This window comes from Ornithorhynchus anatinus, unplaced genomic scaffold, assembly GCF_004115215.2.
Source record: "Ornithorhynchus anatinus isolate Pmale09 unplaced genomic scaffold, mOrnAna1.pri.v4 scaffold_264_arrow_ctg1, whole genome shotgun sequence".
Taxonomy (NCBI): domain Eukaryota; kingdom Metazoa; phylum Chordata; class Mammalia; order Monotremata; family Ornithorhynchidae; genus Ornithorhynchus; species Ornithorhynchus anatinus.
The window spans coordinates 3,213,857-3,282,166 of NW_024396743.1; the positions used below are offsets into that span (position 1 = coordinate 3,213,857).

Consider the following 68,310-nt stretch of genomic DNA (forward strand, 5'->3'; position numbering starts at 1 on the left):
TTCTAATCCCGGCTCCGTCACTCGTCCGCTGTGTGACCTCGGGCAAGTGGCTCCATCTCTCTGGGCCTCGGTTCCCTCCTCTGCAAAAATAGGGATTGAGACCGCGAGCCCCACACGGGACGGGGACTGGGTTCCACTCGATTTGCTCGTATCCACTCCGACGCTTAGTACAGTGCCTGGCACACAGTAAGCGCTGAACAAATCCCCTCATTCTGGAAGGGCGGGGGGGGGGGGTGGCGCTAAATGCCCGGAGGCATCAGTCCGGGGAAGAGAGCGGCGTAGCCTAATGGATAGAGCCTGGGCTTGGGAGTCGGGAGAACCTGGATCCTCAATCCGGCTCCACCGCTTGTCCGCTGCGTGACCTAGGGCACGTCACTTCACTTTTGCAGTTCCCTCATCCGTAAAACGGGGGAGTAAGACCGCGAGCCGCACGTGGGACACGGACGGTGTCCGATTCGGTCCCCCGGCCCTTAGCGCAGTGCCTGGCACGCAGTGAGCGCTCAACAAATACCCCCGCCGGCAAAGAGCGGGGCCAAGACCGTGACCCGCCACGTGGGACGTGGACGGCGTCCGACCCGATCAGCTTCCATCTCCCCCGGCGCTCGGTACGGTGCCTGGCGAGCGCTTAACAAGGGCCGTGAGAAGAAAAGAAAAGCTCCCACCACCCGGGTGGGGCCGACGGGAAGGACGAAGGGGGATGGCGTGCAAACCCCAGAGAGCCAGCGGCGGGGCCGGAGACCCGGGGGGGCGGGTGGAGCCGGGCCACCCCCGTCGACTCCCTCCGGAGATGAGGACGCGGGCTGGGGGTGGGCGCACCCCCAACAGCGGGAACACAAGCCAGACCGCAGCACCACCGGCTCACACGTTTAAGAAGGGGAAGGCGGATCTGTGGGGGGCGGAGGGCCCGGGGTCTGTCCGAGGAGCCCCGGGAGCCGGCCCGGCCACCAGCTCCATCCCGGCGAAGAGGGAGGGTCCGCTCCCGGCGGGGTCCGCCGCCGGGCTCCCGCTGGACGGGTCCGGACGGGGGTCGGCCGGCCGCCCCTCCCTCGCCCGGTCTCCGGCCCCCGGGGGGGACGAGCCGAGGGGGGCCACCGCCCCCGGCGGGGAGGGGGCCGGGGGCCGCGGGGGCCGGAGAACCGCCTCGCCTTCGGCGAGGGGCGGCGGGGCGGCGAGCGGGTCCGCCGGGACCGTCGCGGAGGCGGGGCAGCTTCGGCACAAGGCCTCGAAATGCCGCAGGATCTGGGCCGGGAGGAGGGACGGAGAGAAAAAGGGGGTGAGGCAGGCGGGACTCCATTCTCCCACACTGCGGCTCAGAGCAGCACGGCCCAGAGGGTAGAACCCGGGCCCGGACGTCGGTGCTGGGCACATAATCCGCGCTCACCAAGGACCGTCATGCCGAACCGTACTTTCCAAGCGCTTAGCACAGTGCTCCGCACACAGTAAGCGCTCAATAAATGTGACTGAACGACAAAAAGCCGGAAGGGTCCGGATTCTCATCCCCGCTCTGCCCCTCGCCTGTCGTGTGACCTCGGGTCACTCCTCTAAGCCTCAGGTCCCCCTTCTGCAAAACGGGGATTAGGACCGGGAGCCCCACGTGGGACAGGGATTGCGTCCAACCCGAGCAATCTGTCTCTACCTCAGGGCTTAGCGCGGCGCCTGGCATACATATCTGTAATTCTACTGATTTATATTGATGTCTGATTACTTTCTCGATGTCTGTCCCCCCCGTCTCCGGACTGGAAGCCCGTCGTGGGCGAGGGTCGTCTCTCTCTATTGCTGTGTCGTACTTTCCAGGCACTTAGCACAGTGCTCTGCACACAGTAAGCGCTCAATGGGTAGTGGCTAGAGCACGGGCCTGGGAGTCAGAGGGCCCTGAGTTCCGATCCTGCCTCCACCACTCGTCTGCCGTGTGGCCTCGGACACGGCACCTGGTTTCGCCGGCCCTCGGTTCCCTCATCTGGAAAATGGGGCTTGAGACCGTGAGCCCCACGTGGGACGGGGACGGGGTCCGACCCCATTTGCTTGGATCCACCGCGGCGCTTAAGACAGTGCTTGGCACCTCGTAAGCGCTTAACAAATAAACCACGATCGTTCTCGTTAAATACGATCGACTCTGACCCCAGGGGACCTGTGGCCCCCGGCCCAGGCTGAATCGCCAGGTTGGAGCGGAGCCCGATGGAGGGGAGGGGTTGGTTGGGGACGGGGGGAGGGGTCTCCGCTCACCTTGGTGGCCTTGTTGGCCACCGGCCCGGGGCCGGCCTCGCTGAGCTGCTGCAGGCGCGGCCGCGTGACGAGGAAGAGCTGGTCCTGGGACAGCAGGTCGGAGCAGCCGACGGAGAAGATGGCAGCCAGGGCTCTCTGGGGTGGGCGCAAACAATCCACCGTGACGCTATTTTCTAAGCCCCGAGGCCCCGCCGAGCGCCGACGCTAAACGCCGGCCTAGACGCGATCCCGTCGGAGCAGACTCACTTCCGATCCCACGGTCTACGGGGGAGAGGGAATGGGTACTGGGGCTCCATTTTACGGAGGAGAAAACTGAGGCCCGGGGAAGTCAAGTCCTCTAACTCCCGGGCTCTAACCACGAGGCCACGCTCCTCCCATCCCCTTAGGGACACCCGTGAAGCATCCAATGACGCGAAGGGGGAAACCAGGGTCCTTTCCTCAGGCGTTGCCCACCTTGCCTGTCCCCCTCTGGGCCCAAGCCCTGAACCAGCCGTGTGGCCTAGCGGCTCGAGCCCGGGCCAGGGACTCAGGAGGACCTGGGTTCTAATCCCGGTCCCGCCACGGGTCTGCTGTGTGACCTCGGGCTAGACTTTGTTATACTATCCTCTCCCAAGAGCTTAGAACGGTGCTTCGCACACCGTAAGCGCTCAAGAGATACCGTAACCGGATGAAAGTCGCTCGACTTCTCTGGGCCTCAGTTCCCTCCTCTGTAAAATGGAAGCCACCCTCGCCGCCGGTCCCGACGTCCTCACCCCCGTCCCGAGACCCCGGGGCTGGGCCGCGGCGAGGCCGGGAAACCCCCTCCCCTCCCCGCCATCCTCCGGCCCCCGCGTCTCGCCCCTCTGCGGGGGGCAGGGCGCTGGCGGCCGGGGGGGCCGGGGGGGGGGTCGCGGGGTGGGCCGGGCCCGGCGCTGACCAGCCCGGCGCCGCCTTCTCACCATCTGGACGCTCTCGCTGGGGTCGCCGAGCTTCCGGGTCAGCAGCTCCAGCACGGCCTCACAGTTGAGGACGCCGCACCTGAGGACGGGCAGGAGCGGGGTGGGCGTGGGGTCCCCGGACCGTGAGCCGCCCCCTCTCCATCGTGAGCTCGGTGTGGACGGGAACGGGTCCGTTCCTAAACTGCACTCTCCCGAGCGCTCGGTACAGTGCTTTGCACCGAAGGGACGGTGGTAGTCTGGACTCCGGGAAGCCTCCCCCTCTCCCGTCGGGCCGCACCCCCCCGGGGTTCCGCGGTGCCGTAAAGAGAGGCTTCTGGGAACGAGCAGGACCGGGGGGAGATCGGAGCTAGTCGGGCTGGACCCGATCCCCGTCCCGCGGGGGGCTCACGGTCTTCGTCCCCATTTTCCAGGCGAGGGCACTGAGGTCCGGAGAAGTGACGTGACCCGCCCCAGGTCACCTAGCGGGTAAGCGGCGGAGCCGAGAGGAGAACCCAGGTCCTTCCGACTCCCCGCCCTGGGCTCCGGCCACGAGGCCACGCTGCCGGGCCCGAACCCGGGCCCAGAGGGGGACAGGCGAGGGGGTCGACGCCGGAGAGAGGACCCCGCTCTCCCGCTGTGAGCCGGGGGGAAGAGGCCAGCGACTTCCGCCTCCCGGCCTCCCGGCCTCCCTCCTCCCCGGGCCCAGAGGCGAGAAGCGGGGCCGCTGGAGGAGTCTCTCTCACTCACTCTTTGATGAAGTGTTGCGTCTCCTCCCTCGTCAGGAAAACGCGGGGGCCCCGGGTCACGCCGTTCACCAGGCTCTCCTCCTGCAGGCAGTCACTCAGGGGCGACGTGCCCTCTTCCCTGCCCGACGGCCAACCCCCGTGAGCCTCTGCTCCCGGAAGGAAGGCCATCCTCCTTCCCTCCCCGCAAGCCTCCGCCCGGCTTCCACGCTGGCCGCCCGCACCCCCGAGGGTCCCCACCCCGGGGAGAGGGAATTGCGGGGCCGCCTCTGGCCTGGAACGCCCTCCCTCCTCACATCCGACAGACGGTGACTCTCCCCCCGCCTCGAAGCCTTACGGAAGGCCCGCCTCCTCCTAGAGGCCTTCCCTAAGCGCCCCTTTCCTCTCCTTCCACTCCCTTCTGCGTCGCCCCGACTCGCTCCCTTTCTTCATCCCTCCCTCCCAGCCCCACACCACTTATGTACATCTCTGTCACTCATTTATTTATGGCTGTGTCTGTCTCCCCCTCTACATCGGAAGCTCATTCGGGGCAGAGACTCTGTCCGTAGCTTAGTGGCTACAGCCCGGGCGTCAGGAGGACCTGGGTTCTAATCCCCGCTCCTCCGCGTCTGCTGCGTGACCCGGGGCAAGTCACTTAACTTCTCTAGGCCTCGGTCACCTCACCTGGAAAATGGGGATTAAGAGCGTGAGCCCCATGTGGGCCAGGGACCGCGTCCAATCTGCTTAATCTGTATCTACCCCAGCGCTTAGAAGAGTTTTTAGCACACAGTAAGAGCTTAACAATTACCATAATTATTATTAGCTCTGTCCTCTCCCAAGCGCTCGGTGGCACTCAATAAAGACCGCCCGATCGACCGACAGACTGTCAGCTCACCGCGGGCAGGGGATGCGCCTCGCGACTCTGTTCCGTTGTCCTCTCCCGAGCGCTGAGTCCAGTGCTCTGCACACGTAAGCGCGCAGTAAATACGCCCGACGGGGGGTCCGGTGGGGAGGGGGCGGAGGGGGACGCCCCGGTCGAGCTCACCTCTCCCCGGCGTCACCCGGCTCCCTGCTGGCCCGCGAGTGGCCGTCGCTGCCCGAGTCCGAGGCCCGGCTCAGCGGCCCGTTGTCCTGCGAGGAGTCCTGGGAGCTGCGGCCGCTGTCCGTCTCTTCCCAGCCGCCCCCCGCCTGCCCGGGCTGGTGCCTCCCTGTCCAACAGTGTTTGACCTATAGTGGGTGCTTAACCAACACCGCGATTCTTACCGTCCCCGTGCCCTGCACCGGGGGGCACGGGGAAGCCTGCATCTGTCGGCTTACGGGGCAGAAAAGAACCGGGGAGAGATTGGGCGGGGGGGGGGGGCGCGTGCAGGCTCTGACAGTTCAGGGGCTGTGGACGATTTCTGGGGAGGGGGGCCTGCCTACCTAAGAGACTCTGACGGTTCAGGGCCGTGGACGGTTTGTGGGGAGGGGGCCCGCCAACCTGAGAGGCTCTGAGGGTTCAGGGCCGGGGAGAGCTTCTGGGGAGGGGGCACACGTGAACCTCAGAGGCTGCGGAGGGTTTCCGGGGAGGGGGCCCGCCCACCTCGGAGGCTCCGAGGGTTCGGGGCCGTAGACGGTTTCCGGGGAGGGGGCCGGCCTTGTCCAGCGGAAGGCGGCACCACCGGCTGGTAGGTGTCCTCCCCCAACTTGCAGTTTCGGGGTCCGGGGCGGTCCAGGCCTGGTCGCAGGGCTTTGGTGACCACCTCGGCCGCCTTCTGGATGGTGGACAGGAGGGTCTCGCTGGTGGAGCCTGGGCCTGGGGCGGCGGGGGAAGAAGTGGGGGGGCTGCGCGGCGGCCAGTTGTACTCACCGAGCGCTTACTGTGCGCAGAGCGCCGGACCAAGCGTTTGGGAGAGGACAACAGAACATTCTAACGGACGCGTTCCCCGCCCACAAGGAGCTCACGGTCTAGAGGGGAGGACTATCAGTTGGACACAGTCCCTGCCCCGCGTGGGGCTCGCGGTCTCAACCCCCATTTTACAGAGGAGGTCGCTGAGGCCCAGGGAAGTGAAGCGACTTGCCCAAGGTGACCAGTGGCGGAGCTGGATTAGAACCCGGGTCCTCCGGACTCCCAGGCCCGGGCTCTACCCACTAGGCCACGCCGTTTCTGTTAGTTCGGCGTGTGGCACTTGGTAGACTGTCAGCTTCTCGAGGGCAGGGATCACGTCTCCTAACTCCACCGTCCTCTCCCGAGGGCTCAGCACAGTGCTCTGCACACCGACCGGAAGCTTTCCGAAGGTAGGGATCGCGCCCGCTAATTCTCTCGTCCTCTCCCAAGCGCTCAGTCCAGCGTGCAGCACCCAGGAGACTGGAAACTCCCGGAGGGGGGGGGAATCGTGTCTTCCAGCTCTGTTGGACTCTCCCAAGCGCTCAGTCCGGTGCTTAGGAAGCACTCAGTAAATAGCCTCGGTGGGTCACCATCGCTCGGCGCCTAGTTCCACGGACGCCGAGGTGCCCCGACGTTCCTCGACCCAAGCGAGGGGCGGCCCTGGGTCCCGGCCACGACCCGGGGAGACCCCCACCCCTCCGCCCGCCCCCCCGGAGCGGGGAGAAGCCCGTGGGCGCTTACCAGCGTCAGCCCGGTCCCCGGAGTAGCCGAAGCCCTGGAGGGCACTGCCCGTGCCAGCCGAGGAACCCATGCCTAAAAATGATGATAATTATCGTATCTGTTAAGCGCTTACTTAATAGCGTGGTCTAGTGGAAAGAGCCCAGGCCCGGGAGTCGGGAGGTCCCGGGTTCTAGTCCCGCCTCTGCCACTTTTCTGCCGGTGACCTTGGGGTCCCCGCGCCTCAGTTCCCTCATCCGTCAACCGTCCACCGCCCCGAACCGTCACAGCCTCTGAGGTGGGCAGGCCCCCTCCTCAGTAATCGTCCACAGCCCCGTCAGAGCTATTTCTATTAACGCCCATCTCCCCTTCGAGCCCCCGCTGTGGGCGGGGGGATGTGTCCGGTGATCGTTCTAGGGTCCTCTCCCGGTGGCTTAGTCCAGTGCTCTGCGCACGGTGAGCGCTCAGTAAATATCACTGAGCGAATGACCGACCGAATGAAGTTACCTGGAGGAGGCGGGGGTCTGAAGGGTCCCGGAACCAAGGTGTCCGAGAACAAGGCGCTCGCCAGGTCCTGGAAGAGGACGGAGGGGGCGGGAGGCCTAGACTTCCCGGGGCCTCCCTCCCTGCTCCCAGAGGTTTCCGGGCCCCGCATCCCGCCGGTCATGCCCCCCCGGCGATGCCCCCCCGGCCCCCGGCGACGCCCCCCGGGCGTTCTGGAGGCTCACCTGGGCAGCCGCCCGGACTCTGAGGTACAAGCCGTTGCCGTGGAGGGGATCGGGTGGGCCCCCGAAGGCTGGAGGAGAGCCGAGAGCACGGGATGGGACGCCCGGGCCGGGACCCCACCCCGCCTCGCCCGCCCGCCCCTCCGGAGGACTCGGACCCGAGGGGGCGGCCGTCCCGAGGCCCGGCACACCTGTGGCTTCCTGGATGAAGGAGACGTTGCGTTTGAGCGCGAGCAGGAAGGGAGCGGAGCTGTGGCTGCAGAGGTAGAGCAAGATCTTCAGGGCCTGGGGGAGACGGGAGAGACGGAAGCGGAACCTCCGGCACCTATCGATGGCCCCCCGACGTAGATCCGCCCCCCTCAATTATCTCAGATGATTATCCATCATCCGGCCTAGCGGACACAGCCCGGGCCTGAGACTCAGGAGGACTCGGGCTCTCCTCCCGGCTCCACCGTGCTTTTGCTGTGTGACCCGTGTGACTTCGCTTCTCTGTGCCTCGGTCGCCTCGTCTGGAAGATGGGGACGAAGACCGCGAGTCCCACGTGATGACCTTGGGTTTTCTCCCGCGCTCACAACGGTGCTTGGCGCGCGGTAAGCGCTTAACAAGTACCGCTACTGTTACGATGATGATCCCCCTGACGGGTTGAGTCGGACTCCCAGGCTGCTCCTCGTGGGCAGAGAGTGTGGCGCTTCCTTATTCTGAACGTCCCGAGCGCTTAGAACAGGGTCCCACGGCTGGCGCTCGATAAATACGACACAACCGCACTGGCGTTTTGTCGCCGACTACGTGCCAAGCACGCACCTTGCTTCTTTCCCTCGCCAACCCGGCCCGCACGCTTCGCTCGTCTAATGCCCACTTTCTCGCCGGGCCTCCATCTCGCCCGTCTCGTCGCCGACCCCTCGCCCACGTCCCGCCTCGGGCCCGGAACGTCCTCCCTCCTCAGATCCCACAGACGGTGACTCTCCCCCCGCTTCAAAGCCTTGGCGGAGGTCCACCTCCTCCAAGAGGCCTGTGTGCTCGCTTTGGGCAGGGAATGTCACCGTTTATTGTCGTATTGGACTTTCCCTGGCGCGTAGCACAGTGCTCTGCACACAGTAAGCGCTCAATAAATGCACCTGAACGAATGACCAAACGAGAAAATAATGACGACGGCGTTTGTTAAGCGCAGATCAGGTTGTACATCCCTCCCTGTCCTGCACTGAGCTCCCAGTCTAAGGGTAATAGGTACCGAATCCCCATTTTGCAGGTGAGGAAACCGAGACTCAGAGACGCAGCACGGTCTAGGGGAAAGAGCCCAGGCCCAGGAGTCGGAGGACTTGGGTTCTGATGCCGCTTCTGACGCTTGCCTACCCGCTGTGTGACTTTAGGCGAGTTACTTCACCTCCCCGTGCCTCAGTTCCCTCAGCTATAAAACGGCGCTTGAATCCTGAGACTTGAGACCCCCACGGGGGGCACGGGATCGGGTCCGACCTGACGCCCCCTGAATCCACCCCAGCGCTCAGCACAGCGGACCTGGGTTCTAATCCCTGCTCTCCCAACGTGTCCGCTGGGTGACCCCGGCCGAGTCACTTCACCCCTCTGGGCCTCAGTTCCCTCATCTGTAAAATGGGGATTGAGACTGTGAGCCCCACGTGGGACAGGGACTGTGCCCCAGACCTATCGTGTGTTCACCCCGGCGCTTAGCACGGCGCCCGGCTCCTGGGAAGCACTTCGAGACCATTTTTTAAAATTCCGTTTTTAAAAGAGTGCCGTGACTCGCCTGAGGTGACCCGGCAGGCGCCCCGTTCTCCGCGGGGACTCCCGCAGCCGGGCCCGGCCTCCCGTCGGGGGCACCCCGGGCCGAGGGCGTTGGAGTCGGGGGGGGGGGGGGGGGGTCTCTCCCGCGCGCTTACCTTGAGCTTGACGTGGCACGAGTTACTCTGCAGACGGTTCAGTAGATAACCCAGCAGGCACTGGCTAATCCCTGCCGACTCGCGGGAGATTTCTGGAAGGGGGCCGACGGGGTTAGGGGAGGGGTCCCCCGGCCCCCACATCTCCGCCTCCCCCCGCCCCCGAGACGTCCACCCCACCTCCGGGTTGTCGGGGCAGCCGGAGCGGCCCTGGACCCCCGGCTCCTTTCGCCTCATCCTCCCCGGGGTTTATTTCAGCATCCGTCTCCCCCGGCTAAGCTGGCGGTCGGTCGATCGCATCTTTTGAGCACCGGACTGACAGAGCGCCGAACTAAGCGCTTGGGAGAGGACAAGAGAACGGACACCTTCCCTGCCCTCGACGAGCTTCCAGTCCAGAGGGGGAGACGGATGGGAATGGAAAGGAATGACGGATGCGGGCAGAAAGCGGTGGGGGGGGGGGCGGGGGATGGATAGAGGGAGCTAATCGGGGCGACGCGGGAGTGGGAGAAGGGGAGAGGAGGGTCCGGGAAGGCTTCCCGGAGGAGACGGGCCCTCGATGAGGCTTTGAAAGGGGCGAGAGTCGACCGTCGTCCCCGCCAACTCGACGGTCCAGACGTGCGGTCCAGTGCTCCGCGCACAGTAAGCGCTCGACGGACACCGTCGACCGAGCCAGACTCCGATCTCTCCCGAGCGTTTGGTCCAGTGCTCTGCGCCCGGCGAGCGCTCAATAAAGACCGCTGAATCCTCGGCTGGCCGACCGGGCCCCCCCCGAGTCCGATTCGGCCCCGGCCCCCGCTGCCCCCCCGAGGGGACCGGACCCCCCCCCCCCGCCCACCCGGTGCCGACGGCAACCGGTGCCCACCACCCCCCGGGCCAGCGGGAAAGGATACCGGCTATCTCCTCCAGCAGGTAGCCGGGGCACGGGCTGTCGTCGTCAGATGTCCCCTTCATCAGCGCTGGAAGCTGAAAGGGAAACCGAGGCCCGGTCACTTGAACGAGGGCGGGAGGGGGCTGGCAGACCCGCCCCCCCGAGAGACTCAAAGATTCAGTCCTTGTCCTCCCTCCTACTTGCCCCGTGGGGTACTTGCTGAACTTTTATCTGCCTCAGCGCTTAGTACAGTGCTTGGCACACGAGAGGCGCTTAACAGACACCACAGTAATCGCTACTGTTATTACGACGTCACTTCCCTTCCCAGAGAAGCAGCGCGGCTCGGAGGAAAGAAAACGGGCTTGGGAGTCAGAGGTCATGGGTTCAAATCCCGGCTCGGCAGCTGTGTGACTGTGGGCGAGTCACTTCACTTCTCTGGGCCTCAGTTCCCTCCTCTGTAAAATGGGGATTAAAACCGTGAGCCTCACGTGGGACAACCCGATCATCCCGTATCTCCCCCAGCGCTTAGAACAGTGCTCCGCACATAACAAGCGCTTCACAAACACCAACATTCTCATTATCATCATTCCCTTCTCTGGGCCTCAGTTCCCTCCTCTGTAAAATGGGCGTTCGATCCCTGCTCTCCCTCCTACTCGGACTGTGTGAGGCCCGGGGTGGGACCTGGTGAACTTGGATCCGCCTCAGCGCTTAGCACAGTGCTTGGCACACAGTTGGCCCTTCACAAACACCCCAGTAATCACTGTGACGATGAGGATGTCGCTTCCCTTCTCTGTAAACTGGGGATCCGGTCCCTGTCCTCCCTCCTACTTGCCCTGTGGGGTACTTGGTGAGCTTTTTTATCTGCCTCAGCGCTTAGTACGGTGTTCGGCACACGACAGGCGCTTAACAAACACTCCAGTAATCATGATTATTATTATGTCACTTCCCTTCTCTGGGCCTCAGTTCCCTCCTCTGTAAAATGGGGATTCAATCCCTGCTCTCCCTCCTCCTTGCCCTGTGATGGACCGGGTGAACTCGCTTCTGCTTCAGCGCTTAGTACAGTGCTGGGCACATAATAAGCGCTTAACAAACACCCCAGTAATCCCGATTATTATGATGATGCTGATGTCACTTCCCTTCTCTGGGCCTCAGTTCCCTCCTCTGTAAAATGGGGATTCAATCCCTGCTCTCCCTCCTCCTTGCCCTGTGATGGACCGGGTGAACTCGCTTCTGCTTCAGCGCTTAGTACAGTGCTTGGCACATAATAAGCGCTTAACAAACACCCCAGTAATCCCGATTATGATGATGATGCTGATGTCACTTCCCTTCTCTGGGCCTCAGTTCCCTCCTCTGTAAAATGGGGATTCGGTCCCTGCTCTCCCTCCTCCTTGCCCTGTGATGGACCGGATGAACTCGCGTCTGCTTCAGCGCTTAGTACAGTGCTGGGCACATAATAAGCGCTTAACAAACACCCCAGTAATCTCGATTATGATGATGATGATGCTGATGTCACTTCTCTTCTCTGGGCCTCTCAGTTCCCTCCTCTGTAAAATGGGCACTCGGTCCCTGCTCTCCCTCCTACTTGGACTGTGAGCCCGGGGTGGGACCTGGTGAACCTCAGCGCTTCGCACAGTGCTTGGCAAACGCCCCCGGGATGGTTATGACGATGCTGATGTCACTTCCCTTCTCTGGGCCTCAGTTCCCTCCTCTGTAAAATGGGGATGCGGTCCCCGCTCGCCCTCCTGCTTGGGTGGGACCCGGGGCGCCTGAGCGCTCAGTACAGTGCTGAGCACAGAGTAGGAGCTGCAGAGACCCCCCCCCCCCACAGCGATTATTATCACGATCGGGGGAAAGGCCACCGGAGGCGGCTACTCACCCGCTGCAGGAAGCTGAGCCGGTCCTTCAGCGGCGGCGCGGCCATCGTTGCCCACTTCCGCCCGGACCGGCCGCTCCTTCCCTCCCCGCCCCGCCTCCCCGCCTCTCCTCCAATCCCAGAGCGCCTCCTCTCCCCCCCGCCAATCGGCGCGCCGCTTTCCCTCACCACCCCGAAGCCGGCTCCCCGAGGAACTGCGGGCCGGGGTCTCCGAGCCAATCCGCGCTCCTCCCGGCCGGGGAGGGCGGGACCCGGAGAGCGCCGACCAATAGGAAGCCCGCACCGGCCGGCCCGACGTGCGGACGGACCAATCGGCGGCGGGCAAAGGCGGGGCGCCCAAGATGGCGGCCCCCGGAGAGGCGGACCGGAAGGGGGCGGATCCAAGATGGCGGCGCCCGGCGGAAGGGGGCGAGCCAAGATGGCGGCCCCCGGGGCCCGAGCGCTTCGCCCATGTCGGGGAGCGGGTCGGTGTGGAGCCGGGTGCGGGGGCGGCTCCGGGCCTTCCCCGAGGCGCTGTCCGCCTGCGGGGCCGAGGTGAGCGGGGCGGCAGGAGGCAGTGAGGCCTGGCGCGGGCAATAAAGTCATGCAATCCGTCGCGTTTAATATTATCATTATTGTGATGGTGTTTTGTTGAGCGCTTACGAGGTGCAGAGCACCGTTCTAAGCGCCGGGGAGAGAGAGACAGGGGCATCAGGTGGTCCCGCGTGGGGCTCCCATTTTTTTTTAATCCCCATTTTTACGGGTGAGGTCACCGAGGCCCAGAGGAGTTCATTCAATTCATTCATTCAGTAGTATTTCTTGAGCGCTTACTCGGTGCAGAGCACTGTACTGAGCGCTTGGGATGAACAAGTCGGCCACAGAGAGAGACGGTCCCTGCCGTTGGACGGGCTTACAGTCTTGCGACTCGCCCAAGGTCACGCAGCAGACAAGTGGCGGAGCCCAAGATTAGAACCCACGACCTCTGACGCCCAAGCCCGGGCTCTTGCCACCAAGCCACGCGGCTTCTCCGAACATTTAATAACGTTGGTATCTGTTAAGCGCTGACTCTGTGCCGAGCACCGTTGTCAGCGCTGGGGGAGACCCGGGGTCATCGGGTGGTCCCGCGGGAGGCCCCCGGTCAATCCCCATTTGCCAGATGAGGTCACTGAGGCCCAGAGAAGTGAAGTGACCTGCCCCACGGTCACCCGGCTGACGAGCGGCAGAGGCGGGATTCGAACTCACGACCTCCGACTCCCAAGCCCGGGCTCTTGCCACTGAGCCACGCTGCTTCTCATTTCTTCCACCCTGTGCGAAGCGCTGGGAAACGACGGTTCGGCCGGGAGGAGAGGCCTTCCCCTTAATAATGATGATAATAATGTTGGTATCTGTTAAGCGCTTACTACGTGCCGAGCACCGTTCTGAGCGCTGGGGGAGGCACGGGGGAAATCGGGTCGTCCCACGTGGGGCTCGCGGTCTTCGGCCCCATTTTCCAGATGAGGGGACCGAGGCCCAGAGAAGGCAAGTGACTCGCCCACCGTCACCCAGCCGACAGGTGGCGGGGCCGGGATCCGAACCCATGACCTCTGACTCCAAAGCCCGCGCCCTTTCCACTGCGCCACGCTGCTTCCCTGCCCAGCCCCGGGTGCGAAGCGCCTACCGTGTGCCGAGCGCTGCAGGCTGGCCCACCTGGGGGCTGACGGGCTTCGTCCCCATTGCACAGATGCGGTCACCGAGGCCCGGGGCGGGTGACTGGTCCGAGGTCACACGGCATCTGGCAAGGGAAAGGGAGAACAATAATAATAATGTCGGTATCTGTTAAGCGCTTACTATGTGCCGAGCACCGTTCTGAGCGCTGGGGTAGACACGGGGGAATCGGGTCGTCCCACGTGGGGCTCACGGTCTTAATCCCCATTTTACAGATGAGGGGACCGAGGCCCAGAGAAGTGAAGTGACTCGCCCACAGTCACGCAGCCGACAGGTGGCGGGGCCGGGATCCGAACCCATGACCCCTGACTCCAAAGCCCGCGCCCTTTCCACTGCGCCACGCTGCTTCCCTGCCCAGCCCCGGGTGCGAAGCGCCTACCGTGTGCCGAGCGCTGCAGGCTGGCCCACCTGGGGGCTGACGGGCTTCGTCCCCATTGCACAGATGCGGTCACCGAGGCCCGGGGCGGGTGACTGGTCCGAGGTCACACGGCATCTGGCAAGGGAAAGGGAGAAAGACCGGGAGCCCCGGGGGGGAGGGGACTGAGGATGGTTTGGGCTCAGCGCTTGCTCGCATCCTAATCGGGGTGGCATTTGGTAAGCGCTTACTACGTGCCGAGCACCGTGCTAAGCGCCGGGGGCGGATACGAGGTCATAATAATGATCATAATGGTATTTAAGCGCTTACTACGTGCCCAGCACCGTGCTAAGCGTCGGGGGCGGATACGAGGTCATAATAATGATCATAATGGTGTTTAAGCGCTTACTACGTGCCCAGCACCGTTCTAAGCGCTGGGGGCGGATGCGAGGTCGTAATAATAACCATGATGGTATTTGTTAAGCGCTTACTACGTGCCGAGCACTGTTCTAAGCGCTGGGGGGGATACGACGTCATGATGATGATAATAATAATAATGTTGGTATCTGTTAAGCGCTTACTGGGTGCAGAGCACTGTTCTAAGCGCTGGGGGAGATACGGGGTCATCGGGTGGTCCCCCGTGGGGCTCACATTTTTTAATCCCCGTTTTTACAGGTCACAGAGGCCCAGAGAAGTGAAGTGACTTGCCCACGGTCACACAGCAGACAAGTGGCGGAGCCGGGATTAGAACCCGTGACCGCTGCATCCACTGTACCATGTGGATCCAACCTATGAGGTCGTAGCTACCCCAGCGCTTAGTACAGTGCCTGGAATACAGTAAGCGCTTATCAAATACCGTAAAAAGGGGGACGCCAGGTGCCGGGAGCCCCCTGCACCCTCATCAGTCAGTTCATCCGCCACTGTCTCTGGTGTGAACCCGGGCAACCCGACGACCTTGTGTCTCCCCCAGTGCTTAGCGCATAGTAGGCGCTTAACAAATACTGTAACCATCATCATGTCACTTAACTTGGCTGCGCCTCAGTTCCCTCATCTGTGAAATGGGGAGTGAGACCGTGAGCCCCACGGGGGACAACCTGATCACCTTGAATCCCCCCCCCCCCCCCCCCCCCCCCCCCGGGCCGGCGCTTGGAACAGCGCTCAGCACATAGTAAGCGCTTCACAAATAGCGTCGAGCAGCAGCGGGGCGCAGTGGAAAGAGCCCGGGCTTGGGAGTCCGCGGTCGTGGGTTCGAATCCCGGCTCCGCCGCTTGTCTGCTGTGCGTCTTCGGGCGAGTCGCTCGGCTTCTCCGGGCCTCGGTGGCCCCATCTGCGAAATGAGACCGTGAGCCCCCCGTGGGAGACGACCCGGTGACCCCGCATCTCCCCCGGCGCTTCGACGGTGCTCCGCGCGTGTGAAGCGCTTAACAAATACCGTCGTCGCTTCCTGAGGGCTTCCAGTGTGCGGGGCAGCGTACTGAGCGCCCGTCACCCCCTCCCCACAGGCCGCCGCCTACGGGAAGTGCGTGCAGGCCGCCACGGGCCCTGGCGGGGATCTGAGGAAGGATGCGTGCACCAAGGAATTCGCCGCCTTGCGGGCCTGCTTCGTCGCGGCGGTGGGTAACCCCCCAGTCGATAAGAATGTAATTATTGCGGTATTTTCTCCCCCTCTGATGACAATAATGCGGCTATTTGTTAAGCGCCTACCGTGTGCAGGGCACTGTTCTAAGCGCCGGGAGAGATAACGGGGTCACCAGGTTGTCCCACGTTGGGGCTCACGCTTTTGATCCCCGTTTTCCGGATGAGGTCACTGAGAAGTGACTTGCCCACAGTCACACAGCTGACGGGGAGTCGGGATTAGAACCCGCGACCTCTGACTCCCGACCCCGGGCCCTTGCCACTGAGCCACGCTGCTTCTCTGACGACAACGACCCGCCCTCCCCGGCCCCGCAACCGATCCTAAATGGCAACGTCCTCCGCCTGACCCTCTTTCTACGGTACCTGTTGGAAGCGCTCGCTCTGTGCCAGGCGCCGTTGTCAGCGCTGGCGTAGACACAAGCTAATCGGATCGGGCACGGTCCCACCCGGAGCCCACGGGCTTCGTTCCCATTTTGCAGGCGAGATAGCCGAGGCCCAGCCCAGTAAGGGGACCCGCCCTCGGTCACGCGTCGGACGAGTGGCGGGGCCGGGATTAGAACCCGGATCCCTCCGACCCCCGGGCTCTATCCCTTGGGCCGTTGGGGTAGACGCGATTCCCACCCGCCAGAGGCTCACGGACCGGAAGGGAACGGAAATCCCAGTCCCGTGCCCAGTTCTTGAGGCTCTCTTCCCTTCCGGCGATCGGTCGTATCGCCGGAGCGCCTACGGTGTGCGGAGCGCTGTACTGAACGCTTGGGAGAGTGCAGTGTAACAGTAAACAGTCACACGCCCCGCCCTCAGGCTTCCAGGGAGGGAGGGGGAGACGGACACGAATAGAAAGAAAGAAACGAGGGACGGGGACCTAAGGGATAATAACGATGTCGGTACCCGTTGAGCGCTCACTAGGTGCCGAGCGCCGTCCTGAGCGCCGGGGGAGGTACGGGGGTCATCGGGTTGGTCCCCCGTGAGGCTCACCGTCTTCATCCCCGTTTTCCAGATGAGGTCACCGAGGCCCCGAGAAGCGACTCGGCCGCAGTCGCCCGGCTGCCGAGCCGGCGTTCGAACCCATGACCCGTGACTTCCAAGCCCGGGCTGTTGCCACCGAGCCACGCTGGGAGCGGGGGATGAATAAAGGGAGCGGGTCGGGGCGCCGCAGAAGTTCGGATTTCCCGGAGTCTGGAGAAGGGGCGTTCCCGACCGAGCTCCCTTTTCCCATTCCCTCCTGGGTCACCCTTTGGATTCGTTCCCTTTCCCCGTCCCTCGGCCCCACGGTCCTTCCGTCCGTACCTGATCTGTTAATCCGGTCGTATTTATCGAGCGCTTAACTCTGCGCGGAGCACTGTACGCTAAGCCCGGGCTAGCGCCCTAGCCCGGAAGCTCCTCGCGGGCAGGGAACGCGCCTGCCGACTCCGTCCTATCCTGCCCTCTCCCGGGCGCCTCGTCCGGCCTCCCGCCCACAGGCTCGGCGCATAGCGAGCGCTTAAACACCGGGACCGATCATTAGCAGGCGCTCAATAAATAGGACCGATTGACAGCCGATCACCCCCCCCTCCGCGCACGCTCTCGTTCCAGGCGAAGACGCCGCCGAAGTGAAGCGTCGGGATGGGCTCTCCCTTTCCGGAATCCCGGCACCCGGGCGGCCCCGGACGTCTGAAGATGCCCGGGACGTCTCCTTAGAGGACGGGGCGGAATTGGGGGCCGGGAATCCCCCCTTCCTCCGCCCTCCCCCTCGGTCGAATGCCTCGAGCCGGGCGTTTTAGTTGCACGGACTTCCGCGCCGGAAAAAAATAAAGTGACCGGCGCGACTGGGCGCTTCTCGGGCTTCTTTTTTTCCTATTTTCGTGGCATTCGGGGATTTACTATCCGTCGCAATTATTATAATGGCAAGCGCTTACTATTCGCCCCCCGTTGGGGGTAGGTATTCGGTTGTATTTCTCGAGCACTTCCTCTGCGCAGAGCACCGCGCCACGCGCAGGAAGCGCTTCCTTCCCGGTGGGAAGGGCCGCCGGGAGCGTGCGGAGGACGACGCTCGCAACGGCGGCATTTGCTAAGCGGGGTAGGGACCGGATCCAACCCTCTCACGTCCACCGCAGCGCTTAGCGGGGCCCCGGGCAAATAGCCGGCGCTTCGCCGACGCCGTAATTCCTATTCTAATCGCTACCCCTCCGGAGGCAAAAGTCCCGATCGAAACCGACGCGGTCCACGCCGGGAATCCCAGATTAAGGAAAGGCGAGAGAGACGCGGAGTGCGGAGGTCGTCTGTAATAAATATAGAAGGGGGGGGGGACGGGCGGGAAGCGTCTACCCCGCCGTCAGCCGACGATCGTCTCTGGAGGGGAATCCCGTCTCTTCTAGGCGTCCCCGTTGACTGACGCGGAAAGGGCCGAAACTCCTCCGGCATCCGCTGTCGCTGAAGTTGGAGGTGGGGCGGCCCGGTGGAAAGAGTCCGGGCCCGGGGGGGGGGGGGGGGGGGGGGCGGCAAGAGAGTTATTCACAAGCCCCGGGGGGCGGGAGACGGGGCGAGGGTCCTAAGGCGGACCGCTCCTCCCCTGCCCGTCTCTGAGGAACGTGACGGATCCGTCGCGCGGGCTCCTTTAGGTGACGGGTCGGCGGGAGGGGATCGCAAGAGGGGGATCCCGACGCCCACCGCACGGCTCGGCGGGGACGGGAAGAGACCCCCGGGGTGGTGCAGCGGGAGGGGTCTCGGGACGGACTTCGGGGTCCCCGAGGGGCCCCGGGCATCTGCCACCGGCCGCTCTGAACCAATATAACGGAGGGCTCCCCCCGACGACGCCACCCCCGTCCTTGGGAGGATTCTCGGAGCGGGGAGACTGACGTCTGAATGCCCCCAAGACGCCACCCGTGCCTTCGGGGTGTTTCTCCGGGGGATGGGCCGTCACCCGGGGGCCCCTGCCCTCCGGACCCCGCGGCCACCGCAGGCTGCGACAAGAAGCGACGCGGAGGCGGAGCCGGGGGTGCGGAAGGCGGCCCGTCGCCCGTCTCACTCTAGTAGTCTCTCGTCTCCCGGGCGAGCCGAGCCCCCGCCGACGGCGGCCGGCTCCCGAACCGGCGGTCGGCCACGGCGGTGACGACGGTCGTAGAACCGACCCGGCCCGCCGCCTCGCTCTCGGGCGTCTTCCCTTTCGATCCGGCGCGGGTGTCGCCTCGATCCCTCCTTCTTCGGGGTCCCGGGCCGTACGGCGAGAGGATCGAGGGGCGTCGCGTTTGGCGGTCGGGGGGAAGGGACAAGGCACGACGGGTGGAGAGGGGAAGCGGAGGTAGGTACGGATCCGGGAGCGGGTGGGGTCCGGCCGACGGTCCCGTCTCCCTTCACCCGGCCCCGAACGCGAAGCGGATGGCTGGCAACCGCCGGGAACTAGCAGCCGGCACCTCTCCCGCCACGGGGGCGAGGGAGACGGGGTTTTTTTGGCCTGAGGCGGAAACCCGGGAGGAGACGCCCCGGGCCCCGAGGGAGAAAAGAGCCGGGGTCCGATCCGGGCGAGTCAACTGGCCGGAGAGAGTGCGGCCGGGGAGACGGGGCCTCGCCCCGAAGACTCTCGAAGGACAAAACGGCCGCGGGCCGGCGACCCCGCGGAGAGCCGGAGAGGACGGGGTGCCGGGCGCGGCCCCGTGGGGGGAGGAAGGGAGGGGGGAGACCGTTGGCGACGGATCGATCCCGGGGCGGGGAGGGCGGCCGCCCCGGGCTCCGGCGGGCCCCTCGTCCCCGGGGCGGCCCGACGGACGGGGTCCGCTCCGGGGCGACGGGTCCGAGGTCCCCCGGCCCCACTCTAGGCCTCCTCCCGAGCGGGCGGCAGCTGCTTCACCTGGCGGCTGCGGACCACGGGAAGGGCGCCCGCGAGCTCCCGGTGGAGCCGCTCCTCCAGCACCTCCCGCAGGTGGTCCGCGTCCACCGGGGCCAGGGGGTCGGCCCCGGGCGCGGCCAGGGCCCGCCGCCTCCGGCGCAGGTCCGACTCGGGCTGCGGCTTGGGTTCCCGGGCCGGCCGCCTCTGGGCGGCCCGGCCCGCGGCCTCGGCCTCCGCCCGGCGGGGGGCCGGCCGGTCCGGCGCCGGAGATTCTGCCGCCGGCTCGGGGTCGCGGCTCCCCCGGCCGGCGTCGGCCGGGGGGTCGGGCTTCGGCCCCGCGGCCCCCGCCGCGGGTCCCGGGGCCCCCGTCTCCCTCCGGGCGGTGGCGGCGGCCTCCCCCTCGGCCCCGACCTCCCCTCTCCCCTTCCCCCCGGGGCGCCCGGCTTCGTCCGACGGGCTCCGGCCGGCCCCCTCCCCGGCCGCCGGCGGCCCCCGGCGGTTCCGGCCCCCGCCGCCGGTTCCCGGTCCCCGCCCGGAGGGGCGTCCCGGGCCGGCTCTCCGTCGAGCCGGGCCCCGTGGCGGCCGGGCTCGGGCCCGGGCTCGGTGACGGCGCGGTCCCCCGGGCCGGCCGGCTCCGGCGGCCCGCCGCCTCCCTCTTCGGGGTCCGGGGGCCCGGCCCCCACGTCCGGCTGCGCCGGCCTCTTGGCTCCGGCCCCGGCCTGCGGGTCTCGGACCTCCGTCTCCTTACTCTGGGGCGGGAGCGGTCCGGCCGGCCCGTCGGCTGTTGACGGAGAGAACCCGGGGTCACGCGGGGCGGCGGTGGGGGCCCGGAGGGAATCGGGCTACCGGGAGCCGAAGCGGGGCCGGGCGAGCCTCCCGTGGGCGTCCCGACGGGTCGGCCGGCCCTCCCGAGCGCTCAGTTCCGTGCTCCGCGTAAGGGAAGCGCACGATAAATACCGCTGACGGAATAAGAATGATAACCGTGGTACTTGCTGAGCGCTTCCTATGTTCCGGGCCCTCTACTGAGCGCTGGACCAGACACGCTAATCATTATCCTCGTTATTAACCACCATCATCGCCGTATAATAATCCCCCCTTCTCGACCGTGAGCCCGCTGTCGGGTTGGGATCGTCCAGCGCTTAGAACAGTGCTCGGCGCATAGTAAGCGCTTAACGAATACCAACCTTATTCTTATTTCCAAGGGCTCGGGACAGTGCCCCGCGCACTGTAAGCGCTCGGTAAGAACGACCGAATGAATAACAATAATAATCAGTCACCGTCGTCATCGTCGCCGAAAAACAACTGCTATACTATAAGGACCTTAAGGGAAGCCACGTCTCCCCCAGGTTTGGCTCCGGAAGTGCTCCCGGAGGAGGCGAAGCCGACTTTAACAGCCGGCGTCTGTTTCACCGTTCTCTCGTGCGTTCCGGCGTATTTACGGAGCGCTGACCGCGCGCGGGGCACCGTGCTGAGGGCTTGGAAAGTCCAATTCGGGCCCGGACAGAGACCGTCCCTACCCAAGGAGGGGCCCGAGGTCTAGAAGGGGGGAGACGGACAACAGAACAAGTAGAGGGGCGTCCATCCCGAGCGCTCGGTCCGGGGTTCTGTCCACGGTGAGCGCTCGGTAAATACGCTCGACCGCCTGACCCATCTGGGACGGCGGGGGCCGGGGGGGGGGGGGGTCCTCACCACGTTGGGGGGGCCTGGCCTTGTCGTCGCCATCGTCCTGCCTCTGCTGGCGGATCTCCTTGTGCTGCTCCTGGATGACGGCCAGGAGCTTCTCCTGCTGGTCCAAGAGACGCTTCTGCTGCACCTGCTGCTCCTTGATGACCTGCAGGAGGACGGCGTGGTCCAGCAGCTCCGCCTTGCCCCCATCTACGGACGGGACGGACGGCGACGCCTCTTCAGAGCCCGCTCGGGGCCGGGCACCGAACTGGGCGCCGGATCCCGGCGGCTCGGATCGGACCCCCGCGCGGGGCTCGCCGGGCTCCATCCCCGTTTTCCCCGCGGGGGGAACCGAGGCACGGAAGCGACCCGCCCGAGGTCCCCCGGCAGGCGAGCGGCGGGGGCCGGGATCGGAACCCGTGACCCGCCGACCCCCAGGCCCGGGGCGGGGCCGCTCTAGAACCGGCTCACGGGCCCCTCCTCGGAGCGGCCTGGTGGGAAAGGGCCCGCCTCTGGGAGTCGGGAGGACCCGGGGTCTGCCGCGAGACCTCGGGTGAGTCGCTTCACCTCTCCGGGCTCAGTCCCCGCAGGGGGCTCAGGACAGAGAACCCCCCGCGGGACCGGGACCGGGTCCAACCCCTCGCCCGGCGCTTAGGACAGGGCTCGGCCCGCTCCGCGGCGCCCCGACTCGCTCCCTCTGTCGTCCCCCGTCCCACTCACGTGCACATCCGTCCCTTATTTATTTTACATTAACGTCCGCCTCCCCCCGTCCGGGCCGTAAGCTCGCCGGAGACGGGGAATGTGTCCGTCCGTTGCTGCGCTGTCCTCTCCCGAGCGCTCAGCACAGTGCTCCGCACACAGTAAACGTTCGATAAATACGATCGAACGAATAAATAGTAGGCGCTTAACAGATACTATTAAAAAGAAAAAAAAAAAAGCAAGGACTCTAAGCTGGTTGGGCGGGAACATGTCCGCCGACTCGGTTGTACTGGACGCTCCCAGGCGCTCAGTCCAGAGCTCTGCACCCAGTAAGGGCTCCATAAATCCCATCAATTGATTCCTCCCTTCTCTAGACCCCAGGTACCTATTTCGGGGGGGGGGGTGAGGGGAGCCGAGGACTCCCGGGGCCCGGCCCGAGCGCCAGGGAGGACCCGGCGTCCCTCCCTCGAACAGCCGCCCCCGCGGCTCCCCTAGACGGGAAGCTCGATGTGGGCGGGGAACGTGTCGGCCAACTCTGTCGTACCGGACTCACCCGGGCGCTCATTCCAGTGCTCTGAACACAGTAAGCGCTCGATAGATACCACCGACACATTGCGATGAACTCTATCCCTCTCCCAAGCGCTCGGTCGAGAGCTCTGCCCAGACCGAGCGTTCGGTAAATACCATTAACGGAGAGATCGCTCAGTGACCTCTCCGGCCTGGGGCGCTCTCGATCCGTCCTGAGCCGGAGGGGCCCGACCGGTCCCGGCAGGACCCCAAGAGATAACCCAGAATAACCGTCGGCCGCGTGACCTCCGACGGGTGGCTTCGCTTCTCTGGGCCTCGGTTACCCCATCCGGAAAACGGGGGTTGAGACCGTGAGCCCCGCGCGGGACAGGGTCCGTGCGGCCCGTTTCAACCCGGTTCTGTTCCCGGGGGGGGGGGGGGGGGGCCCGGACCGGAGGCCGTTTCGGGGGTCCGACGTGGGGGCGGGAACGAGTCGGAGACGGATCCCCGGGGAGCGGGCCGGGGGCGGGCGAGGGGGACGGCGGTCCCGGCACCCGGGACCCCCGGCCCGCCACGGGTCTCCGACACGCACGCTCATGCACCGCGCTTCGCGGCCCGGGGAACGGGGTGGCGTCTGACCGGCCGGGAACTCAGTACGGGGGTCACGATTCCCGAGGCGGGCGGGCGGCTTCTGCCGTCCGGACGCCGGCCTCGCGCTCCTACCTGCGACTAGCTTTTTAATCTCGGCCGTTTCGGTCCCGTGGAGAAGCGTTGGGAAGAGAAACAGATTGGGAAGCTGTGAAGGTTCCCCGGCCGCCGGCAAAACGCACGAGGTAAAAGGCGCGGAACCGAGCGGACGGGGCCGGGGGGGCGGATCGACCGGATGAAAGCAGGCAGAAAGACAGCGGCCCCCTCCGACCCAAAATCACACACCGGGTTTGCACGGGCGCACACGCAAATACACACGCACGCTCACTCCCCCCCGTCTCTCCCGAGCCTCTCGGACGGGTCCACGCTCGAAGGGGCCGGTGGCCGGAGAGGAGGGTTTCATCCGTCGTTCGATGGTTTCCGTCGAGCGCTTATTGCGCGCTTGGGAGGGGGCGGCGGAATGATACTAATCGTGCTATTTCTTAAGCGCTCGCTATCCGCCAGGCACCGTCTGCAGCCCCCGGGGTGGATACGAGCCGACCGGGTTGGACCCCCGTGTCCCGCGTGGGGCTGGCGGTCTGCGTCCCCGTTGTCCAGATGAGGGGACCGAGGCCCAGAGAAGTGACCGCCCGAGGTCACCCGGGAGCGGCGGAGCCGGGTTGAGGACGCCGGTCCTTCCGGCTCCCGGCCCCGGGCTCCACCCATTAGGCCGCGCCGCTTCTCTACGCAACGGAGTCAGAAGACGACGCCCCCTGCCCGCGAGGAGCCGACGGTCTAGAGTGGGGCGAAAGAGGCTGAGTTTGTGCGTGCCAACCGAGAGGGACGGTGGGCGTCGGTTCATTCGTCCGGATGCATTTCCCGACCGTGTGCGGAGCGCTGAACTAAGCGCTTGGGAGAGTCCAGTTGAACAATGAACCGACACATTCCCTGCCCACAACGAGCTGACGGTCAAGGGGGGAGTGTTGGGGGCGGGAGGGGGCGGCCTTGGCCTGGACCAGCTGCCCGTTTTGCCTCACCCCGCCCGGTCCCCCGCTCCGCGCGGCCTCGTATCCGCGGCCCCCCGAGGGTCGAGCCCCTGCTCCCATCCCGGGCTTCCCCCTCCCCCCGCCCCTTCCGGGCCTCCCCGCAACCGACTCGCCCGCGGTGCCCGCCCTCCGCCCTGCTCGTTCCGGGCTACCGAGGAGGGTCGCCCGCCGGCGGAGGCACGGACCACCCCGGGGCGGGGGCGGGAGGCTGCGGCTCCTATCCCGCGGGCCCGCCTCGTCCGGGAGGCCCTCCCTGACTGCGCCCTCCTCCCCTCTTCTCCCCCTCCCTTCCACGTCGCCCCGACTCGCCCCCTTTACTCACCGCCCCCCTCCCGGCCCCACACCGCTGGCGTCCGGATCTGCCATTTCTTTCTTTCGGTTCTCACCTATCTCCCTCTCTGGACTGTAGGCTTGTTACGGGCGGGGAACGGGTCCGTCTATTATTCTGTCGGGCTCGCCGGAGCGCCGAGTACAGTGCTCTGCACACGGGAAGCGCTCGGTACGTACGACCGAATGAGTGATCCCCGGGGACTCGGCCCCGACTGGGGGCGGGGCCGAAGCCGAGCAGCCCCGGGCCTTTAAAATGGGGATCCCGACCGTGAGCCCCATGTGGGACGGGGACCTCGTCCCACCGATTAGCTCGGATCGACCCCAGCGCTCAGCACGGTGCCCGGCACACGATAAGAACTTAATACCATAGAAAAAGACCTCAAAAAACTCTAGTCCAACTGCCAAGTCCAGCGCTTGGCACACGGTAAACCGTCAGCTCCTTGAAGCGGCGTGACCTTGTGGGTAGAGCCCGGGCCCGGGGGTCAGGAGGACCCGGCTTCTCATCCCGGCTCCGCCACCCGGCTGCGGCGTGACCTCGGGCCAGTCACTTCGCGTCTCCGAGCCTCGATTCCCTCACCTGTCAGATGGGGACGAAGACCGTGGGCCCCCAGTGGGCCCTGGACTGTGACCGATCTGATTAACCTGCATCTACCCCAGTGCTTAGAACGGGATCTGGCGCACAGTAAGCACTTCAACACCATAATGAGCGGCGCGGCTCCGTGGAAAGAGCCCGGGCTTGGGAGTCCGAGGCGACGGGTTCGAATGCCGGCTCCGCCGCTCGTCAGCTGTGTGACTGTGGGCGAGTCGCTTCGCTTCTCTGGGCCTCGGGGACCTCGACTGTAAAATGGGGATTAACCGTGAGCCTCACGTGGGGCGACCCGATGACCCTGTATCTCCCCCGGCGCTTAGAACAGTGCTCTGCACGTAGTAAGCGCTTAGCAAATACCGGCATTATTAATAACAATAATATACTGTTAATATACTGCACATCCCGTAACAAACACGATAATAACCTACGATACTACTGACTACTGTTACTACTGTCGTTACTATTGAGGGCAGGGGATCACCATCTACCGACTCGACCGGACTCTCCCAAGCGTCCCGGTCCAGCGTTTCGCACAGAGTAGACCGCCAGCTCTCCGCGGGCGGGGACTCGCCTCTGCCAACTCTACCGGACTCTCCCAAGCGCCCGGTCCGGGGCTCCGCCCGCGGCCGGCGCTCGACAGACACGGTCGATGGAGCGGTCGACCGAGTGACCGGGAGGATCGGGGTGGGGGGGAGGAAAAGGGAGCAGAGGAAGGGGTCCCAGCGCCGGGCTGGGGGGACCCTGAAACCACCAACCCCGAGGGGGTGGGAATCGGCGACGAGAAGCGGCCTTACCCTCCAACTTGCCACCGGCGTCTTCTTGGCTCTGCCCGTCCTGGGGCCGCCGAGGCTGCCGACCTGCGGGCGTGCGGGGAAGACCGTTTCATCGGCGCGGTGCGGACGGCAGAGTGGCGAGGAGGCGGGGGAGGAGACGAGAGAAAACACACACGGGAGCAAAAAAAAAGGATTTAAAAGGAAGAAGCGCCCGAGAAACGAAAGGAGACGGCAGACGTGTTCTAAAATTACTCTCCGCGTCCCCCTCCCGCTCTCCCCCGCCCCGTTTGCGTCCGACCCGACCATTACCGGGGAAGTCGTTAAAAAACAAAACAAAACCAAGGTATCTGACAACCTCCCAGGCCCGTGGCGGCGCGCCCACGTTAACTGCCTCGCCCGATTAAAATGCAAGACGGGTCCCGTCTGGGGGTCGGGCGGGCACTTAACGACGTGTTACCTGTCGGGAGTGCCCATCCCCCCCCCCCCCCGGGCGGCCCACCTGACGGCCGGCAGCCGGGCGCGCTACCGTTCGACGGCTGCCCGAGGGCCGCCGGATTCCTCGGGTCGGCCTCGACAGCCGGGGAAGGGGGCCGGCTCCATTCGTAGGCTAATCGCGGGTAACGCGGGGGGCCGGTTCTCACCGTCCCCCCCGGCCGGGACGGGGGGATTCTCACCGGCCCCGGGGGTCCCGGGGGGCCGCCCCAACTCCTCCGGGGCGCCGGGGGGCCGGGCGGCCGTCCGCTCCTCTCCTCCGGCCGCGTCGGCCCGCTGCCGCTCGTCGGGGTGGCCGGCCGGGGCTCCCGGGGCGGGCCGCCGCTGCTGCCCGCCGGCCTTGGGGGTCCCCGGCGGGTCTCGGTCGGCCCTCCCGTCCTCCCGGGCGCCGGGCTGTCTCTCGGGCCGGCGCTGCTTTCTGTCGGAGGGCGCGGGGGCTCCCCCGGCTCCGTCGCCCCGGCCCGGGGCGGGGGGTCCGGCTCCCTCGGGCGGGGGGCCGGCCTTCCTCCGCCCTTCGCCGTCCCGGCCCTCGTCCACGGCGACCTCGTCCCGGGGCACGGGCGGCTCGTGGCGGTGGGCCTCCCCCACGGGCACGGCGATGCCTGGAGCCGGGGAGAGGAGGGGGCTGAGGGCGTCCGCGACCGGGGGGCGGGGAAGGGGCATCCGGCAAGTCGGAGCGGCCGAGGCCGACCCGGACCCGAGGCGGAGGGGGACGGTCGGAGCCGAGGACCGACGCCGGGGAGGCCCGAACCCTTACTCCGTCCGGCCGCCGGCCCCCGGCCCACGTCCCGGAACGCCCTCCCTCCTCAAATCCCCCAGACGGTGACTCTTCCCCCCTGCTTCAGAGCCTTATGGTAGGCCCACCTCCTCCCAGAGGCCTTCCCAGACTAAGCCCCGACTTCTCCTCATCTCCCTTCTGCCGGAGCCGGGGGCGAGCGGGGCTGCTCTTCCATTTCCTCCCTCCATTCCCCCCTCCCTCGGCCCCACAGCGCTGATGTCCAAATCCGTCATTTATTTCTGTTCGTCTCTGGAACGTCCTCCCTCTCCAATCTGGTAACCGCTGACCCTCTCCCCCTTCAGAGGCTTATCGGAGGCCCGTCTCCTCCGAGAAGCCTTCCCCGACTGCACCCTCCTCTCCTCTTCCCCCGCTCCCTTCTGCGTCGCCCCGACTCGCCCCCGTTATCTCCCCCCCCCCCAGCCCCTCATTTATTTATTTCGATTCACGTCCGTCTCCCCCCTCGGACCGTAAGCTCATCGTGGGCAGGGAACGGCGCCGTTTCCCGTCGCCCCGGGCTCGCCCGAGAGCTCGGTCCGGCGCTCTGCACACGACGGGCGCTCAGTAGATACAAACGCACGGGTGAACGAGTGAATCCCGGGCCCCGTCGGCCGCCTCCCCGCGCTACCTTGGTCGGGACGGTCCAGTTGCACCTCCTCCCGCTCCGGCTCCGGCTCCGGGCGCTTCTCCGGGGCCCGCTGGGGCACGTCCGCGGGCACCTCGATCTGCGGCCGGGCCACCTCGTCCTGCCCGCCGGCCGGCCGCGGCTTCTCGCGGCCGTCGCCGGCCGCCGGGACGGCCGGGTCCTGGACTGAGAGGGCGGCGCCGTTAGCGGGGTTCCGTCTCCCCGGCCGGGACGGAAGGGAAGCCCGCCCTCTCCCCGGTTTTTCGGGGAACGAAACCGGGCCAGGCCGCCGCCGCCGCCGCCGGACCCCGGGGACGGGATGGGTGGCGCTTCGGGCCACGTGAGTGACCGCCATCGGCCACCAGGTGGCACCTCTGACCCACCGCTCCGCCGCTAATGACGGTAATAATAATAATAATGTTGCTATCTGTTAAGCGCTTCCTGCGCGCAGAGCACCGTTCTAAGCGCTGGGGGAGATCCGGGGTCAGCGGGTCGTCCCACGGGAGGCTCGCGGTCTTAATCCCACTTTCCAGATGAGGTAACTGAGGCGCAGAGAAGTGAAGTGACTCGCCCACGGTCACACAGCCGACGAGTGGCCGAGCCGGGAGTCGAACCCATGGCCTCCGGCTCCCGAGCCCGGCCTCTTTCCACTGAGCCACGCTGGGATTTATTGAGCGCCCCGTTGGGTGCCGAGCGCTATACTGAGCGCTCGGGAGAGGTCTCGGGGCACGGGATCTCGACCCCGGAGCCGCTACTGGCCCCTCCGGGTGACCCTGGGCATGTCCCTTCCCTTGGCTGGGCCTCGGTTTCCTCGCCCGGTAAATGGGGATCTATGGCTGTTGTTTATTACGTCCACTAATATAATATTTGTTATATCAGTGATCTACGTCTGTTCCCCTCTCTCGCTGTGGGCAGGGAATGTCTCTGCTAACTGTTGCATAGTACTCTCCCGAGCGCTGAGGACAGCGCTTTGCGCACAGTGAGCGCTCAAGAAATACAACTGAGTGAATGAGTGATTGAAGCGATTTCTAGAGAAGCAGCTTACTACAGCGCCTGGCATATAGTAAGCGCTTGACGAATACCGTGATTATCATTACGGCACGAGCAGCAGCGGCGTGGCCTAGTGGACGCAGCCCAGGCAGGACCTGGGTTCTAATCCCGGCCTCGCCACGTGTCCGCCGTGCGACCCTGGGCGAGGCACTTCACATCTCTGGGCCTCAGTTACCTCATCGGGAAAAGGGGTCTGAAGACCGAGTCTCACGTGGGCCGGGGACTGCGTCCAATCTGATCAACCCGTATCTACCCAAGCGCTCCCAACGGCGCTTGCGCACACAGTAAGCGCAGAACGAGTACCGAAACGATAATGATAATCACGACTGTTGTTATTAAATACTGGCGTCGGAGCTTCCAGCACGGGAATCCGGAAAAGCGTGTCTCCCCCTCCCCCGCCCGGCGCTGGTTATCGCCGGTCACGATCACAATCGTCTCGCGGTCGATTTTAGTCGCGTCGTCAATCGATCCACGGTATTTACTGAGCGCTTACCGCGGGCAGAGCACTGTCCTAAGCGCTTGGGAGAGGACGGTAATACAAGAGACGCGTTCCCTGGCCACAGCGAGCTTACGGTCTAAGCGGGGGAGATGGACATGAATATGAAAAGATGATGGATGTGGACGTAAGGGCCGGGGGACTGAGGGAGCGGGGGAGAAAGGGAGCAAATCCAAGGACGGGGGGCACAGAAGGGGGTCGCTGTGTGCCGAGCTCACGGCCGGGAGCCCAAACCGATGTCGACAGACATGGTTCCTTGGGAAAGGAGGAGGAAATTTGGTAATTTTTAAAAAAATGGTATTTCTTAAGCACTTACTACGTGCCAGGCTCTAAGTGCTGGGGAAGATCCAAGCTAATCAGGTCGGACAGAGACCCCGGCCCACGTGGGGCTCACGGTCTTCGTCCCCATTTGACAGATGAGGGAACCGAAGCCCGGACAAGTGAGGCGACTCACCCAAGGACACTCGGCAGAGCGGGATTAGAACCCAGGTGCTCTGACTCTCAGGCCCGGGCTCTGGGCCGCTCCTGGGCCGAGCTGCTCTGACGCCGGACGGAGCGTCCGACAGGTCAACCCAAGATTCAGCTGTAAAGTGGGACCGAGACCGGGGGACACCAGGAGCGGGGGGCGAGCGGGGCTGCACTTCCATTTCCTCCCTTTATCCCCCCCCTCCCTCAGCCCTGATGTCCAAATCCGTCATTTCTTTTATTTCTATTCATCTCTGGAACGTCTCTCCAATCCGGTAGCCGCTGACTCTCTCCCCCTCAAAGCCTTCTCGGAGGCCCATCTCCCCCAGGAAGCCTTCCCTGGCCGCATCCTCCTCTCCTCTTCCCCCGCTCCCTTCTGCGTCGCCCCGACTCGCTCCCGTTACTCACCTCTCCCTTCCAGCCCCACGCCCCTTATGTCCCGATCTGTCATTTATTTCTTTCTGTTCACGTCTGCCTCCCCGCCTCTAGACCGTCAGGTCGTTGTGGGCAGGGAAGGTGTCTAGTGACTGTCACGTCGTCCTCTCCCAAGGGCTCAGGACGGGACTCTGTGCACGGTAAGCGCTCAGTAAATACGACCGAGCGAGCGGCCGATCGACGGACCGACCGAGGGCAGGCCGGGACCCTGAATCCCGGCCCGGTGCCCTTTGCCCTAGGCCGCTGCTCCTCCCCGCCGGATGGCGTTCCCAGGCGGATGAGGTGCCGGCCGGGGAGGGACCGGGCCCTCCGGGGGCCGGTGGGCGGGGAGGAGGGGGCCCCTCTACGTCTGGCGTCGGGACCTAGCTCCGGGGGGGGGGGGGGGGGAGGCCCCGGCCCCAGTCTGGCGCAGGGTCGCCCCCGCGAGGGAGTCGCCCCGGTCCTGGCTGGACGGGGTTCCCGAATTGCATCAGGGAGATGAATTCGGGGTCGGTCACCCCCTGACATGGCAGCGGTCATGAGGAGTGGAGATGGCGGAGGGGGGACAGGGAGGACTATGGGGGAGGAAGGGGAGGAGGACAAGGATGAGGAGGACAAGGAAAATGAGGAGGAGGAGGAGACCTGTGACCCCGAAAGGAAACCAGTAAAAGCCGTCTCTTGAGGCCTGCGGGCGAGGCGCCACATTCGGCCGAGGCGACGGTGGGTTAGGGGGCGGGGGGGGGGGGGGCCCAGGGAGTTCCAGCTCCCTTCCTCGCCGCTCCGACTTCGCCCCCCTCCCCGAGCCGGACGGGCCGCCCTCCCCAGACCCGTGGCCACGTGGCCGGGCGGCCCCCGAGCCCTCCCCGCCCCCAACCGCCGGGGCCCCTCTCCCGAGCCCAGCTCTTTCTCTAGCCCTGTCGGGAGCAAAGGCGACTGATTGCACAAAAGCCTCTGTGAATCGGGCCTTTGTTATCCAACCCGGCACGGTGGAGGACCGGGGCCGGCGGAGGGGGAGGAAGGAGAGAGTGAGAAAGAGAGAGAGGAAAAGAGAGAATGAAGGAAATAACGTGAAACTAAGGAGCCGAGAAATATTACAAAATCTTAAAACCACCCGTGAGGCCCTACGGGGCGCTTTCTGACACCGAGATCGATGGCCTAATTAGCTTTTTTTTTTTTTAAATGGATAATTGCCTTCCCGCGCTTCCACGGGAGGCCCGGGGACGTTTTACCGTCCGCAGTCGCCCCGTACGGGCCGGCGCGCGGCGTTTCTGAGAGGGTTTCGCGCCCTCCCGAGGCGGGCCGCCGACGGGAGACCTTCCGGTGGTCCCGGCCGGGGGTCCCACGTGGGAGACGCCACCCGGAGCGTGGCTGGCCAGGTGGGCTTCGTGTGAAAGGGTGGTGTCCCAATAGTTGTCATCCCGGGGCCCACTGGGTGGCTTTTTTATTATCATCGTTATCAATAATAATAACAGTACTCGTTAAACGCTTACGATGTGCCAAGCACTGTTCTAAGACCTGGGGTGGACACGAGTCAATCGGGTTGGACACAGGCTCACGCCGTCTTAATCCCCATTCTCTAGAGATGAGGTAACTGAGGCCCAGAGAAGTGAAGCGGCTTGCCCAAGGTCACCCAGCAGGCACGTGGCGGAGCCGGGATTAGAACCCGGGTCCTTCTGATTCCCAGGCCCGGGCTCTTACCCGCTGAGCCCCGCTGTTTCTCTAATGGACGTCTGCACGGTCTGGGGCCCGTGGAAGACCAAAGAGGCCGAGGAGGCTCTCCTCACGTGCTGAGGGGACGAAGGCGGGCCGGGGGGGAAGTGACCCCCACACCGGTGGGGACCCGGGGGTGGCCCGGAGACTCGGGGGAGGGGGCCTAAGGACCCACAAAACACGGACAGGGCGGGCCACGCAGCTGACGCCGAGCCACGAGCCAGATGCCGGCTCGGACGTCGGGGGAGCGCCACGGGACCGCGAGGCAGGCGTGACCCACGCCCTCCCTCCCGTTCCTCCTCATCGCCCTCGGCAGCGCTGTTTACTGAGCGCTTACGGTGTGCAGACCACCGGACCAAGCGCTCGGGAGAGGTCGATGCAACGGAGAACCCAAGTGACTTGCCCAAGGTCACCCAGCAGACCGGCGGCGGAGCCGGGATTAGAACCCACGACCTTCTGATCCCCAGGCCCGGGCTCTATCCCCTAAGCCACGCTGCTGCCCAAAATCCCGGTCACAGACCGGACCGCTCTGGCACGTGGAAAACCGACCGACCCCAACGGAAAACGGCCGCAGACGTGGACGACGAGGCCTCGGGGAGGAGGGAGGGAGGGCCGGGCGAGGGCAGCCGAGACGGGCGCGGGGCCGGCGCTCCGCCGCCGGCCCCGGGAAACGAATCAAGGCACGGGACGCGGAGCGGAGGAAGGATCCCCGGCTTTGTTACGGGGCGCTGACGCGGACTCCGGTCCAGACGGGCCCCCCCGAGACCGAGAAGGCCGCGCCCACCGACCAGCATCCCTCCGAGCGCCGTGAAGGGCCCGTTTCTGGAGCGCTGCCCGGGCCGCGCTGGTAGAGGCCCCGTTTTGGCTGCGTGTGCCCTTCCTCCAGGCGGCCGGCCCGGTGCCAACTCGCAGCGGGGCCTCGGGCCGTGGCCGGCCCGGGGAGGAGAGGTTTTGCGGTTTCGGGGGGCCGGGGCTGGCCTTACCGGATATCTTGGCCGAGTTGGGCCGGACGTTCTCCTTGGCGTCTCCCGGGCGGGCGGCGGGCGCGTCCCGCTCTGCGCCGGGCTGACGGTCCTCGCTCACGGACAAGGTGCTGTAGGTGCTGATGACCAGGATGCCCAGCCCGATCCACAGGATGATCTGGAAGCGTTGGGGGCAGGGGGCGCTCAGTACAGAGCTCTACCAGATGTAAGTGCTCAATAAATACCATCGAGTGAATGACACGGAAAGCCCTCCCTGGAACCCAGAGGGGCCGCCCGGCAGTGAGGGTGGGCTTCGGCTCCGTCCCCCTCCCCGCTTTCCAAGCCCAAGCGAAGGCCGACTCCTCCCAGAGGCCTTCCCTGACCGCGCCCCCCTTTCCCCTTCTCCCGCTCCCCTCTGCGTCGCCCTGACTCGCTCCCAGCCCCACGGCATTCACGCCCATATCTGTCATTTATTTCTAGTAACGTCTGCCTTTCCCTCTAATGATGATAATAATGTGGTATCTGTTCATGGGCCAGACGTCATAATAACGCCGGTATTCGTTAAGCGCTTACTATGTGCCAAACACCGTTCTAAGGCCGAGCGTGGGGTAGATACAAGCAAAGCGGGTTGGGACACAGTCCCCCGCCCCACGTGGGGCTCACGGTCTCAATCCCCATTTTACGGATGTGGGAACCGAGGCCCAGAGAAGTGAGTGACTCGCCCAAGAGACGAGTCAGGAGACAAGTGGCGGAGGGGGGATTAGAACCCGCGACCTTCTGACTCCCAGGCCCGGGCTCCGGCCACTAGGCCGGGCTGGTTCTGTGGGAGCGGGGCCCGAGCGCACCGAAACGCGATGGCGGAGGGAGGTGTCGGGGAGGGCGACCTCCACCGCTCCCCCGCCTTCTCCAAGACGACGGGGGAGGTCTTCCGGGCGCAGCCCGGGAATCCTCGCCGCCCTTGGGTGCCAGAGAAGAAGGGGCGGGTCCCGGGGTCTGGATCGGTTGTGGGGTCGGGGGTGAACGTCACTGACCTGGGAGGACAGGGCCTTCTTGTGGATTTTCTTGTAAATGAGAGCCGGGCAGATGAAACAGATGAGGCTCCCCATGGTGGCTCCCGTCAGGCCCAAGACCGTTTCCACTGGACGCGAGGAGAAGGGGCAGAGGGCGAGGGGAGAAGAGAGACAGAGAGAGGCAGAGAGACAGAGACAGCGGCAGGGAGAGAGACAGAGAGAGACGGAGAGTCAGAGGGAGAGGGAGGAGGAGAGGGAGGAGGAGGAGAGAGACGGAGAGTCGGGGGAGAGGGAGGAGAGAGACAGAGGGGGAGAGGGAGGAGAGAGTCAGAGAATCAGGCAGAGGGAGAAAGAAAGAAGGAAAAGGAGAGAAGGAGAAGGGAGAGAGACAGAGTCAGAGGGAGGAGGAGATGGAGAGAGGGAGAAGGAGGAGGAGGGGGGGAGAGACAGAGAGAGTCGGGGGAGAGGGAGGAGAGAGACAGAGTCAGAGGAAGGGGGGAAGGAGAGAGGAAAGAGACCGAGAGTCAGAGAATCAGAGGGAGAAAGAAAGGCGAGAAGGAGAGGGGAGAGACAGACAGAGACAGAGAGTCAGAGGGAGAGGGGGAAGGAGAGGGGAAAGAGACAGAGAGAGAATCAGGGAGAGGGAAAAGGAGAGAGAGAAGGATGGGGGAGAGGGAGAGACAGAGAGGCAGAGGGAGAAGGAAAGGGAGAAGGGGGGGTGGGGAGAGACAGAGAGAGAGGGTTTAAACACAAGGTCCGTGAGGGTAGGGCTCGGGCCTACCAACTCTACTGCCTTGGACTCTCCCAAGCGCTCAGTCCAGCGCTCTGCACCCGGTAAGCGGCCCCCGCCCCTCCCCAAATTCCATCGTTTGGCGGGCAGCAGAATCTCCGGGGGATTCGGAGATGGGCAGAAAATTTCTCCAGCCCCTTCCCGTGGCACTCGACCCGGACCCGCTGCGGAGGGAAGCCCCGTTTTGGGGGCCCAACCTCCACCCCTCCGCCCCCGCCCCCCAAAATGTTCTGACGCCCGCTCACTGGGGTCCCTTCGGGCTGACCCGCCGTGAATGACTCCAGTGCCCTAGTCAGCTGTATATACTGAGCGCCTAGCACAGTGCCCTGCACACATTAAGCCTGAATAGTTAGAGAAGCAGCGTGGCTCAGTGGATAGAGCCCGGGCCTGGGCGTCAGAAGGACCTGGGTTCTCAACCCGGCTCCGCCGTCCGCCTGCCGCGTGACCTTCAGCAAGTCGCTTCGCTTCTCGGGGCCTCAGTTCCCTCATCTGGAAAATGGGGTTTAAAAGCGTGAGCCCCACGGGGGACAGGAACTGTGTCCAACCTCATTAATTAGTATCGGACCCGGTGCTCAGAACAGTGCTTGGCACACAGTAAGCACTTAACAGCTATCATCATTATTATTACTTACTGCTACTATATATAATCAATGCATTTATCAAGCCCTCACTCTGCGCCGAGCACTGGGGTAGAAACCATCCTTGACACGTGTGGGACTCGTAATCCTCTCCTTCTTTTCTTTTGTTAATATTTACGTACTTACTACGCGCCAGGCACTGTACTGAGCGCTGGGGTAGATACAAACCGATCAGGTTGGACGCGGTGCCCGTCCCGCGTCGGACTCGGACTCGATCCCCGTTTTCCAGATGAGAGGGAACCGAGGCCCAGAGGAGTGAAGTGACTTCACACCACAGACTCGTGGCCAAGCCAGGGTTAGAACCCAGGTCCTTCCGACTCCCAGGCCCGGGGGCTCTAACCACGAAGCCCCTCTGCTTCTCGTGGATTGGAAATTATTTGATGTCAACACCGGCTTTAAAGCCGTCCATCCCCTCGCCCTCTCCCACCTCATCTGCCTTCTCTCCGCCCGCACGCTCCGCTCCTCTAACGCCAGCCTCCTCCCCGGGCCCCCGTCTCGCCCGTCTCGCCGCCGACCCCCGGCCCGCGTCCCGCCTCGGGCCCGGAATTCCCTCCCTCCTCAAATCCCACAGAAGACGACTCTCCCCCCGCTTCCAAGGCTTACTGAAGGCCCGTCTCCTCCGAGAGGCCTTCCCCGACTACGCCCTCCCTTCCTCTTCTCCCGCTCCGCGTCTCCCTGGCTCGCTGCCTCCGCCCTCCCCCGTCCCAGCCCCGCTTACGTCCACATCTGTCGTTTTATTTATTCGTACTGCTGTCCGTCTCCCCGCCCAGACGGGTGAACCCACCGTGGGCAGGGACTGCCTCTCTCTACTGCCGGATTAGACTTTCCCAAACGCTCAGTCCAGTGCTCTGCACACAGTAAGCGCTTCGTAGATCCGACCGCGTGAATGACCGGACGGAGTCCCGGGTCTGGGCTCTACCCACCCGCTCCGCCGCGGTCGGCGCTCGAGAGAGGCGACCGGATGAAGGGGGAAGCCGCGCTCCTCTGCCCCTCCCCGGCCTTACCGTTGGGGATCATGATCCCGCCGACCATGGTTCCGAACACGACGGCCAGGGTCAGGGCCTTGAACCGCAGCGGGGGCATGTAACCTCCGGCCGCAAAAGTGCTGTCCTTCTGCTGCGCGACACAAAAACGCCAACCGATCCCGGGGTTTGATGGCGGTTACCGCCACCCCCGGCCCCCAACCCAGGACGGCAAGCAGTCCCCCCGCTAATAATAATAATAATAATAATTACGAAGGGACATCCCCTTCAAGAAACCTTCCCTGAGCCCTCCCCTTCTCTTCTCCCACTCTTCTGCGCTGCTCTCATTTGCTCTTTCAATCATAACGGTATTTGTTTCAGCGCTTACTACTAATAATAATGAGGGTATTTATTCAGCGCCTACTACGTGCCAAGCACTGTTCTAAGCGCTGGGGTAGTCACCGAGTAATCAGGCTGCCCCACGTGGGGCTCCTGGCCTTTATTTCCATTTTACAGATAACGGAGGCACAGAGAAGAGAGGTGGCTTGCCCAAGGTCAAACAGCAGGCAAGTGGCCGGGCATTCATTCATTCAGTCGTATTTACTGAGCGCTTACTGTGTGCGGAGCACTGTACTAAGCACTTGGGGAAGTACGATACTTTGTTCGTCCTCTCTCCCATCCCCACAGCACCTACGTATATGCCTGTACTTCATTTAATATCTATTTATTTATCTATTTCTTTTCATGTCTGTCTCCCCCGCTAGACCGTAAGCTCCACGTGGGCAGGAACGTGCCGTCTGTCGTTACGCTGTAGTCTCCCAAGCGCCGAGGACAGCGCTTCGCGCACAGTAAGCGCTCAATAAATACGACAAAGCAACAAATGAACGAATTGGTTAAGCTCTTACTCTGTCTCAAGCACTGTTCTAAGCGTTGGGGAGGATCCAAGCTAATCAGGTTGGACGCGGTCCCTGTCCCGCGAGGGGCTCATTCATTCATTCAATTCATTCATCCGATCGTATCGACGGCGCGCTTACTGTGTGCGGAGAACCGTGCTAAGTGTTGGGGAGAGCACAGCGCGGCGATACGGATGCGTTCCCCGCCCACCGTGAGCTTAAACCTCATTTTCCGAGGTGCGGAGAAGCGACCCGCGGCGCGGCGGATAGAGCCCGGGGCCGTGGGTGCGAATCCCGGCTCCGCCCCTCGTCTGCTGCGCGAAGCCCCTCACCCGCCGCTCGGAGGAAGCGCTCGATCAACAGCCCCTTACCTGCTGCTCGAAGAGGAGCGTGCTGAGGGCCTGGCGGCAAGGGAGGATCATCATGGGGAAGCCCACGGCCACGGACATCATGAAGCCCACGCGGATCATCTCCGTCACCAGGTTGGAGGGGAAGTTCATCAGCACGTTGCCGGCGATGGCGTCGGTGAAGCTGACGTAACCGAAGGATCCTACCTGTCCCGACGGGAAGACGGGGCGGGGGGGCGGGGAGAACGTGGGGCTGGGAGCTGAAAACGTACTGAACGCTTAACAAACGCCATTAAAAAATATATATATTTCAAAAGGGAGGAGCGCGGTGTTAAGAGGCTGGCAGGCCGACCCCCGGAGGGGAGAGGCGCTCATCTGTCCGTATCGGTCATTTTATTTATTTCTATTGACGTCGGGCTCCCCGCTCTAGACCGGAAGCTCGTTGTGGGCGGGGAATGCGTCCCGTTTATGGTTCCGTACGTTCATCTGTTTTTATTGAGTGCTTACTACGTGCAGGGCTACAGACGAATGAATGAGAAAAATACAACTGACCCACTCCCCGGCTGGCAGGCCGAGGAAGAGGGGAGAAGACCGGATGCTCGTTGTGGGCGGGGAATGTCTCTGCGCTGTCCTCTCCCAAGCGCTCAGTACAGTGCTCGGCTCAGAGTAAGCGCTCAAGCAACACAACCGAGCGAAGGGCGTCTTACCGTGATGTAAAAGGTGGTGACCACGTTGAGCGAGGAGGCGAAGATGGAGCTCATGATCTTGACCGACGGCTCATCCAGGCTGTCGTACGTGGGTAAGACTTGGCTGCACAGAGAAACGACGGGGATGGTTCCTTCGTTCATTCATTCGACAGTATTTATCGAGCGCTTACTATGTGCAGAGCACTGTACTAAGCGCTTGGAATGGGCAGATCGGTAACAGACAGAGACGGTCCCCGCCCTCTGACGGGCTCACGGTCTAATCGGGGGAGACGGACGGACGAGAACAATAGCAATGAATAGAATCGAGGGGATGAACGTGTTAAAACAACAGCAGATAAACAGAATCAAGGCGCTGTACATCTCATTAACGACATAAATAGGGTAAGGAAGTTCTAGATCCATCCCGCCCCCCTCCCCGTCCCTCTCCCCGTGGCCCAGCTGGGAAAGCTTTCCGGACGCCCTTACACCCCCCTCGCTGACCCTCACCGCCGGGCTGGGATTCCCAACCCGCGCTCTTTGCTCCTCTGATGCTCAACTTCCCGCTGTCCCTCCATCCCACGTCGCCGCTGACCCCTCGCCCACCTGCGGCCTCCGGCCCGGAACGCCCTCCCTCCTCATAATAATGTATTTGTTCGGTGCCTACTCTGTGCCAGGCACTGTTCTAAGTGCTAAGGTGGATACAGGGTCATCAGGGGGTCCCACGCGGGGCTCACGGTCTTCATCCCCACTTTCCAGACGAGGTCACCGAGGCCCAGAGAAGTGACCGGCCCAAAGTCACACAGCTGATAATTGGAGGGGCCGGGATCGGAACCCACGACCTCCCGCCTCCCAAGCCCGGGCTCTATCCACCGAGCCGCGCCGCTTCTCCACCCGAAAGCCGATCACTCGCCAGTTTCAAAGCCTTATCGAAGGCCCACCTCCTCCAGGAGGCCTTCCCTGACTGCGCCCTCCTTTCCTCTTCTCCCGCTCCCTTCTGCGTCGCCCTGACTCGCTCCCTTTCTTCATCCCCCCCTTATGTCCATATAATAATAATAATAACGTTGGTCTTTCTTAAGCGCTTACTACGTGCGGAGCACCGTTCTGAGCGCTGGGGTAGACACGGGGGAATCAGGTTGTCCCACGTGGGGCTCACGGTCTTCATCCCCATTTTCCAGATGAGGTCACTGAGGCACCGAGAAGTGAAGTGACTCGCCCACAGTCACACGGCTGACAAGTGGCAGATTCGAACCTTATCTGTCCCTTATCTATTTCTATTAACGTCCGCCTCCCCCTCTACTCCGTGAGCTCGCTGGGGGCAGGGAATGTGTCTGTGCTTGTACCGTCCCCTCCCAGGCACCGGGGTCAGTGCTTTGCACACAGTGAGCGCTCAACAGATACACCTGAATGAAAGAAGGATAATCGGGTTGGATCCGGTCCCCGTCCCACACGGGTCTTCGTCCCCGTTTTCCAGATGAGGGAACTGAGGCCCAGAGCGGTGAGGCGAGGTCTCCCCGGCGGACCGGGATGAGAACCCGGGTCCTTCTGAGTCCCAGGCCCCCGTTCCGACCACCGGGCCACCCCGCTTCACCCCCCCCCCTCGGGAAATACATCTACCGCCGTGAAGGCCGAACCCGAGGACGGGAGGTACTTACGACTGGCAGGCAAACGACATGCCGAAGATAGGGATGCAACGGAAAATGCCCCGCCAGCGAGCGTAGCTGACCCGCTGTAGCCACTGCCCGCCGAAAAGGCCGTGTTTCAGAGAGGACAGGATGATCTGCAGCCAACCAGAAGGGGAGATGAAGTACCAGAATAATCATCGCGGTACTTCTTCACCGCTCACCGTGTGCCCGGCACTGTTTTAAGCGCTGGGGTGGTCCAAGCCAATCAGGTCAGACCCAATCCCTGCCCCACGCGGGGCTCACAGCCTCCATCCCCATTTGACGGATGAGGGAACTGAGGCCCGGGGAAGGGAAGTGACTTGCACAGGGTCACCCGGCAGACGAGTGGCAGAGCCGGGATGAGAACCCAGGTCCTTCTGACCCCCAGGCCCGGGCTCTACCCGCTGCTTCTCCGTGCGTCCTTACAGGGGAATTGAGTATCGGAGTGGCTGCATCCCTTATCTCCTCTTGGGAAGCCAGCCAGTGTGGCCTAGTGGGTAGAGCCCGGGCCTGGGAGTCAGAAGGACCTGGGTTCTAATCCCAGCTCCACCGCTTGTCTGCTGTGAGACCTTGGGCGAGCCACCTCACTTCTCTGGGCCCCGCTTCCCTCCTCTGTCAAATGGGGATTAAGGACGGGGACCGTGGCCAACCCGATTCGCTTGTATCCGCCCCGGCGCTCCGTACAGCGCCCGACACAGGGTGGGCGCTCAACGGATGCCGCTCCCCCGCCCCCCGGAAAAGGAGGGGGCCACGAGAGGCTCGACCCTTCCCTTCCCCTGGCTTCGACGGTCCCGGCCTTCCCGGGTCGGACCCGCCGGTCCGGTTCCCCACCGGACGGGACCGGTTTCCGGGTCCCCCGGGCCCCCCGGCCCTGGCGTCCGCCCCTCCCCGCCGGGGGTCCCGGCGGACTCACCACGAACATGAACACGGTGTAGAACATGAGGGCCATGGCGCTGAAGGACTGGATCGAAGCCATCATGTTCCTCTGGAGGCTTAAGGGAAGTACGATGCACAGGGAGACGGCAAACAGCAGGAATATCCGGAAGACGCCCGTCACCTGGAAGGGGGAGGTGGGGCGGCGGCGGGATCACCGTCGATCCCTCCCCAGCCCCCGCCGGGGCCCCGATCGATCGGGTCGGCGGCGCGACGGATAACGCGTCTGACTACACGCGGAAGATTCCGGGCTTTGACTCCCGGCTGGCTCCGTCTCCTTCCATCTCTCCTCCCCTAGACTCGTTGTGGGCAGGGAATGCGTCTGTTGTGTTGTTCTACTGGACTCTCCCAAGCGCTCGGTACACTCTAAGCGTTGGATAAATAGGACTGAGGGACCAAAATGGGGATCCGAAGCCCGTTCTCCCTCTCCCCTGAGTCGCTGGGGGAGAGGGACTGCGTCCAATCTAACCGGTAACTAACCGACCCAGGGTTTAGCGCGGTGCTTGGCACCCAGTAAGCGCCGAACAAATAATAGCAACAGTAATGATAATGAGTTTACAGTCGAAAGGGGGAGACGGAGAAGCGGCGCGACAGTGGGCGTCGGAAGGGCCCGGGTTCTCATCCAGGCTCTGCCACGTGTCTGCTGTGTGACCCCGGCCCGGCTGCTTCCCTTCTCCGGGCCTCGGTTCCCTCCGCTGGAAAATGGAGTTTAAGACGGCGAGCTCCAGGTGGGACGGGGACCGCGTCCAAACCGACGACCCCGTATCTACCCCAGCGCCTAGTACAGTGCCCGGCGCACAGGAAGCGCTTAACCGATACCACGAAAATTAAAACAGATTAGGGAGAGGGGAAACGGGAGAGTAGAAGTTTCTTGCCCTACCTGCCGGGGAGGGGAGGGAGGGTGGAGGAGGCATCGGGGCGCCGAAGGGATGGCGTTACCTGGAGTCCGAGCAACCGGGCAAAGAAGTTGGATCCCAAATCGCCGATGACCACGTAGAACGCGATGCAGGTTCCCAGCATCAGCCCGATCATACTGCAGGGAGACGCGAGCCGGGGGCGCTTTTGGAACCGGACGTCGGACGTCGTCGTCCCCCCAGGTCTCGGTGGACCCCGAGCCGCCCCGCGCCCGGACACGGCGCCGGCTTCCGGCCCCCCGCCCCCGGACCGGTGGGTTGAGTCCGGCCTCGGGGTCCAGCCGAGAGAGAGTGGGCCTGGCGGCAGAAGGGTGGAAGGTGTTTGGGCGGAGCGTGCTGGGGTAGTAATCGGATTTACTGAGCGCTTGGCGTGCCCGCAGGCTGCCGTAATAATAATGGTATTTCTTAAGCGCTTACTATGGGCCAAGCGCCGTTCTAAGCCCTGGGGTAGTGACGAGGGAATCAGGTTGTCCCCCGTGGGGCTCACGGTCTTCATCCCCATTTCGAAGATGAGGGAACTGAGGCACAGAGGTGACCTGTCCAAGGTCACGCAGCAGACAGGTGGCGGAGCCGGGAGGAGAACCCGCGACCTCTGGCTCCCAAGCCCGGGCTCTTTCCACTAAGCCACGCTCCGTGCTAAACGCTGGGAGCGCAAACTGAATAATGCTCAGACTGGCGGCTTCTTGTGGGCAGGGAACATAATACTAATGACGGTATCCGTTAAGCGCTTACTCTGTGCCAAGCACTGCTCTAAGCGCCGGGGCAGACCCGAGGTAATCAGGTTGTCCCACGGGGGGCTCACGGACTTCGTCTCCATGTTACAGTTGAGGTAACTGAGGCCCAGAGAAGTTATGTGACTTGCCCAGAGTCACACAGCTGATAAGTGGCTGAGTCGGGATTTGGAACCCACGACCTCTGCCTCCCAAGCCCGGGGTCTTGCCACTAAGACACGCTGCTTCTCCAGTCGCATGCGTATCGTGTCGACTGACTCTGCTCCTCTGGCCTCTCCGAAGAGCGTGGAAGGGGCCACGCTTAGTAAGTAGGTAGTAAGTGCTTAACCAATATCGCTATTCTTATTATTTTGGGGTGGGAGCTGTAGTCACACCCCGTGGGGCTTCAAGGCGGCGGAGAAACTGACCCAGAGCGCACAAATGAAATCTCTTCTCCAAAAAAAAAATCAAAAAGACAAACAGGTTACCTGGTCTCCACCAACATCTTCCCCGCTTTTCCGTAGGCGTGAAACGCTAAGCCCAAAAGGAAAGAGAAGAAAAAAGGCAGAGTCACGTCAAGGCCGACAAGAATTTCGGGCGCGGACGTCGGTAAGGAATCGAGGGGCGGCGAGATCAGCGGCTGGAGCCCGGGCCGGGGGAGTCCGAAGGACCTGGGTTCTGATCTCGGACCCGCCGCCCGTCTGCCGAGTGACCTCGGGCGAGTCTCTTCACTTCTCGGTGCCTCGGGTCCCTCATTTGTAAAGTGGGGATTAAGAACGTAAGCCCCGCGTGGGACATGGACTCTGTCCAACCTTGTATCTGCCCCAGTGCTTAGCACGGTGCCTGGCACATAGTAAGTGCTTAACGAACCACAGTAACAACACCACAAAAAGTAACGATAAGAGGGATGAAGGGCAAATCCAACAGGGATCTGCCAGGGCTGGGATTTCGGGGGGTTTGGAGGCGTTCTGCGGAAGAGGGGGCGGTTCTTTTTTTTTTTTTTTTATTTTGACGGGCCCATCTCCAAATCGAAACCACATAAAAACCAGAACAAAGAAGTCAGGGGGAGCGGGGAGCGACAGATACAAGGCAGGTTCTTTTTTCCCCTCTTTAAAGAAAAAACAAAAAAAAGTCCTTGCTAAGTAGCAGTTTCCCCCACATGGCAACCATTAAAAGAAAGTCTGCTTGGAATAGAAAATATGCATGTGTAAAGATGCTGTGTGGCAAAAAAAAAAAAAAGTCACTACAGTGCAAAATTTCAATCAGATCTCCCCCCCCGCCCTTTTTTTTTTTTTTTTTTTGAGCCCATTATAACTGAACTGCCTGATGTTGTTGGATGGGAGAGCTGAGATGCAGCCCAGATTGCTGATTCCAAATCTCAGACTACCCGGTTTCCCCCAGCCCACACCAAAGGCTCTGGCTCCGGAGCTTTTATTTTCGATCCTTTGGTCGCGGTACGGAGCAGAAAATCAAGAGTATCCTTTCAATTACGGCATTTTGGGCAGAGGGACGGGGCCAGGGAAGATGAAGCTTTCGGGTTTTAAAGACGGTTTCAAAGAGGGCGCGGCGGGGGTGGGAGGGAGGGAGAGGCGGGAGGCCAGAGGGAGCTGCTTTCTTTCTTCGGGGGCCGGCTCTGGGGCCGTCCATCCCACGGTGGCGGAGGAGCCGGGCTTTCCTTCCCGCCGGGCCGAGGGGGGCCGGGTGGACTCCACGGAGCTGGGTTCGGGTTGGGCCACGGCGGCCCTCCGACCTGAACGGTGGCCCTCCGCCTGTCCCAGAACGGCCCTGGAGGCTTGGGGCGAGGAGGGGGCAGGCAGAGGAAGTCGGGGCTCTGAGGAGAGCTGGCCCTCGAGAGTGTGCCGGGGTAGGGGAAGGGGTGGGGGGGGAGAAAACGAGAAAGAGAGGGATAATAGGGGGAGAAAAAGAGAGGGAGAGAGGGAGAAAAAAGAGGAAGAGAGGGAGAAAAAGAAAGAGAAGGACGGGGCTGGAGGGAAAGAAGGAGTGAGGAGAGAGGGAGCAAGAGAGGAAAAGGAGAGGGACAGAGGGAAAGAAGGAGGGAGAGGAAGAGAAGGAGAAAGAGGGAGAGGAGGAGAGGGAGAAAAGAGGAAGAGAGGGAGCAAAAGAGGGAGAGATAGAGGGAAAGGAGAGGGAGGAGAGGAAGAGGAGAGGGGGGAATGGAAGGAGAGAGGGAGAAAAAGAGAGGAAGAGGGGAGAGGAAAGGGAGAGGGACAGAGGTAGACATGAGAGAGGAATAGAGGGAGGGAGAGGAAGAGGAGAGAGAGGGCTAGAAGGAGAAAAAGAGAGGCAGAGAGAGGGAAAGGGAGAAAAAAGAGAGGAGAGTTTGAGGGAAAGAGGGAAAGGAGTGGAGAGAAGGCCAGACGAATAGAGGGAAAGAGGGAGAAGAAGAGAAACAGAGAAAAATGGAGAAAAAAGAGAGAGAGGAGAGAGAGAGGGATGGAGGGAGAAAAAGAGAGAGAGAGAGGGAAAAGAAAAAGGGAATACAGGGGGAAAGAGGGAGGGAGGAATCAAGAAAGAGAGGGAGAAAAGAGAAAGGGAGACGGGGCTAGGAGAGAAAGAGGAAGAAGAGAGGGAGGGAAGGAAGGGGGGGGGGGGAGGCAGCGAGGCGGGGAGGATGCCGGGATCGCAAACGGAAAGGAAGCGTCCGATCTCGCCTCGGTCAGCAGCCTGCCCGGATTTCCCCATCCGCTTTCCCGCCCTGGCCCCAGAGGGCAGGGCTCCGGGGAAAGGAGCGGGAAGCAGGAAATGAACTTGCAGGCTGGGCGGGAATGAGCCGGGGGGAATAAAAAACCAGCCTTCTTTCCTTGTCATCGAGCCTGGGAAATATCAGAAGGTCGGTCCATCAGGCGACGGTATTGGCTGCGCTCACGCTGTGTGCCGAGCACTGGACTGAGCGCTTGGGAGGGTAAAAGAGAGACAGCAGTCCCGACGCCTGCCCCCGAGGAGCTGACAGTCTGCTGGGGGCAGAGCGCTGTACTGAGCGCTTGGCAGAGCGCGACAGAGACCGTACACGGGACCTCTGCCCTCGAGGAGCTTTCGGAATAAATACCGTTATTATTACGCTAAATCACAAATAAGGAGAAGGACCACAGTTTAAAGCGACGCTACAGGAGGGGTAAATCCAAGTATTCGGGGGTTGTGGATGCTACTGTGGGACAGAGAAGCGTGGGGGACGTGTGAGCGAATCAGGGAAGGCCTCTTGGAGGAGGTGAGGTCTGGGGTGGGCTCCGAAGATGGGGAGGGGGAGGCGCTTTCTTGAGACAAGATGATATCAGGTCAATCCTACAAGGGGCTCGGAGTCGAAGTAGAGAAGCGGCTTAGCGGACAGCGCAACGGCCCCGGGCGTCAGAAGGTCCCGGGTTCTAATCTCGGCCCCGCCACTTCACTACGGTACTTAAGCGCGTACTACGTGCCGAGCGCCGTCCTAAGCGCCGGGGTAGATACGGGGTGATGGGGCGGGACACGACCCCCGTCCCGCAGAGGGCTCACGCTCTTCATCCCCATTTGACAGACGAGGTGACGGAGGCGCGGGGAAGTGGCCCCGCAGCAGACAGAGGAGCCGGGATCGGAACCCAGGTCTTGGGACTCCCAGGCCCGGGCTCTACCCGCTAGGCTGGGCCAAGTGCGGCTTTGAAGGTGGGGAGAGCTGAGGTCTGCCAGGTGTGAAGGGGGAGAGAAGAGGAGAAGCAACGTGGGGCAGTGGCTAGAGCCGGGGCCTAGGAGTCCGAAGGTCATGGGTTCTAATCCCGCCTCCGATACCTGTCTGCAGGGTGACCCTGGGCAAGTCACTTCCCGTCCTCCGAGCCTCGGTTCCCTCATCCGTAAAGCGGGGACTGCGAGCCCCACGCGGGCCGGAGACTTTACCCGGCCCCATTTGCTTGGATCCGCCCCGGCGCTTAGTACAGTGCCTGGCACCGAGGAAGCGCTTAACAAATAACACTTATTATCGTTATTACATGGACCGTGTCCAACTGACAGCGCCCGGCACACGGTAAGCACATGACACGGAGAAAAAGCGCTTGAACGAGGGGTCGGCAGCAAGGCTCGGTGGCAAGAGCCCGGGCTCGGGAATCACCCTGGCTCCGCCGCTTATTAAGTGTCGGTATCTGCTAAGCGCTTACTGTGTGCAGAGCACTGTTCTGAGCACTGTCACCGGGCTGTCCCACTTGAGACTCCCGGTCTTCATCTCCATTCGACGGATGAGGTCACCGAGGCCCGGAGAAGTGAAGTGACTGGCCCACCGTCACCCAGCTGACGAGCGGCAGAGCCGGGATTCGAACCCGTGACCCCTGCCTCCCAAGCCCGGGCTCTTGCCACCGGGCCACGCCGCACGGACCTTCCCTCCATTTCCCGACAGCCCCCCGCGGCAGGAGGAGTCTCCCTACTAGCCGCTTCCTGACACTTTCCTCTGGACTCACCCTCCGTTAACGTCTTTCTCCCCTTTTAGGCCGTAAGCTCGCAGTGGGCGGGCACCGGGTCCGGCCTTCTGTCCTCTCCCAGGCGCTTAGTCCAGTGTTCTGCGCACATTCAGTGCTCAATAAATAAGACGATCATTTCTGACAGCGCTAACTCTGTTACGCTGCCCTGTGCCGAGCGTTCAGTCCAGCGCCGTGCCCGCAGAAAGTGCTCAGTAAATACAAATGACTACTACCTCCTCTCCGGAGCGCTCAGTCCAGTGTTCCGCACCCAGTAAGCGCCCGATAAACACGACTATTATGTTCGAGCGCGCTCATGCCGTCGCGCTGTCCTCTCCCGAGCGCTCGGCGCAGTGTGCCGCGCACCGTAAGCGCTCGATAAATACGACTATTATTTTCGAGCGCGCTCATGCCGTCGCGCTGTCCTCTCCCGAGCGCTCGGTCCAGTGTTCCGCGCCCAGTAAGAGCTCGATGAACACGACTGTTATTTTCGAGAGCGCTCATGCCGTCGCGCTGTCCTCTCCCGAGCGCTCGATAAATACGACCGTTATTTTTGAGAGCGCTCACGCTGCCTCTCCCGAGCGCTCAGCCCAGCGTTCCGCACCCAGTACGCGCTCGATGAACACGGCTATTATTTTCGAGCGCGCTCATTCCGTCGCCGCTGCCCTCTCCCGAGCGCTGGGCCCAGTGCTCCGCGCGTGGTAAGCGCTCGATGAAGCACGACTATTATTTTTGAGAGCGCTCCCTGTGGGGGGACCGTCCTCTGCCGAGCGGTCGGCCCGGCGTTCGGCGCGCGGTACGCGCTCGCTACGGAAGGGCCGGAGCGAGCGGGCGGCGCCTTACCTAGGCCGGCGTAGGTCCGGCGCTTGGTCAAGCTGGCGGCCTTCACGAGGAACATGCAGGACTGGTGGGTCATCCAGGAACACAACGCCAACAGCAGAGCTCCCAGGACGATGCCACACTGCCCGGACCCCGGGGGAGACGGAGAAAACCCATCAGCCGCAAAAAAAAAAACACCCCCCCCCAAAATTTCCAATCGCGGCCGGCATCCCGGCCCCTCCCGTCCACCCCGCGCACCCGATCCCGTCGCCTTCGAGGGTCCGCCTCCCTCTTAATAATAGTGACGTCGGTATCTGTTAAGCGCTTACTACGCGCAGAGCACCGTTCCGAGCGCCGGGGGAGATCCGGGGGCATCGGGTCGTCCCACGTGAGGCTCACGGTCTCGCTCCCACTTTCCAGATGAGGTCACCGAGGCGCAGCGAAGCCAAGCGACGCGCCCACGGTCCCCCGGCCGACGGGTGGCAGAGCCGGGAGTCGAACCCGTGACCCCTGGCTCCCAAGCCCGGCCTCTTCCCACTGAGCCGCGCTGCCTTCCCGTCGGGAGAGACGTGGCGCGGTCCGGAAGCTCGGGGGACGGGGGACGTGCCGGTTCACGGTGCCAACGTCATCGATTGGACCGTAAGCCCGTCAAAGGGCGGGGACCGTCTCTACCTGTGGCCGACCTCTTCGTTCCAAGCGCTCGGCACAGTGCTCTGCACGTAGTAAGCGCTCAATCGATACTCTCGAACGAATGAACGGTGCCGTCGGACTCGCCCGAGCGCTTAGTACGGTGTCGCGCATCGAATGAGCGGCTGCTCTCTCTCCCCACTGGGAGGAGGGCGGTGCGGTCCAGCGGGGACGGGAAGCTCGCCGTGGGCAGGGAATGCTCGTTCACGTACTCGACAGTATTTATTGAGCGCTTACTACGTGCAGAGCACTGTACCGAGCGCTTGGAACGAACAGGTCGGCCACAGGTAGAGACGGTCCCCGCCGTTCGACGGGCTCGCGGCCTAATCGGGGGAGACGGGCAGGCGAGAAATAAATAGAGTCGAGGGGAAGGACGTCTCGTGAAAACAGCGGCAACGAAACAGAATCAGGGTGATGTACCTCTCATTAAACAAAACGAACAAAATAAAAAAATAAACGTGCCAGGCTGCGGTTCTGCTGGACTCGCCCGAGCGCTCAGTACAGCGCTCCGCACGCAGCAGCGAGCGCTCAACAAATACAACCGAATGAATGGATGAAAGAGTCCCGGCCTGGGAATCCAAAGGTCCCGGCTTAATAATAACAGTCACGGTGGCGTTTCTTGAGCTCTTACTACATGCCAGGTCCTGTACTGAGCGCTGCAGTGGACCCGAGCAAATCGAGCCCCCGTGGGGCTCACGGTCTCCGTCCCCATTTTCCAGATGAGGTCACCGAGGCCCAGAGCAGGGGAGCGACTTGCCCGAGGTCCCGCAGCGGACACGGGGCGGAGCTGGAATTAGAATTTCTCTGGGCCTCGGTTCCCTCATCTGTCAAATGGGGATGAAGACTGGGAGCCCCACGGGGGACAACCTGATGACCTTCTATCTCCCCCGGCGCTCAGCACAGTGCTCGGCACACAGTAAGCGCTTAAATACCGCATTGTCAGTAGTATTTTCGTGATCTTCCGACTCCAACCCGCTAGTTGGGAAAGGGCCCGGGCTTCGGAGTCAGCGGTCACGGGTTCGACTCCCGGCTCTGCCACTTGTCAGCTGGGGGACTGCGGCCGAGTCACTTCACTTCTCTGGGCCTCGGTGACCTCATCCGGAAAACGGGGGTGAAGACTGCGAGCCTCACGTGGGACGACCTGAAGACCCTGTGTCTCCCCCGACGCTCAGAACAGTGCTCTGCACACAGTGAGCGCTTAACAAATACCAACATCATCATTATTATTACCCCACACTGCTTGCAGTTCTGCCTCTCCCCCTTGTCAGCCGCGTGACCTCGGGCAAGTCCCTTCCCTGGGCCTCGGTGACCTCGTCTGCAGAACCGGGAGCCCCAGGTGGGACGGGGGCTGCGGCTTAACGCCCTCCCCGGCGCTTAGTACAGCGTCTGGCACGTAATACGCGCTTAAATGCCATTAAAAGAGGAAAAAAAAAAACCACCTACAGCGGTGGCTATTGTTTGGACGTTCCTCCCTCTAGCCGCCAGAACCAACCGCCCGCCTGAAGTCGAGACTACGGAGCGGGGACGGCCCGCCGCTTTCTAAATTGAATTAGACGCCAAACGTCTGCCAGGAGATAGAAAAAGCAGCGGTGCGTTTTACCACGGGAAAAATCCCCGTTTGGGCTTTCCCCGCCCCAACCCACCCAGAGGCCCGTAAAGTATTTCTGCACGGCATTTAGGAAGTGTGTACTACGCGCCAGGCGCCGTACTAAGCGCGGGGGCCGAGCCGAGCCCATCGGGTCGGACGCGGTCCCCCTCCATCCCCATTTCGCGGATGAGGGAACTGAGGCCCGGGGAAGAGGAGTGACTTGCCCCAGGTCACCCGGCAGACGTGGGTTCTAATCCCGGCCCCACCGCTTGTCAGCGGTGGGACCGTGGGCGAGTCACTTCACTTCTCTGGGCCTCGGTGACCTCATCTGCAAAATGGGGAGGAATAATGTTGGTATTTGTTAAGCGCTTACTCTGTGCCGAGCACTGTTCTGAGCGCTGGGGTAGACACGAGGGAATCAGGTTGTCCCACGTGGGGCTCCCGGTCTTCATCCCCATTTTACAGATGAGGTCACTGAGGCACAGAGGAAGTGAAGTGACTCGCCCACGGTCACACAGCTGATGAGTGGCAGAGCCGGGATTCGAACTCATGACCTCTGAGCCTGGGAGCCCCACGTGGGTCGACCCGATGACCCCGTCTCTCCCCCAGCGCTTAGGACAGTGCGCGGCTCGGTGGAAAGGGCACGGGCCTGGAGGTCAGAGGGCATGGGTGCGAATCTCGGCTCTGCCACCTGTCAGCTGTGGGACCGCGGGCGAGTCGCTTCACTTCTCTGGGCCTCGGTTCCCTCATCTGTCAAATGGGGATGAAGACGGGGAGCCTCACGTGGGACGACCCGATGACCCCGTCTCTCCCCCGGCGCTTAGAACGGTGCTCTGCACCTCGGAAGCGCTTAACAGATACCGACATTACCACAGTAAGCGCTTAACAAATGCCATCATTATCCTTGCCCGAGATGCCTCGGCGGACGAGTGGCGGGGCCCGGGATTAGAACCCAGGTCCTTCTGCCTCCCAGGCCCGGGCTCCACCCGCCGCGCCGAGCGACGGCTGTCAGCTCGTTGTGGGCGGGATCTGGGTCTCTTCATCGCTGTACTGGACTCTCCCGAGAGGTCAGTCCAGTGCTCTGCCGACAGTAAGCGCTCAACAGATACAAAACGGACGACCGGAGGGACGAACCTGCCCTCTGGACTCTGCCCCCGGCAGCGGGGACGAGGATCCATCCGCCCTCTGCCCCCGGGGGCAACGGGCCCGTGCCGGGCCCGGCGCCCAGTCTATCGTGACGCAGTTGGGAGACGCATCGGAGAAGCGGCGTGGCTCCGTGGCAAGAGCCCGGGCTTGGGAGTCCGAGGTCATGGGTTCGAATCCCCGCTCCGCCACCTGTCAGCTGGGTGACCGTGGGCAAGTCACTTCTCTGGGCCTCAGTGACCTCATCTGCAAAATGGGGATTAACTGAGCCTCACGTGGGGCCGCCCGATGACCCTGGATCTCCCCCGGCGCTTAGCACAGCGCTCTGCACCTAGTAAGCGCTTAACAAATACCAACGTTATTATTGTTATTATTATTATTATTAACTTCTCTGGGCCCCAGTTCCCTCATCTGTAAAATGGGGATGAAGCCTGTGAGCCTCACATGGGCCAACCTGATGACCCTGTATCTCCCCCGGCGCTTAGCACAGTGCTCTGCACATAGTAAGCGCTTAACAGATACCAACATGATTATTATTAAGGCAGAAGGGCGGGACCCGCCGGAGACCGGCAGGGGGCGCTCTGCTCCCCTCGGGCCCCGCCAGCAGGGGGCGCCCCTCGCTCCACCCCCGGATCCGCCAGCAGGGGGCGCAGCCCGTCCTGACCCGTTTAAGGCAGAAGGGCGGGGTCTGCAAGAGAACGGCAGGGGGCGCCCTTCGCTCCATTCCCGGCCCCGCCGGCAGGGGGCGCAGCTGGCGCTGACCTGTTTGAAGCAGAAGGGCATGGTGAGGACGCTGACGCCCACGATGCTGTTGACGATGTTCATGATGAGACCCCAGTTGGAGGAGGCGGCGGCGGAGGCGGCGGCCATGGCCGGGGGAGGGGGCGCCTCCGCCGGCCGCCCCCAGCAGGAGAGACCCAGGTGGGGGAGGGGCGGGGGGCGTCCGGCCGGTTTCGCCCCAGCTGTCGCCTCGGGCCCCCTCGGCCCGGACGGCGGCCACATGCACTTCCGGGGGCCGCGGGCTCCATCCGGAAGTGACGTCCACGCCGGGGCATTGGAAAAGGGCGGGCCAGAAGGGCCCGCGGCGGGAGAGGACGGCGCCCTCTGGCGGCTCGGAGGACCCGCCCGCCTTGCCCGGGCCTCGGGGCGGCAACAGCGACGGCTGAGCCGTCTTATTATTTTTATTCGCAGAGCATTATTAGCATGATTATTAGCATAATTATGACTAACATTGGCATTATTGTTGTTAGCATTATTAGTAGTAGTATTAATATTGGCATTATTGTTGTTAGCATTATTAGTATTAGTATTGGCATTATTATTACTAGCATTAGCATTATTGTTGTTAGCATTATTAGTTGTAGTATTAGTATTGGCATTATTATTACTAGCATTAGCATTATTGTTGTTAGCATTATTAGTATTAGTATTGGCATTATTATTACTAGCATTAGCATTATTGTTGTTAGCATTATTAGTTGTAGTATTAGTATTGGCATTATTATTATTTGCATTAGCATTATTGTTGTTAGCATTATTAGTATTCGTATTGGCATTATTATTACTAGCATTAATAATGTTAATAATGTTGGTATTTGTTAAGCGCTTACTATGTGCAGAGCACTGTTCTAAGCGCTGGGGTAGACACAGGGGAAGCAGGTTGTCCCACGTGGGGCTCACAGTCTTAATCCCCATTTTACAGATGAGGGAACTGAGGCACAGAGAAGTTAAGTGACTCGCCCACGGTCACACAGCCGACAAGTGGCAGAGCTGGGATTCGAACTCATGAGCCCTGACTCCAAAGCCCGGGCTCTTTCCACTGTGCCACGCTGCATTAGCATTATTGTTGTTAGCATTATTAGTTGTAGTATTAGTATTGGCATTATTATTACTAGCATTAGCATTATTGTTGTTAGCATTATTAGTATTAGTATTGGCATTATTACTAGCATTAGCATTATTGTTGTTAGCATTATTAATAGTACTATTAGTATTGGCATTATTATTATTTGCATTAGCATTATTGTTGTTAGCATTATCATTCGTATTAGTATTGGCATTATTATTATTACTAACATTAGCATTATTGTTGTTAGCGTTATTGTCATTATTATCCTTAGCATTATTGTTGGCATTAGCATGATTATCATTATCATTCATTCATTTGTTCAATAGTATTTATTGAGCACTTACTCTGTGCAGAGCACTGGACTAAGCGCTTGGAAATGAACAAGTCGGCAACAGATAGAGACCATCCCTGCCCATTGACGGGTTTATCATCTTCATTAGCATTAGTAGTAGTAGTATCGTTATTATTAGTATCATTATTATTGGCATTATTAGCATTGTTAGCAGTAGTAGTAGTATCATTATGATTGTTGTTATTGTTATTATTATCGTTGTTGTTATTATCATTATTATCCTTATTGTCCCTGGTATTGTTGTTCATGTTGCTATTATTATTATTATTATCGTTGTTATTGTCCTTGTTACTGTTATTTTTATTGTTATTGTCGTTGTTATTGTTAGCGTTGTGGTGATTATTGTTGTCATTATTATCGTTGTTATTGTCGTCATTATTATCGTTGTTATTGTCATTCATCCCCTAATGATAATAATTTTTGAAATGTTTAATTTAGCGAAGCAGCATGGCCCAGTGGAAAAGCCCGGGCCAGGGAGTCAGGGGTGGTGGGTTCAAATCCCGGCCCCGCCGCTCGTCAGCTGGGTGACTTTGGGCCTGTCATGTCACTTCTCCGGGCCTCGGTGGCCTCATCTGTCAAGTGGGATGAAGACAGTGACCCCCCCCCCCGGGGGACAACCTGATCACCTTGCGTCTTCCCCAGTGCTTAGAACAGTACGGTACATTGTAAGCGCTTAACAAATGCCGTCATTATTATTAATAAATGTATTAAATAATCATTAAATGTAATAATTTAATGCTGTGCTATTATTATCATTAATACGATAACCATCAAGAAGCAGCGGAGCTTAGCGGCAAGAGCCCGGGCCTGGGAGTCAGAGGTCATTGGGTTCGAATCCCGGATCCGCCACGTGCCAGCTGTGTAACTTTGGGCCGGTCACTTCACTTCTCTGGGCCTCAGTGACCTCATCTGGAAAATGGGGGTGAAGACTGTGAGCCCCACGTGGGACAACCTCATTACCTTGTATCTACCCCAGCGCTTAGAACAGTCCTTGGCCCATTGGAAGCATTTAGCAAATACCGTCATCATCAATAAAGGCTCTGAAGGGGGGGAGAGAGTCACTGTCCCCAGCCCTTAGTAGCCCAGCGCTTAGTACAGTGCCTGGCACATAGTAAGCGCTTAACAGAGGCCACGAAAAAGGCGGGGAAGCCCCTGAGCTGCAGTGACAGAGCCGGAGGGACACGGCGACCTTTCCATCCCCAGGGATTCGGACAAAGGCGGCAGATTGCAATCTCAGCCCATCGGTTAGAAAACCTTTCCCAAATCTTCCACGATCAAACCTCGTAATTAGAGGGGCCGATGGAGAACTGGACAAGATTGAAAGCCTCCTTTCATCTCTGCCCTCTTTTCTCCTTTTTTAAAAAATTCCAGACGGGGCGTCGAAGACTCCCAGCGTGGGCCCGGACCCCCGAGCACAGGCCTGTGCGGGGACCCAGACGTGCACGCGTGTTCATTCATTCGTTCAAGAGTATTTACTGAGCGCTTACTATGTGCAGAGCACTGGACTAAGCGCTTGGAATGGACAATTTGGCAACAGTGTTCAACCTCATACTAAGGCCCGGAGACGCTGTAGGCGTCCCTGCGTTATCTAGGCTTTGGCGCTGGGGAATGTGTCTGTTTGTTAATAATAATCGTGGTATTTTTTAAGCGCTTACTATGCGGCGGGCCCTGTACTAGGCGCTGAGGGGGAGCCAAGCGAATGGAGAACAGAGAAGTGAAGTGACTCACTCGAGGTCACAGAGCGGACAAACAGTGGGGCGGTATTAGAACGCAGGTCCTTCTGAGTCTCAGGTCTGGATATTTGTTAAGCGCTTATTTTGCGGTTGGCCCTGTACTGAGCACTGAGGGGGATCCAAGCGAATGGAGAAGAACAGAGAATAATGTTGGTATTTGTTAAGCGCTTACTATGTGCAGAGCACTGTTCTAAGCGCTGGAGTAGATACAGGGTCATCAGGTCGTCCCACGTGAGGCTCACAGTTAATCCCCACTTCACAGATGAGGTCACTGAGGCACAGAGAAGTTAAGCGACTTGCCCAAGGTCACACAGCTGCCAAGTGGCAGAGCCGAGATTCGAACCCATGACCTCCGATTGCCAAGCCCGGCCTCTTTCCACTGAGCCACGCTGCTTCTCAAGTGAAGTGACTCACTCGAGGTCACACAGCGGACAAACGGGCGGAGCAGAATTAGAACGCAGGTCCTTCTGACTCCCAGGTCCGGGTATTTGTTAAGCGCTTATTACGCGGCGGGCCCTGTGCTAAGCGCTGAGGGCGATCCAACGTGGCTCAGTGGAAAGAGCCTGGGCTTCGGAGTCAGGGGTCATGGGTTCGACTCCCGGCTCTGCCACTTGTCAGCTGTGTGACTGTGGGCAAGTCACCTCTCTGTGCCTCAGTTCCCTCATCTGTAAAATGGGGATTAACTGTGAACCTCACTTGGGACCACCTGATTACCCTGTATCTACCCCGGCGCTTAGAACAGTGCTCTGCACATAGTAAGCGCTTAACAAATACCGACATTATTATTATTATCCAAGCAAATGGAGAAGAACAGAGAAGTGAAGTGACTCACTGGAGGTCACACCGCGGACAAACGGGTCCTGTGCTGAGCGCCGAGGGGGAATCCGAGCAAATGGGGTCGGACACGGTCCCTGTCCCACACGGGGCCGACAGACTCAATCCCCATTTTGCAGACAACTGAGGCCCAGAGAGGTAAAGTGACTGACCCAAGGTCACACGGCACACACAAACACAGGCAAGGCATGCAGACACTAAACCTTTGAGGGTTTTTTTTTTTGCACTCCACAAGCAGAGGCCTGTGACAGGTCCCTTTTCATGGTCTTTCACTGGAACTAATTCTTTTGAAGCTCTTTTCCCTCCAGGCCCTGTCTCTGGAAGTTGTGTGGGAGTCAGTGAGCCTGACCACCCCGCCCCTCTCTCCACGGCCCCCTCCCCGCTATCCTCCCCAGACCCCTGAGGCTTGGAAGAGGAGGAGGAAACCAGGGTGGGGGGTGGTCTTGGAGGGATGGGAGAGTCCCTCTCCACCCTCCCACTCTGAAAACCTTTGAATTTTGACCCAAATCCCTAGCTTTAAGCACCTAGAGAAGCAGCGTGACTCAGTGGCAAGAACCCGGGCTTGGGAGTCACAGGTCGTGGGTTCTAATCCCGGCTCCGCCGCTTGCCAGCTGTGTGACTGTGGGCAAGTCACTTCTCCGGGCCTCAGTGGCCTCGTCTGCCAAATGGGGATGAAGACGGCGAACCCCACGTGGGGCAACCTGATCACCTTGTATCCCCCAGCGCTTAGAACAGTGCTTTGCACATAGTAAGCGCTTAACAAATACCACCGTTTATTTTATTTCATTTAATCTCGGCTCCGCCACTTGCCAGTTGTGGGATTTAGGGTCAGTCCCTTCGCTTCTCTGGGCTTCAGTTCCCTCATCTGGAAAATGGGGATGAGGACTCTGAGCCCCATGTGGGACAACATGATTCCCTTGTCTCTATCCCAGTGCTTCGAAGGGTGCTTGGTAATTATAATAATAATGGTGGTATTTGTTAAGCACTTACTATGTGCAAAGCGCTGTTAGTAAGCACTTAAATACCGTTATTATTCTCTGTGCCTCGGTTACCTCATCTGGAAAATGGGGATGAAGACTGTGAGTCCCACGTGGGAAACCCTGATTACCTTGTATCCTCCCCAGCGCTTAGAACTAGGCTCGGTGCATAGTAAGTGGTTAACAGATATCATTATGATTTATATTATTCTCTGTGCCTCAGTGACCTCATCTGTAAGATGGGGATTAAGACTGTGAGCCCCACGTGGGACAACCTGATTACTTTGCATCTCCCCCTGTGCTTAGAATGGTGCTTGGCACACAGTAAGCGCTTAACAAATACCAATATTATTATTTCCTTTCTTTGTGCCTCAGTTCCCTCATCTGTAAAATGGGGATGAAGACTGGGGGCCTCACATGGGACAGGGACTGCGTCCAATCTGATGAACTTATCTACCCTAGTGCACGGCACCTAGTATGCACTTAACGAGTACCATAATTATTATGATTATTATTATTATTAAGGGCATCTCTGGACTTCTGATGAAAATATCCAGACTTGCGTCGTGGTGCACGTTTGTATGGCAAACTGACATTATCATTCACTCATTCATTTAATCGTATTTACTGAGCGCTTCCTATGTGCAGAGCACTGGACTAAACGCTTACACAAGCGTCATAACGCATCTGATATCTACTACTGAGCTCCGAAAGATGTGAAGCCGCCCTCTTCTTGAGGAGCGAGTGAGCTGAGGGGCATTGTGAGTATTATGGGGAATTAAGTCCTCTAATGCTGACCTTCCCACTGTCCCTCCATCTCGTCTATTTCGCCCCTCGCCCACATCCTGGGCGCTATCAATAAACCGGTGGTATTTATTAAGCGCTTACTGTGTGCAGAGCACTAAAGAGCTTGGGAGAGTCCAGAAGAAGCAGCGTGGCTCAGTGGAAAGAGAACGGGCTTTGGAGTCAGAGATCATGGGTTCGGATCCCGGCTCTGCCACTTGTCAGCTGTGTGACTGTGGGCAAGTCACTTAACTTCTCGGTGCCTCAGTTACCTCATCTGTAAAATGGGGATTAAGACTGTGAGCCCCAGGTGGGACAACCCGATTCCCCCGCGTCTATCCCAGCGCTTAGAACCGTGCTCTGCACATAGTAAGCGCATAACAAATACCAACATTATTAGAGCAGTACAAAGACACATCCCCTGTCCACAATGAGTGACAATCTAGAGCGGGAGACGGGCATTAATTTAAATAAATAAATGACAGCGATGGGGTCTGCGACGAGAGGGGCGAGATGGAGGGACAGGGAGAAGGTCTCTATCTGTTACCGATTTGTACATTCCAAGCGCTTAGTACAGTGCTCTGCACATAGTAAGCGCTCAATAAATACTACTGAATGAAAGGTTAGCACTAGAGGAGGGAAGTGTACGGACTGGGTTGGAGTAGGAGAGTAGTGTCCATTTCAGGACCCTTCCCCTGCCCCCAAAGAGCTTGTAGTCCAGAGGCCTCTGTAGAGTGATCTGCCCCAGCGCACGCCCAAAAACATGCAAACACACACACGCCCAAGACAACACAGGCATTGGATCCATCCTGAGGACACCCGGAAGGGCCGAGGCGAGGCCTGTGCACCCCGTAAGCGCTCAATCAATACGAGTGATTGATTGATCGATTGTCCAGCGCATCGGTGACCTCCTCAAGGGAGAACAAGGAGACAAAGAAACCCTGAGGAGAAGGGATCCGGGCCGGGGGGGAACTGAACCCCTCCTGGCCCCCGCCCAGCTCACTTTTTCATTCATTCTGTCGTGTTTATTGAGCGCTTAATGCGTGCAGAACACTGGACTAAGCGCATGGAAAGTACAATTCGGCAATATTCATTCAATAGTATTTATTGAGCGCTTACTATGTGCAGAGCACTGTACTAAGCGCTTGGAATGGACAAATCGGCAACCGATACAGTCCCTGCCCATTGACGGGCTTACAGTCTAATCGGCGGAGACAGATGGACACAAACAATACTAAAGAGAGACAATCCCTGCCCACACCGGGCTTACGGTCTAGAAGCGGGGGAGACAGACATCAGAGCAAGTAAACGGGCATCAGTAGAAATATATAGAATTATAGATACACGCATGTCGAAACAAGTAAACAGGCATCAATCGAAATAAATAGAATTAGATTATACGCAAGTGCTGTGGGGCGAGTCGGGGTGATGGGGAGGGGGAGCTTTCCCCGCCTTTTGGGGGGGCGTGGGAAGGGGGGGACAGACCCTCATCTCACAGAAGAGCCGAGACAAAGCAGGGAACGGCAAGGAAACCTTCCGAACAAAGAGCGGGTAATGGGATAAATCAGCCTTCCGATCAAATTTCCCGGGCATCAAAAGGTACGGTAAAACCCAGGAGAAAATTGACCTGTCAAGGGAATAGAATGGACAAGAGATAGGAAACTAACTGCTGGCTAGGGACCCTCCCCCCCCCTCACCAGCCCCCTACCCCCAGACCCTCTAACCAATAGCCCATTTATCCCCGGACTGGGAGGGTCATTAGTCAATCAATCGTATTTATTGGGCGCTTACTCTGTGCAGAGCACCGGACCACGTACCTTAGCTGTGATTTATTTATTTCTATTCGTGTCTGCCTCCCCCCTCAAGACTGTAAACTCGTTATGGGCAGGGAATGTCTCTGTTTATTGTTCTGTTGGACTCTCCCAAGCGCTTATTCATTCATTCAGTCGTACTTATTGAGCGCTTATGTGAGGCAGACACTGTGTCCAACCTGATGAGCTGCTATCTGCCTCAGTTGCCAGGGCTTCATAATAATAATGTTGGTATTTGTGTAAGCGCTTACTATGTGCCGAGCACTGTTCTACAGGGCTTAGAAGGAGCGTGGCTCAGTGGCAAGAGGGCGGGCTTGGGAGTCAGAGGTCGTGGGTTCTAATCCCGGCTCCGCCACTTGTCGGCCGTGTGACTTCGGGCAAGTCACCCGACTTCTCTGGGCCTCGGTGACCTCGCCTGTAAAATGGGGATGAAGACGGCGAGCCCCACGGGGGACAACCTCATGACCTTGTGTCTCCCCCAGCGCTTAGAGCAGTGCTTAACAAATGCCATCGTTATTATCATTCTGAGTGGATGGGTGAATTGATGGGTGGATGGATGGTGGTTAGATGGATTGGGGGGGGGGGGTAGATTGATGGGCGAGTGGGTGGATGGATGGCACCGCTTCAGGTTGAGGAGAGAGAAATGAAAGAGAAAAAAGAGAGAGACCTCCAACTTCCTCCCCGCCTCTGCCCGCGCTGCCAGCCTCGTCCCGGAGGCCAACTTGGTGGCTCCGGCCCCATTCATCTCCGGAGGACAATGACCCCTTTATCACCCGGATGAAAGGGTACCTCCCTGGCACGATCCACCTGTCACCATCCACCTGTTACGTCCGTGAACCGGACCCTGGGCTTGAGCTGGCAGATGACTGATAAGGCGCGGGGCGATAAGAAGGGGCTCGGCACCTGGAAGCTCCCAAGAAAAAACCGGCGGGAGGCGGGCAAGGGAAAAGGGCAGAGCCCTAAGGATGCCCAATCCATGCCCTAGAGGAATCCGTCACCGGGGTGTGGCAGGAAGCGGCGGGGAGGAATCCAGGCTGGGGGCATTGTTCTGTACCAGCTAGAAGAGAGCAATTCTCTCATTCATTCATCCATCCAATCGATCGCATTTATCGAGCGCTTAAACTGCGTGCGGAGCACTGTACTAAGCTCTTGGGAGAGTCCGATAGGACAGTAAACGGCCTTCCTGCTGCCCCTCTCGTCCTCAGAACAGTGCTTGACACATAGTAAGCGCTTAACAAGCACCATCATTATTATTTATAGTACGCTCACGGTGTACAGAGCACTTGGGAGAGCCCGATATAACAATAAACAGACACATTTCGGTGCCCACAGTGAGCTCACAGTCTCCCTAGGCCTCGGTTTCCGTCAACCGTAAAACTGTAAACCGCTTACTTTGTGCTAAGCACTGTTCTAAGTGCTGGGGTATATACAAGGTAACCAGGTTGGACCCAGTCCCCGTCCCAGACGGGGCTCCCACTCTCAATCCCCATTTTAGAGGCGAGGGGACTGAGGCTCAGAGAAGTAAAACGAGTTGCCCAAGGTCACACAGCAGGCAGGAAGCGGCGTGGCTTAGTGGCAAGAGTCCGGGCTTGGGAGTCAGAGGTTGTGGGTTCTAATCCCGGTTCCACCGATTATCAGCTGGGTGACTTTGGGGAACTCTCTTACCTTCTCTGGGCCTCAGTTACCTCATCTGGAAAATGGGGATGAAGACCGTGAGTCCCACGTGGGACAACCTGATTTACCTTATATCTACCTCAGGGCTTAGAACAGTGCTTGGCATCCAGTAGGTGCTTAACTAATCATTATTATCATCATTATTGAGACTTTGAGCCACAGGTGGGACAGGGAATGTGTCCAAACTGATTTGCTTGTATCCACCCCAATGCTTAGGACAGGTCACTTAACTTCTCTGTGCCTCAGTTACCTCATCTGTAAAATGGGACTGTGAGCCTGACGTGGGACAACCTGATGACCCTCTATCTACCCCAGCGCTTAGAACAGTGCTCTGCCCATAGTAAGCGCTTAACAAATACCAACATTATAATTATTATTATTCTGACATTGCCTGGCAGACAGGAAGTGCTGAACAAATACCACAATCATTATTATCAAGTGGCAGAGAAGCCAAGTGACGTACCCGAGGTCACCCAGCAGACCTGTGGCGGAGCCGGAATTAGAACCCGTGACCTCCTGACTCCCAGGCCCGGCCTCTATCCTCTAGGCCATGCCGCTTCTCACGTAGTAAGCGCTTAGTACCATCCACAAAATAAAAAAATGAAACCCCAAGACACCCCGGGACGGGGGCAGGGAGCCGGGTGGGAGAAGCCGGACAATGTGGTTTCAATCTAATTGTCCCAAAATATTGTTGCAATACGGGACTACGTGTGATCTGCTCACCTGCAACTAATCAGCCACAAAGCTACCGAATAAATAGGTTCCACACCCCGGCCCGGGCCGCCACGCTGCGCTAATCCCATCGGCGAGAGCCTGCCTGGGGAAAAGGGGGGACCCGGGCCAATATAAATACCAACCCCGCTCGCTAATTTCATTTCATGTCGAGTTGCGAGAAACCGTCAGATCCAATCAGGGGCGGAAGAGGGAGAGTTATTCATTCCCTCATTCATTCGATCGTATTTATTGAGCGCTTACTGTGTGCAGAAGCGTTATTCCCGGGGCCTTCCTCCCCTCCTCGCACCCTGAACCCTCCCCCCCAGCGAGAGAAGGGTCATGGGTTCTAATCCCGGCTCCACCACGTGTCTGCTGTGTGACCTTGGGTGGGTCACTTCGCTTCTCTGGGCCTCGGTTCCCTCATCTGGAAAATGGGGATTAAGATTGTGAGCCCCACGTGGGACAGGGACTGTGTCCAACCCTATTGGCTCGTATCCTCCCCGGCGCTTAGAACAGTGCCTGGCGCATAGTAGACGCTTAGCAAATACCACAATTATAATTATCATTTTTCATCCGTTCATTCATGTAATCATATTTTATTGAACACTTATAGTGTGCAGAGCATTGTACTCAGTGCCTGGGAGAGGACAATATAACAACAAACAGAGACACTCCCTGCCCACGAGGAGCTTAGAATCTAGAGGGGGAGACGGATATTAATACAAATAAATAAATTACAGATATGGACCTAAGTGCTGTGCAGCTGAGATTATATTACTGTACTCTCCTAAACACTTAGTACAGAGCTCTACATACAGTAATAATAATAATAATATTGTAATCTCCAAGCGCTTAGTAGAGAAGCAGCATGGCTCAGTGGAAAGAGCCCGGGCTTGGGAGTCAGGGGTTTTAGTCTCTGCTCCGCCACTTGTCAGCTGTGTGACCTCGGGCAAGTCACTTCACTTCTCTGGGCCTCAGTGACCTCATCTAACATTCACTCCTTCATTCAATCGTATTTATTAAGCGCTCATTGTGTGCAGGGCACTCTACTAAGTGCTTGGGCAAGGACGATAGAACAATAAAGGGGCACATTCATCTTTAAGTCTGTGAGCCCCGTGTGGGACATTAGAGAAGCAGGTGGCTCAGGGGAAAGAACATGGGCTTGGGAGTCAGAGGTCATGGGTTCGAATCCCAGCTCTGCCACTTGTCAGCTGTGTGACTGTGGGCAAGTCACTTAACTTCTCCGTGCCTCAGTTCTCTCAACTGTAAAATGGGGATTAAGACTGTGAGCCTCACGTAGGACAACCTGATTACCCTCTATCTGCCCCAGCGCTTAGAACAGTGCTTTGCACATAGCTTAACAAATACCAACATTATTATACAGGGCCCAATCTGATGAACAGGTATCTTCCCCAGCGCTTAATACAGTGCATGGCACATAGTACATGCTAAACGGTTTTTCTAATCCCAGCTCCGCCACTTGTCTGCCGTGTGACCTTGGGCAAACCACTTAACTTCTCTGTGCCTCAGTGACCTCATCTGTAAAATGGGAATGAAGACGGTGAGCCCCACGTGGGACAACCTGATTACCCCGTATCTACCCCAGGGCTCAGAACAGTGCTTGGCACATAGTAAGGGCTTAACAAATACCCTTATTATTCTTATTATTTACCATTAAAGGAATGAAAAAAGCAGGGCTGCTTTAGGGAAGGTCTGGACTGGGTGGGGAGATGGTATTTTGAGTGATTTTCACCCCAGCCCCCTTCTCTGGATCTTCCCCCTCCCCACCTCTCCAGCCCCGGGGCTAGAATTGGGGCCTCGCTCTCTCTCCTCTTCATCTCCACCCCCTTTTTTTCCTCCTCCCTTTATCTTTCTTGGTATTCATTTGTTAAGTGCTTAGTAGGCCGCCCTAGGGCGTCTACGACACAAGGGGATCCGACGCAGCCCCTCTCCCACGGTGGGGGGGGGCTCACAGCCTAAAAGGGGGAGGGAGACCAGAGACTGAATCCTCATTTTACAGATCCAAGGGAAGGGACTGGCCCAAGGTCACACAGAAGACAACAGGTGGAGGTGGGATTAGAACCCAGGTCTCCTGGCTCCCAGTTCTGCACTCTCCCCTTGGGTCCCGCTTCCCACTCCGGGGCATTTTTTTTTTTTTTAATGTAGTATTTGTTAAACCCTCACTATGTGCCAGACACTATACTAAGTGCTGGGGTAGAGCCAAGCTAATCCGGTTGGAAACAGTCCAGGTTTCACATGGGGCTCAGTCTTCATCCCCATTTTACAGATGAGGTCGCTGAGTCCCAGGAGTGACTTTCATTCATTCAGTCGTATGTATTGAGCTCTTTCCGTGTGCAGAGCACTGTACTTGGACTTGCCCAAGGTCACCCAGCAGACAAGTGGAGAAGCCAGATTGTGGCCTTGGGCAAGTCCCTTCTCTGGGCCTCAGTGACCTCATCTGTAAAATGGGGATGAAGACGGTGACCTTCATGTGGAACCTGGGCTGTTTCCAACCTAATTATCTTGGCTCCGACCCAGTGCTGAATATAGTGTCTGGTGCATAATAATGTTGGTATTTGTTAAGCGCTTACTATGTGCAGAGCACTGTTCTAAGCACTGGGGTAAACACAGGGGAATCAGGTTGTCCCACGTGGGGCTCACAGTCTTAATCCCCATTTTACAGATGAGGGAACTGAGGCACAGAGAAGTTAAATGACTTGCCCACAGTCACACAGCTGACAAGTGGCAGAGCTGGGATTCGAACTCATGAGCCCTGACTCCAAAGCCCGTGCTCTTTCCACTGCGCCACGCTGCTTCTCTTATATTTAAATATAATTTAATAAAAAATATTAAAATGGGGATGAAGAGTGGGACTGTGTCATTGATTCGATCGTATTAATTGAGCACTTACTGTGTGCACTGTAGTAAGCACTTGGAAAAATATAGTCTAACGACATTCCTCCCCTCAGTGAACCCAATTAGCTTGTAATCACCTCAGCGCTTAGTACAGTGCCCGGCACATAGTGAGCGCTTAACAAATGCCATGAAAATAGAAAATCCTGCCGGGGGTGGGGGATCTTTCCGATGCTCCCCAGGCCCTTCAGGGAAGGCCGGATCCTTGCTCCTGGAGAAACCCACCTGACAGATGTCGGCTGGGGGCTGGAGGCTGCAGCGCTTTGCCAGCTGTGCAGAAAGGGGGGTGAGGGAGGGGCTACTACACAGGTGCTTCACCTCCCCCAAACACACCAGGAGCTGTCTAACCGCCCCCCACCTCCCCATCCCCGCCTCGGGGGACCCAGGTGTGCTACAACCCTTGAAGTAAGTCTTCTACTTTCCCACCCAGACCCACCTTGTGAATCTGACTCTGAACGGTCCCCCACACCTCAAGACAGGCCTGCGATGCCCCTGGGTGAAAGCCTGGGCAGTCAGTGGTATTTATTGAGCACTTACCGTGTGCAGAGCACCAGACTAAATGCTCGGGAGAGCACATAGACACATTTCTGCCCACGAAAAGCTCCAATTCTTAGAATTTGGGGAGGGGGGGACCCCCTTCAGCTCAGGAAGGGCTGGGGGAATAATTTGAGTCGGGGGGTAGCTCACAAGGAGCTCACAGTCTAGAGTTGGAGACAGGCGTTAATAGAAATAAAGACGTTACAGCGATGGACATAAGTGCTGGGGCTTGTGGTTGTCATTGCGGCATCTATTAAACGCTTAGTTGTCTGCCGGGTGACCCTGGCCAAGTCACTTCACTTCTCTGGCCCTCAGTGACCTCATCAGTAAAATGGGATTTGAGACTGTGAGCCCCACATGGGACTGTGTCCAACCCGATTTGCTCGTCTCTACCCCAGCGCTTAGTACAGTGCCTGGCACAGGGTGAGCGCTTAACAAATACCACAATTATTACTACAATTAATAGCTTTCTCTGCCTTTATTCGGCACAATAAGGGAACGGGAACGGCTGCTAATTCTTTCCAGGGTGTGAGGAAGAGCTGTCCTGTCTTTCCACCTGTGTGTGAGACTCCCTGTTCTGGGCCTGAGCTTCCAGAGTTGCTAAATTGATTGGGGGATCCCTCTCGGCCCCCCCAAAGACCTCCCTTTCCTGCTAATGGCTTTTCAGGCGCCCTCTGGCTCACCCCCAGAGGCTCCGGCCGCACAGCCAGCCTGATTAATAATGAGAGCAAAGCCGGGAAAATTATTAATTTCCATCATTCAGGTTTACTTCTGGGAAACTTTGCCAATTAACTCGGCAAGCTGAGGTTTCCGAAAGAAAGAAAAGGGGCAGGAGCCCAGAGGCCGCAGGAAAATTCATGGGGGGCTGGGGAGAGGGAGGGGGAGGAGTTCTGGGGCACCCGCTCCCCGGAATCGGAGAAGGAGGTAGAGGATTTTCCAGGGCAGAGGCAGAGGAAGGGGCTTCTGATGCCCGGCTTCCGTTCCGTCTGGGGTCACGACATCCAAATCCCGAATTCTTTCAGAACCAAGGGTGGGATAGATTGATTCCCAACAGAGCCAGGAGAGGAAATGAGGTGAAACTTAGCTTCTGGGAGGCTGGGGGAAATTCGATGGCGGAGCACACACGTGCCACCTTTTTTTATGGTATTTGTTGAGTGCTTAATAAAAACCGTGGCATGTGTTAAGCGCTTAGTCTGTGCCAGATACTGTACTAAACGCTGGGGTAGATACAAGCAAATCGGGTTGAACACAGTCCCGGTCCCACGTGGGGTTCACAGACTTAATCCCCGTTTTACAGATGAGGTAACCGAGGCACGGAAAAGTGACTGGCCCAAGGTCACGCAGCAAACAGGAGGTGGAGCCGGGCTTAGAACCCAGGTCCTTCTGACTCCCAGGTCCGTGCACTCTCCACTAGGCCTCACTGCGCTTACTCTATGCTAGACACTGTACTGAGCCCTGGGAAAGACATAAGTTTAAGCAGGTTGGACACAGTAAGTGTCCCACGTGGGGCTCCCAGTCTTCATCCCCATTTTACAGATGAAGTAACTGAGGTACAGAGAAGTGAAATGACCTGCCCAAAGTCACCCAGCTGACAAGTGATGGGGATTAGAACCCGTGACCTCTGACTCCCAAGCCCGGGCTCCTTCCACTGAGCCACGCTGCTTCTCTAATGTGTCTGTTTATTGTTGTATTGTACTCTTCCAAGCGCTTAGCACGGTGCTCTGCACACAGTAAGCACTCAATAAATACGACTGAATGAATAAATGAGTGGACAACAGAATTAGTAGACCCGATCCCGGCCCTCAAGGAGCTGACAGTCTAGTGTTACCTCATCTGTAAAATGGGGATTAAAACTGGGAGCCCCACGTGGGACAACCTGATCACCTTGTATCTCCCAGCGCTTCGAACAATGCTTTGCACATAGTAAGCGCTTAACAAATACCACCATTTATTTTTATTTATCTTTAGTGTGTGCGGAGCGCTGTACTGAATGCTTGGTGGTGAATGGTGTCTTTTCCACTGTCTTTCCCTCCCCTTGCCTCTCTCCTCAAATCTCTCATTTTCTCTGATCTTCCCTGGCTTCTCCCCATCTCTTGGGCCTTTCTCTCTTCTCAAATCTCTCATTTTTCTCTGATCTTCCCTGGCTTCTCTCCACCTCCTAGATATTCCTCTCTCCTCTTTTATTCTTTCTTTGTCTTTTAGCCTTCTCCCCACTCCTCCTGCCCACCCCTTGCTCAGCTCTCCTCCTCTGTACTGAGCAGCCCCCTCCCACCACCCTCTTTCTTCTTCACACTTTCAATCGTGTTTATTGAGCGCTTACTATGTGCAGAGCACTTGACTCTCCCTAAGGTGGGTTTTAAAAAAAAGACACCCCCCCCACCCCCGGGGAAAGCATAATAATGTTAATACTTATGATAGGTCCTTGGGTTTATATATGGGTTCTGGATGTTGATAAAGTACCAGTTGTTTTGAAATGAAGAGATACATGAATATAGAATGATAATGTAATTCAAATGGACAAATATATCATAAAACCGGTATGTCGATGTGAGCCCGTCTTCTAGTCCGTGAGCCCGTTGTTGGCCTAGTGGAGAGGGCCCTGGTCTAGGCATCAGAAGGTCATGCGTTCTAATCCCAGCTCTGCCACTGGTCTGCTGTGTGACCTTGGGCAAGTCACTTGCTTCTCTGGGCCTCAGTGACCTCACCTGCAAAATGGGGATTGAGAATGTGAGCCCCACGTGGGACAGGGATTGTGTCCAACTCCATCTGCTTGTATCCACCCCCGCACTTAGTACAGTGCCTAGCACATAGTAAGCGCTTAACAAGTACCATCATTATTATTATAATGAATCCATTCCAGTGCATAGTACAGTGCCTGGCACATAGTAAGCACCTAATACCATCATTATTATTATCTACTCCAGTGCTTAGTACAGTGCCTGGCACACAGTAAGCACCTAGCTAATACCATCATTATTATTATTATTATCTACTCCAGCACTTAGTACAGTGCCTAGCACATAGCAAGCGTTTAACAAATACCATCATTATTATTATTATTAAGCACAGCTTCCTCCCCCTCCCCATCCCCAATCCCATCTCCCTGTTCCCTCTTTCCCCTCCCACTTGATTCCAAACTCCATTTCTTCCCCTTCCCAAAACAGCCTCTTCCCCCTCGACCCAGAGTGAGGGGCAGTGCCTGAGGATTAGGACTCCACCGACAACGCAGAAGTATTTAAAAACATAAATTAAAACAAATTGCATTTTTATATCCTAAATAAGGGCAGTTTTATCGCTTTTATTGCATAACAACCATTAATGAAGTACGGAATTCAGCTGCCTTAATTGCTTGGAGACTAAAGTTCAATTCATATCTTTAGTGCGGGCCAGAAGATGCAGTGTGTCATGTTAAAGTAC

The 68,310-nt window shown here is 60.0% G+C and overlaps 3 protein-coding genes across 4 annotated transcripts; 1 reads left to right on the forward strand and 2 right to left on the reverse strand.

The window, feature by feature from the left end:
• Positions 1-858: 858 nt before the first annotated feature.
• Positions 859-11,882, reverse strand: TEPSIN (TEPSIN adaptor related protein complex 4 accessory protein). Its single transcript, XM_029056740.2, has 13 exons — positions 11,806-11,882; positions 9,952-10,024; positions 9,065-9,156; positions 7,363-7,456; positions 7,175-7,242; positions 6,954-7,020; positions 6,471-6,542; positions 5,445-5,657; positions 4,908-5,070; positions 3,888-4,004; positions 3,162-3,240; positions 2,224-2,358; positions 859-1,239 (listed from the first exon to the last, which is right to left on the reverse strand). Exons 1-13 carry the CDS (start codon positions 11,848-11,850, stop codon positions 859-861), a joined length of 1,599 nt encoding a protein of 532 aa, XP_028912573.1. The 5' UTR covers positions 11,851-11,882.
• On the forward strand, positions 11,861-17,295 carry NDUFAF8 (NADH:ubiquinone oxidoreductase complex assembly factor 8). 2 transcript variants are annotated; one of them, XM_003429188.5, is made up of 3 exons: positions 11,861-12,336; positions 15,343-15,480; positions 17,048-17,295. In XM_003429188.5, exons 1-3 carry the CDS (start codon positions 12,253-12,255, stop codon positions 17,066-17,068), a joined length of 243 nt encoding a protein of 80 aa, XP_003429236.1. In that variant the 5' UTR covers positions 11,861-12,252; the 3' UTR covers positions 17,069-17,295. The 2 variants fall into 2 exon arrangements, with proteins under 2 accessions (XP_003429236.1, XP_028912687.1); XM_029056854.2 differs by having other exon boundaries at positions 15,343-15,453.
• A 1,967-nt stretch (positions 17,296-19,262) lies between these two features.
• SLC38A10 (solute carrier family 38 member 10) lies at positions 19,263-51,739 on the reverse strand. Its single transcript, XM_039911011.1, has 19 exons — positions 51,479-51,739; positions 47,323-47,440; positions 42,535-42,580; positions 41,362-41,455; positions 40,403-40,546; positions 39,481-39,605; positions 37,850-37,952; positions 37,167-37,349; positions 35,945-36,056; positions 33,534-33,640; positions 32,524-32,680; positions 27,409-27,591; positions 26,188-26,607; positions 26,013-26,120; positions 25,535-25,597; positions 22,872-23,069; positions 20,967-21,152; positions 19,784-20,058; positions 19,263-19,700 (listed from the first exon to the last, which is right to left on the reverse strand). The coding sequence occupies exons 1-19, from the start codon at positions 51,716-51,718 to the stop codon at positions 19,263-19,265; spliced, it is 3,300 nt and encodes a 1,099-aa protein (XP_039766945.1). The 5' UTR covers positions 51,719-51,739.
• Positions 51,740-68,310: the final 16,571 nt, after the last annotated feature.

Excerpts from the sequence above, each read along its gene's own strand:
- NDUFAF8 (XM_003429188.5), top strand. The coding sequence starts at position 12,253 with ATGTCGGGGAGCGGGTCGGTGTGGAGCCGGGTGCGGGGGCGGCTCCGG. Across the intron at positions 12,337-15,342 it reads TGTCCGCCTGCGGGGCCGAG|GCCGCCGCCTACGGGAAGTG; the intron begins GTGAGCGGGGCG and ends CCCTCCCCACAG. Across the intron at positions 15,481-17,047 it reads ACCCCCCAGTCGATAAGAAT|GCGAAGACGCCGCCGAAGTG; the intron begins GTAATTATTGCG and ends CTCTCGTTCCAG.
- SLC38A10 (XM_039911011.1), bottom strand. The coding sequence starts at position 51,718 with ATGTGGCCGCCGTCCGGGCCGAGGGGGCCCGAGGCGACAGCTGGGGCG. Across the intron at positions 39,606-40,402 it reads ACACCGTGTTCATGTTCGTG|ATCATCCTGTCCTCTCTGAA; the intron begins GTGAGTCCGCCG and ends GGTTGGCTGCAG. Across the intron at positions 19,701-19,783 it reads ACCGGGAACCGGCGGCGGGG|GGGAGAGGGGAGGTCGGGGC; the intron begins GCCGGAACCGCC and ends CCCGGGGGGAAG.
- TEPSIN (XM_029056740.2), bottom strand. The coding sequence starts at position 11,850 with ATGGCCGCGCCGCCGCTGAAGGACCGGCTCAGCTTCCTGCAGCGG. Across the intron at positions 7,021-7,174 it reads GAGTCCGGGCGGCTGCCCAG|GACCTGGCGAGCGCCTTGTT; the intron begins GTGAGCCTCCAG and ends GTCCTCTTCCAG. Across the intron at positions 4,005-4,907 it reads CCGGGTGACGCCGGGGAGAG|GGAAGAGGGCACGTCGCCCC; the intron begins GTGAGCTCGACC and ends GCCGTCGGGCAG.